The sequence below is a fragment of the Diadema antillarum genome, unplaced genomic scaffold, assembly GCF_040938485.1.
Source record: "Diadema antillarum isolate AM-2024a unplaced genomic scaffold, OU_Dant_1.0 seq00000167_RagTag, whole genome shotgun sequence".
Classification (NCBI taxonomy): Eukaryota; Metazoa; Echinodermata; class Echinoidea; order Diadematoida; family Diadematidae; genus Diadema; species Diadema antillarum.
This window is the reverse complement of record NW_027271237.1, coordinates 462,506-533,044: the sequence shown is the minus strand read 5'-3', so window position 1 is coordinate 533,044 and position 70,539 is coordinate 462,506. Positions and strand designations below refer to the sequence as shown.

At 37.8% G+C, this 70,539-nt stretch overlaps 1 protein-coding gene across 1 annotated transcript; it reads right to left on the bottom strand.

Annotated features, from left to right (window-relative positions):
- Nucleotides 1-10,248: 10,248 nt before the first annotated feature.
- Nucleotides 10,249-34,203, bottom strand: LOC139728167 (uncharacterized; the record flags this gene model as incomplete). Its single annotated transcript, XM_071639131.1, has 5 exons — nt 33,993-34,203; nt 32,071-32,184; nt 30,204-30,317; nt 14,204-14,317; nt 10,249-10,362 (listed from the first exon to the last, which is right to left on the bottom strand). Coding segments are annotated over exons 1-5 (667 nt in total), but the record flags the coding sequence as incomplete, so codon positions are not given.
- Nucleotides 34,204-70,539: the final 36,336 nt, after the last annotated feature.

Sequence of the window (70,539 nt, the reverse complement as noted above, 5' to 3'; positions counted from 1 at the left end):
CCTTTGTAGCATCTTCATTACAGAAGCCTAGATCTAATCTAGTCAAGTTAACGGTAAGACGGGTTTTCATGACAAAGAGCTGTAACAATTTTGTCAATCTGTCTGTGTGATTATGACTGAGCTAGGATTGGTAGAAATCCCGCAATGAACGTAAAAGACATTGTACTTATGGCTGATTTAACGGTTTAGCTAAATATTTGTGGCCGCTATACGCAGGCAGATATTCACCACGGGATACAAAATGAGTGGCCGCTGGCCGCGTTAGGCAGGTGGCCGCTATATGAAGGGTCCATAATACAGCAATTTCGTTCGGGGGATTTTTCAGTGGCCGCTATATAAGCAAGTGGTCGCTATAGAGAGGTGGCAGTTAAGACAGGTTTGACTGTATCTTGATTAGAACTGTAAGATTTTATAAGCAAAAAATGACAAGAATTCTATGTTTTGTAAGCTGAAATACAGAAATTTTCGGCTCGCTTGCTGCGCTCGCTCGCCACAATCTATAAAAAAGATAAGAACAAAACTTGATGATGGCGCGGAAATATACAAATTTCGGCTCACTCGTGCGTACTAATTTGGAGTATTTTTCAAGTCCTCAGTTTTCAGTTTATATCGTTATCTATAAGGCTGTCACTATCTTGATTAGAATTGTAAGATTTAATGAGCAAACAAATGACAAGAATTCCATGTTTTGTAAGCTGAAATACAAAAATTTTCGGCTCCCTCGCTGCGCTCGCTCGCCAAAATTTATATATATATAAAATAAGAACAAAACGTGATGATGACGCGGAAATATACAAAAAAAAAAAATAAAAAATCGGCTCGCTCGCTCCGCTCGCTCGCCAAAATTTATCTAAATTTATTACATTCAAATTACCCTCAAAAGACCCCTTTTAAGTGTTTGAATAAGCATATCATGTGTACTTTTTTTAAAGTCCCTACCGGGATGGGGTTGGGGTTGAACACTTTTTCAGAAACTGCGTCAACTACACAAATGTAAAAACTCATTGCTTGCATTAAGGGCGGATCCTGGAATTCAGTAAACGGGAGGCGCCTTTACAAAATAATTATAAGGGCTGCCGCACCCCCCTATATTTTATTATTGTTTAAAAAAAAAAGAGATGGTGACACACGAGGGGGATGCGCCTCCTTCTCGATCCGCGATTGCGTTAACCATAATATCAAACTAATTGCTTGCCTTACAGGGGCGGATCCAGGAATTCCGTAAAGGGGAAGGGCCTTTACAAAATTAAAATCTGCCGCACCCCCATATTTTTTTCTTTTTATTTCTATTGTTAAAAAAAATGAAAGGAGGCACCATAGAGGTATTCGCCCCCTCTCGATCCGCGATTGGGTTAAACACAAATGTCAAAACTCATTGCTTGCATTAGAGGAGCGGGTCCAAATTCCGTAAAGGAGAGACGCGTTTTTAAAATCAAAGGCTTGCGCAAACCGCCTCGCCCTTATTAATTTCTTTTTATTTATTTTGTTTAAAGGACAGTTTAAGCGGCAGTCTTTAATTTTGTAAAGGAGCTTCCACTTTACGGAATTCCTGGTTCCACCCCCTGTAATGCAAACAATGGGTTTTGCCACTTGTGGTTGACGATATTGTCCGATACAAATACAAAGGACATTTTGCAAAACTACACTTAAAGAGCATCATACACACCAAATTTCACCTTCATAATCAAATGGTGTACAAACACAAAGAGTGTCTTGCATAACTGCACCTATAGATCATCATAGATGCCAATTTAGAAATTGATTGCTTAAATATTATGGATGTTATTCAATCCACAAGGTTTTGTTAAAACTATGGTTACCATGTCAACGCATTGTCCGACAAACACAAAAAACCATGTCTTGCACATCTATACCTCAATATTTTCATTTACCTTAAGTTTCATTTAAATTACTTCAAAACTGTAGGAGGAGTTCGCGACGAAAGATTTTGCAACAGACCGACCGACCGACCGACCGCCCAGAAGAAAATAGGGGAGGGAGGAGAGTCGCGACAGCCTTGACTTTGTAAAGACGCCTCCCCTTTATGAAATTCCTGGATACGCCTCTGTAATGCAAGCAAGAATGAGTTTGGTCATTTGTGGTTGACGCAATCATGGATAGAGAGGGGGCGCATCCCCCTTGGTGTCCCCTCTCTATATTTTGTTAAAACCAGAGAAAATGAAAAGAAGAAAATGGGGTGGTGTCGCGCGAGCCTTTGATTTTGTAAAGGCGCCTCCCCTTCACGGAATTCCGGGGTACGCCCCTGTGACGCGTTATGACCTTTGTGGTCGACGTGTTATGACATTTATGGTTAATCCCCGATTTTGACATTTGCGGTTGACGCAATCGCGGATAGAGAGGGGGCGCATCCCCCTTTAGTGCCCTCTCTCTTTATTTTATCAACACAACAGAAATAAAATTAAGAAAATGGCGGAGGGAGGAGGGTCGCGCCAGCCTTTGACTTTGTAAAGATGCCTCCCCTTCACAGAATTCCTGGGTACGCCCTGTAATGCAAGCAATGGGTGTGGTCATTTGTGGTTGACGCAATCATGGATCGAGAGGGAGGGGGGCGCATCCCCAATGGTGCCCCCTCTCTATATTTTGTTAAAACAAGAGAAAATGAAAAGAAGAAAATGGGGTGGTGTCGCGCGAGCCTTTGACTTTGTAAAGGCGCCTCCCTTTCACGGAATTCCTGGATACGTCCCTGTAATGCAAGCAATGAGTTTGGTCATTTGTGGTTGACGCAATCATGGATCGAGAGGGGGGGGGGCATCCCCCATGGTGCCCCCTCTCTATATTTTGATAAAACAAGAGAAAATGAAAAAAAAAAAGAAAATGGGGGTGTTGTCGCGCGAGTCTTTGATTTTGTAAAGGCGCCTCCCCTTCACGGAATTCCTGGATACGCCCCAGCCTGTGACGCGTTATGACCTTTGTGGTCGACCTGTTATGACATTTGTGGTTAATCCCCGATTTTGACATTGTGCGGTTGACGCAATCGCGGATTGAGAGGGGGCGCATCCCCCTTTAGTGCCCCTCTCTTTATTTCGTCAAGACGACAGAAATAAAAAGAAGAAAATGAGGGGGGGGGGAGGGTCGCGCCAGCCTTTGATTTTGTAAAGGCGCCCCTCCCCTTTACAGAATTCCTGGATCCACCCCTGTAATGCAAGCAATGAGTTTTTCCATTTGTGGTTGACGCAATGATGGATCTAGTCTAGCTTCTGGACTCTTTTTTACTCGTAGCCGTGATTCAGTGCACGCGACAAGCCGTATGAGGGCGTGACACCTGAGGATTGCGATAAACGCCAAGAACTGCGATACCCGAGAAAAAATACTTCCAGTCAATTTTGAAGTCAATCAGATAGTTTTACCGCCAGTTGATCGCACTCCCGCTGGTAGTGTGTGCAGGGAGGTGTGTGGTAGACCAAGGAGGTACTAGGCGAGCCTAGTACCTCATTGGGTAGACTAAGTGCTGCCCACCTCCACCACACAGGTACTGTAAGTCATTTGTCCACCAAAATAATAATTGGATATAAACTCCAAATTTTATTGTCCAAGAATGGAAATTCATTTTGCCCAATTGATCGTGGGCCCGGCAGCCACTGAGCAGCGCCAGATCGACGTTGCTCTAACCTTTTCAACTGTTGAACGGCAAACAAGGCAGCAGCAACTCCCATCTTTTAACGTCTTTTGGTATGACGCGGCCGGGGTTTGAACCCACGACCTCCCGATTGTGAAGGCAGCCGCTCTACTCACTGAGCCAACACATCGGAGCCAACAAATAGGGGGTTTTGTTCTAAAGTCGAGCCAGGGAGGTGCCACTACACCTCCCTAGTTGAGCCTTATGCTGTGCACTAATACTTCGACCGCCAGTTCATCATACTGCATTATGTTACGTGCTTTCTTTATGCATGAAGAGCGACAAGCTGTCCATTCCATGATTTCATGAAGTCATCATATAAAAGTATTTACATAAATCTCGGAAACACCAAAGATTCTCATTATTGTGTAGCTATATTATTTATACAAGAGAAGTAAATTACATATCCTCAAGTCTGTATGTCTTATCAGCGAAACGTCTTTTCATGAAACGTAGCCTTCAAATAGGAGAGCTCCGATGAAAAAAAAGTGTTTCATTGGACATTAGGTTTATTGCAGATTACAGACTTTATTTTAGATCGATTCCTCCGAGAATAACAGAATGACATCCGTAAAAGGGTAAATCCCACTATATCCGCTCAAATACGTGATTTTCATATAATTATGTCACATGACTTTTGATCAATATTCCAATAGATAATCCTGTGTCATATTTTGGTAAAGCAACTATATCAAAGATAACCAGACAAGAAAAAAATACTATTACAAAATATCAAATGCAGGAACCAGATTCAAGTAGTCGATCGTGCCAAGATAGATGTCTGTTTTTGATAGCCTGTAGATAGGAATTAAAAAAAAATAGTCATGGTCATCACAGGCAAGTGAAATTCATTGGACTGCGGGGTAGGATAACGAAGAGTTTCGTGTTTTGTGTTGGTTTGTTTGTTTTTTTTTTGCAGATATAGATCGAGTCAATTAAAATACAGACGGGAGATATTTTTGGTAAGCTTATAAATCGTCCTAAAAATAAACAATCAAAATCGTTAATCTTTACAAAAAAAAGTCCCATGATATAAAACATGTGTAAAATAAAACAAAACACTAATTCTTCCCCTTCAGAAGACATATTTCATCAAGCAAATTCAGTATGTTATGTTATTTATATCAGGTATTTAAAAGCGATATTGGTTGCCATTCAGTTGTCTATTCACAACTTCTGTTCGGGTGAGTGAGCCTTCCCTTGACGAATACCGTAAGGTATTTTAAGATTCAACGAAACTTTTTATACCATTTTACTTCATAGTTATACCATGCTATGAGATTTCTCCTCAAGGATTATGACAGCATTATAGCTCAACTGGAAGGAATTCCTCCCATATCTCACTATAGAACCAAAGTAACTTTATTATCTTATTTCCATGGAAAAGTGCAGGTGTGAAACGTATATATTACGAAAACTCACTCCCTGGCCAACATAACTCGCAGGATTCATCCATTTATAAACTAATACAAACGCTCTGAGGGAATGTATTCATAGCAACAACTTTCATAGTCAAACTACTTCATCTAAACATATCAAAAAGCAACATTATTCCATTTTTTTTGTCCTTTTTAAAAACCGTTATATTTTGTTTTATCATCTAATTCATCTTTGCACATCACTTAAAATAGTTAAATTGCACTCATTGGTGTAAATGTGTGAAGGTAACGACAAGTTTAATAACAATGATACACACAATGAAAATAGTAACTCCGCATAGTAACTCTGGCAGGAGAAATCTACACTATTGTGAACACGGAGAGAGTTATCTTTTGAGTTACGTAATACTAAACATGCCGGGTGAATGGTCCGTTTTCAAGAGTCACAAATGTTGTGTATCACTATGAGGTCTGCAGAATAGTGTATTTCGTTGAATGTTTAAGTCCTTTTTTTTTAGTCGTATCATTCATTAATAATATTGTTTGACCCTCTAATGTCATAAGAGAATGTCAGTAATAAGGTTAGTTATTCCGAAGGTTCGTTATTCCGAAGGTTCGTGATTTTGCTGTGTACTATCGAGTATTCACTTAAATGTCTTGTATAGGGCCTACCTAGATGTGCGTTAATCCGGAAATATGGGGCCGGTTGAAATGGTGCGTTCTTCCAAAGGTTCTTTAATCAGAAAGTATAATTATGTCTGTTATTCCGAAGGTTCGTTTATCCGAAAATAAACTAACGCTCAATTTTTTTTTTCTGATGATAATATTTTGTTCATCAGCCGAAACTTAAAACAATGGTTTGTATACATGTACTTGTAAATAGCACACTTTGGAATATTGCGAACATTAGTAACCATCACAACGATACCCGCTCTTATGTTCACACGGCATGTGCTGATACGTGGCGATAACAATTTGCAAATTCTTTTAATTTTATTAACTGAATGGATTTTGAAGTTACAGGAGGGTTTCACACATCTATTTTCCCTGAAAAGGTGTTAGTGCTAACCTATAGCAGTAAAGCAAAACAAAACAAAAGGAAACAAAATTGAAATGATACATTAACTCTTTATGTGCGCTTCCGTTCCTCTCACATATAGTTTGCATTTTATGTTGTGATTGACTATCAACGGTGTTCCTTACTGGATTTGCGTGTGAATTCTAAGTTTCTCTCACTGTTTTGTGTGCAAAAATCATGACTTTTCAGTAATTTAGCTACTAGTCATTTGAAAGAAAAACAATCATAGATTTGTCATACAAGTTACATCAAAGCAAAGCTGGGCATTTTCTCTACATCTTTACTCACTATGTGTCCAGCTTAACAGAAATCTGTAGACGTAACATAGATCTGAAAAACAGAATGTTTTCTCAAAACATGACAAAGTTTGTGTCTCAGAATAATGTGGCACACAGAGGGTTTCTACCATGGCACATGGTAGAAAGTTAAGCGTTGGTCGAAGGATGATGATACAGCATGACATTGTAATGATACATCAGAAGTAGAATGCTTCACAGATGCAGGTACACAGTGACTCAAATTGTCTTATGACTTCTGAAAGTGAACACTTTTTTCATGGGTGCTCACCAATGTAAACGCAAGAGGAAATGTAGGTCATTCTCATTGATACACGCAGAAAATGAGGAAAAGTGATTAAGATTCCTCTGGCAAATTACGTCCCGCAAAGCCATACTGTTGAAAAGACATGCATTTTTCTTCTCTCTCTCTCTCTTTTTGTAATGGGGGTGGACTTTCTCTTGTCTGTATGGTTGAAGATCACCTATTGGAAATCAATACCCTGAAGTACCTGGTTTAGAAAATATTTAGACATCACAGATGATATAACTTTCGAGCCCAGCTATTATAAAATTGCATATACACATTGAACATATTTAATATAAAAATTAATGATGCGCAGTGTGGGACATGACATATTTCAATCCGTCTTAACGGTAACATACTAATATGTTTAATCGGAAATACCAGATATTTCTCCTTTAATCATTCTGTTAATGAACATCTTTAATTATCATCCAACAATGAAGGATTAAAAATCTAGGGCAGCTGGATAAACTTTATAGGAGTGTATACCTTTGTTATCATGTGTGCTACGTATTGTTCTATATAGGGGTGAACCCCGGAAACTGTGGTATCATAAAGTTTCATGAATAATGGACAAATTCATTTTGCACCACGATATATTCATAAGCAAGTGTCTAATTTATTCCACACTATTCCCTTCAGCATGGTGTTGTGGAGTTTGCCAGTTATATCAAAGAGGTTATCTCGCCTTCTTGATGATTATAGTTTTCCTCCTGATGGTTACATGGCATCATCATGAATGCACGGTGAATATCAGAATTGTATAATATCCGCTGGGATTGTTAAATGCTAAATAATTCTGGACTCAGAAAATTTCTTATTTTTGGTGACAGTTTCTATTCTGAAGGTACATTTTCCCATTGTTTATCATTACGATAGTTCGGTAATCCAAAATGAAATAAGGTTCGTTTAAAATACTAAAGGATTGTTCTTCCGAATGTTCGTTTGTATAGTCCGTAAAAGAAAAACAGAAAAAAAAAACTTGCAATCCCGATGGTTCGTTAGTTTAAAACAAAAATTGCCTAGTAATTCCGAAGATTTGTTATAAGTATGCATTTTTTTTCCATTTTTGGATTAACGAACCCTTATTTCACTTTTTTTTTTTTTTTTTGGGGGGGGGGGGGGGGGCTATCAAACCTTCAGAATAATGACGTTTCTTTTATTTTCAGCTTAACGAAGCTTCGGGAAAACAACTCCTATTCAATTTTTGGATTAACGAACCGTATACTGAGTAGACAGCGTGCAAAAGGTTTGCCACGTAAATTCTCCAAACACGTCATCTTATCATCCTTTGGTGAATTAGGTCTGAAGAAATACCAGCTTATTTTTTTTTTTTTTTTAATCAAAACTGATACAATAACATTCCTTGTGAAGCTCAACGCGGTAAACCTTTATGCTCGCGTAATCAAAGCGTGTTCTAACCTGTTATACTGTCTTCATAGCACACTATTCGCAAGAAGCTTTGAGTTTGATGGCTACATTATTTCATCGATGAAATCACTTAATGTCATTGTCAGAGCCACACTCAGAAAGATTTGTGGATGTTTTTATTTGAAATTGCGCGGTATTTAGGCCCTATGCTGTTGTGAGTTATTGTTCTCCAGACATAAAACCCAATTGTAAACCTACTTTACGTTTATACTTGGTTTAAAAAAAGGGATTCCAGAAGTTCAAGGCTTCATTATAATATAATGATTATATTATCATATTATAGGATTGGCAAACAAGTACAACATACACAGTCGACTGCAGTCGAAGTACAGGCCTACCTAGCCCCGGAGACCGCGCCGCTATGCGGCACGTTGGGGCTGGTCGCAGTTAAGGCTTACCCAGTCAATTTGCATATACAACTTTGTACGTGTAATATCAATTTGATATAGAATCAGTGCCTCGATCTTCAAAGTGTTTATGGATTCACTTGGACACTTGGTGTAGCCGATTGAAATACCTCTCTCTTACCCAATCCTGTTGATACAAACAATATCGCAAAATCAAGAACATGTCTAAAAATGATACGAACAGTCATGGCTACTGTTAGGCCCTATTTCTTTGTACAGAGTTGAAAAAAAAAATACATGAGAGGGGAAACACTAGAGATTAGCAATCGTAGATTGCCAAACCTTGGAGCTATTTCGTTTGTGTAGCTCCATGGCCAAACTAAACTAGTATACCGGGTACATACATGTATTATTATGCAATGCATGCATGCAGTACAGCACACTAGAGTACGTGTACCTCCATGGTGAGACTCGCCTCCCTGACAGATCTGCAGGGTGTTGGGAGAAAGGTACTGAACTGTATAAAACCTATACAGTGGATGACTAGTCTAATCCAAGTTCAGCAGTAAATTCAACTATAAGTGTTAATTTTAGACCTACTATGAAGAAAAAAGGTACTGTATCTTTTCTTCAAAAGAATTGAATGATCGGAAACCAATTTGTGAGGTATATGATAATCTACATGTCATTAATATAGATCACATACGAAGTCATATAGATGCGAATTCCATTTACTGACTGATAAACAGACTGATAAACAGACTGTCAGAGCGAATGATTTATCGCGTTCAGTCAAAATCTGACTGAAAGTCGTAAAAATACAACTTTCTTCCCGGACCCTTTTTCGTTGGGCGCGCAGTCTCTCGATTATCGCAATCTAGTCTGGCTTCCAGGTCCTCTGCCCATACTATTTCGCTATTCATGATATTGACGCCATCAACGTCGAAATAAAGGCGGCGACTTCGTCGCGGGGCGGTGACTTCGTCGCCGCGGAGTCCAGTTGGCAAAGGGTCTGGAAACCAGACTAATCGCAATCAGAAAATTTGCGCCATCTCTTGGTTTATCTCACCAAGGAAAAGGGGACGGAGCCCAGACTATGATGGATCGAGAGGGGGCGCATCCCCCTCTGGTACACTCTCACTTTATTAGGTTAAACCAACAGAAACATAAATAAGAAAATGGGGGGGGGGGGGGGTCGTGCCAGCCTTTGATTTTGTAAAGTCGCCCCCCCCCCCCTTTTTCGGAATTCCTAGATCCACCCCTGTGATGCGTTAGGACATTTGTGGTCGACTTGTTATGACATTTGTGGTTAATCCCCGATTTTGACTTGTGGTTGACGCAATCGCGGGTTGAGAGGGGGCGCATCCTCCTTTAGTGCCCCTCTCTTTATTTCGTCAACACAACAGAAATAAAAAGCAGAAAATGGGGAGGGGGAGGGTCGCGCCAGCCTTTGACTGTGTAAAGGCGCCTCCCCTTTATGGAATTCTTGGATCCGCCCTTGTGACGCGTCATGACATTGCAGTAAATTTGGAAATTTTGACATTTTGTCGTCGACGTGTTATGACAATTGCAGTAAAAATGGAAATTTTGACATTTGTCGTCGACGTGTTATGACATTAGTGGTTGCTTTGACATTTGTCGTCGACGTGTTATGACATAAGTGGTTGTTATGACATTTGTCGTCGACGTGTTATGACATTAGTGGTTGTTTTGATATTAGTGGGCGATTTTGACATTAGTGGGCTCTACAGAGGGTCTAATATCGCTACTCTAAAATATCTAATCCTAGCTCACCTGTTTGGCAGTTCGACTCAATATAACCCGGTAAACACAGACACGAGTACATATTGACATCGTCCTGACACGTTCCTCCGTTCAGACAAGGATTGCTATCACATTCATCAATATCTGTAAATTGAGAAAAGCGGATTATAATTAGAATACAAACAAAAAGTCAACAGAACGTACAAAAAACGTACAAAAACTAAAACGCCAAAAGCATACAGTTTAAACGGAAAGCAGAATATTGGCTGTGATTTTCAATGGGTTATAAAAAGATTCTCATCTTATATAGAAGCGAATAGATTTACACGCTTTCAAATAGTAAACGACTATAATGTAATGCATGTTCAGTTAAACAAACCACCAAATAGCTAGCATATTAGTAAAGTAGTATGTGATGGGCCTTAGTTATCATAATGATATAAGATATATTTGGTCAGATAATTTGATGTGGTATCAGATTGCAAATACATTTTATATTTTTCCTTTTCAATTAGAATAGTTAGGAGCACAGGTATATCAGAAAGGAATTAGAGTATGATTATAAAGTGCTTTATCTTTTCTTATAATATATATATATATATATATACATATATATACATATATATATATATATATATATATATATATATATATATCATATACACTTGGTGATTCTATCCTTCTATGAAGAGTGCTCGATATCCTCAAAGGAAGAGCTTTAGACAGAAGTATTGCAACAAGTTCACTCGGTTGACATCAGGTTCATCCGTATTTTATTGCTACTCGGAGTTTCATGCCACCTTCATTTAGGGGCAATCATCAGGCAATGATTAAATACATCCCAGAAATGCATTTGGATTGAATTAACGCATTTTTAGCGCGTGATACCAAAACAAAAACAAAACAAAACAAACTATACGCGCCTGGACCATAGGGACCAGTGCGCACTTAATCATATCCATTATTACGTATATCGGGCAATGATTAAACCGTTGGACAATGCATCGACGTGAACTTGTGGGCCTATACATCCTCAACAGTCTGTCCAATGAGTACGGCCGAGGGAATATTGGCCTCTACAGAGATGATGGTTTGGCAGTCTTCAAAAATATCTCCGGCAGTGAGGCTGACCGCATTAGGAAGAGCATGACGGCAACGTTTCAGAAACTCAGCCTGAAAATCACCATCAGCTGCAATCTTAAGATCGTGAACTTCCTCGACATCACCCTCAACTTGAATAACGGCAAGTACTACATATACCGTAAGCCCAACGACAACCCGATGTACATCCATAGGCAATCTAACCATCCGCCATCGATAATCAAGGGCCTTCCAGCTTCTATAGGCAGACGCATTTCAGACATCTCCTGTGACGAGGAGACCTTCAAGAAAGCCACGCCGATGTACGACAACGCCCTGAAAGCCAGTGGGTACACCTCCGAAAGCTTGGCATACACCAAAGATCGACCCAAACCTAAAAAGAGAAACAGAAAGCGCAATATCATCTGGTTCATCTGGTTCATCTGGTACAAGCAATGTCCCCTGGCTGTCTACATCGGAGAAACAACAAATTTTAGACAACGTTTCAACAATCACAAAAGCACAATCATTAGAAGTCAAACACAACATCCAGTCGCACAACACTTCAACAAACCAAATCACACACTAACAGATCTGCAATGTTGCATTTTATACAAGGACATGGAAGCATTTGAAGAAAGACACGTGAAAGAACTAAAAACAATCATCCGCACACGAAGCTTCCAGGGACAGGGCATGAACATAGATCTATCATGGCTCACGAACTACACTTTTTACAAGTAGGTGCGCCGCTTATTGTTGTATGTTCTCCCGTTTACCCCGCTGCAATAGATCTTATCATTATATTGCTTGAGTGATATAATGCTGACGCTCCTTTTAACCATTTCTTGGAACCAGTCTTTTTTCCACTCCGAGACGTATTGTGACGTATCTATTTAATCAAAAGAAGAAAAATATGATTTTTCACGTATTTCATATTCATGCTATAGTCTCAGATTATTTAAAGACTATCTACTCACCAGAATTTGGAAGTTAATGTATGTGTATGCTGAAGTTTGAAAGGAATGGTAAACTGCTTGCACATATTTTGCATAACCATCAGTGTGACGATTCAGTTTGATCTTAAAAAATCGAATGTTTATATTGATCATGATAATTTCAGATTATGTAAAGATTATCTATACACTAGAATTAAAGTTAATTTATGTGTATGTTGAATTTTGAAAGAAATAATGCACTGCTTTTACATTACCACCGCAGCTGCGTATTCAGAGGAATTACTTCTGTATCAGTCGTGCCAAGTTTTTTCATGTATGCTTTATACTCATTGTAATTTCATTATGACGTAACATTGTACTGTTGCCAGGATGCGCGCTGGGTGTTAGGATGCCTAGCATTGATGCGTTAAAGCGCGCATCCTTAGTAACACGGTTGCAATATATTGTTATGGCTTAATTTTGTTATTGTTCTCTCAGTATCAACACTTGAGAAAGGGCGGCGAGACGCCCGAAAATTTGTGTGAAGAAATAAACCGTTGGTGAATACAGCATGAACTTTGTTGCAGCTTTGTTACTTATCATATATATATATATATATATATATATATATATTATATATATAATATATATATATATATATATATATATATATATATATATATATCATATTTAACTTGAGACTTGGTTCTGAAAAATACTGATTTTGAAAGACGAAAAATGTACTAAGATTATAAACATTCTCATGTTATATGTTCCACTTGACTCCAAGGGAGAAATGGTTTAATATTCCTCTCTTGAGAATCTAATCCGAATAATACAGGTTGTAACATGCCAAATAAAAAAAAAAAAGATGTCATCTAGACGTACTGAGAAGCAACACAGATGAAGAGTAAAAGCTACACTGTTAAGAGTGATATTCAATGTGTTCTTTTGGCTCTCAGATGAACTTTATTTTAAAGCTTTCCTCTTAACCAATGTTTTGAGAGCGAATTCAATCCAACTGATTGAGACGAAATTGATAAAGAATCGCCTTATACCATTTGAGAGACGAATTTAGTTCCAAGCCCCATTGCTTCCGAGGCTTTTGAATTGAAAGTACAATTCCGAGACACCTTCTTACAGTATAGCAGTTTATCATTTATTTATTTTTTATTTGTGTGTGTGTGTGTGTATGTGTGTGTGTAGTTATAGGCACTTGGTTGCAGAAGTTGAATGCGAAAACGGATGACGGTGTGATATCAATTTCCTGTATTTTGCAAGTAGACAACCATTATCTAAAGTACACACACACACACACACACACACACACACACACACTCGCGCGCGCGCAGGTAACTTTTTTTTCATATTCATGAAATTCTTTCCTCGAGATGTTTTTATGCAACTGATTGACAAATTTCCCTACATCGACGTAAATACGCAATCAATTAATCAGTGTTTAATAGTAACCAACACACACACACACACACACACACACACACACAAAACATGGGCGCACACACTCGAGCAGGATTCGAGGCTACGACCTCCTGATCACCGGACAGGCGTCATTTCCTAGCCCAACAAGCTTTTGCCCGACAGCAAGTTTGGGTTCTGATCCTTATAACATGCAGGGGGCGCCGCGTTATTGGCTACTTTTGGCTACCATTAAACACTGATCAATTGAGTGCTTATTTACGTCGAAGAAGGGCAATTAAACCTACACTTGCTGTCGGGCGGAGGCTCGGTGGTCAGGACTGGTGGTGATGACGCCTGTCCGGAGATCACGAGGTCTTAGGTTCGAATCCTGCGCGAGTGTGTGCGCCCGTGATTTTTTTGTCATAGCTACTATTAAACACTGATCAATTTTGTGGTTATTAACAAAATTTTAGCTTCATTATCAAATTCAGCAGCAGATTCCTATTCGCTACTCTAAATTACAAGCGTTGTACATAATCCTAGCTCACCTGTTTGGCAGTTCGACCCGTTATAACCCGGTAAACACAGACACGAGTACATATTGACATCGTCCTGACAAGTTCCTCCGTTCAGACAAGGATTGCTAACACATTCATCAATATCTATATTGAGAAATGTAGATTATGATTAGAATATATTATCTTATCAATAAACATGTAAAAAGTCAACGGAACGTGCATGCAAAAACTAAACGAAAAAGCATACAGTTTAAACGGCAAGCAGAATATTGGCTCTGAGTTTCAATGGCCCATAAAAAGATTCTCATTTTAGAACCGAACAGATTTACACGCTTTTAAATAGTAAAAGCCTATAATGCAATAAACGCTCAGCTATACCAACCACCAAATAGGTAGCATATTTGCAAATGAGTATGTATGGATCTTAGTTATCCTAATAATTGAAGAAATATTTGGACAGAGAATTCAATGTTGTACTGTGTATTGCACATACATTTTATTTTTCCCTTTAAATCAGAATAGTTAGGAACACAGGTATGTCGGAGAGGAATGAGAGTTTGATCATAGAGTGTTTCATTCTCTTCTATTCAATATATATATATATATATATATATATATATATATATATATATATACATATATGTATATATATATATGTATATATATATTGTTTTTGTTTTGAAAGTGAGTGCTTGTGGATGCCTGAATGTGTGTTCAGGAATGTCAACTGCATGTGAATCTTGAATATATTTGCTGAGTGCGACCTTTTAGTAGGGTTGAAAAATACTCAATTGAAAGACGAAAATGTACTAGAATTATACACATTCTCATATGTTCCACTTGACTCCAAGGGAGAAATAGTTTAATGTTCCTGTCTTGAGAATCTAATCGGCATAATACAGGTTGTAAAATGCGAAATAAAAAAGAATGCCATCTAGACGTACTGAGGAGCAACAAAGATGAAGAGCAAAAGCTACACTGTTAAGAGTGATATTCAATGTGTTCTTCTGGCTCTGATATGAACTTTATTTTAAAGCTTGTTTCTTAACCAATGTTTTTAGAGCGAATTCCGTCCAATTGATTGAGACTAGATTGGTAAGGAATCGCTTTATACCACTTGAGAGACCAAATTAGTTTCAAATCCCTTTGCAACCAAGACTTTTGAATTGAAAGTACATTTCCGAGACACCCTTTTAATGGCGGTCTAATAGCGATCTCCTGTATTTTGGAAGTAACCACCAATTATCTAAAACACACACACACAAACACACACACACACACACACACACACACACACACACACACACATACACACATACACACAGATGCCTGTTGGTTCCATGTGAGGGAGGACTTTCGTTCCCTACATTTAAAAATAAAGTCGCTTGACAACCTGACAGACATAGATATGTGGTAAGATCATTAATGACATTCAAACGCCCCTTCCTGCCTATTTTTTTAAGCTCCCGTATCAACTGAAGAAATGTATTTCATGATTGATAGAGGACTAAATTCAAAGTCAGGAACAATAACAGTTTCTTTTTTTTTAATTCATGAAATTCTTCCGTCGACGTGTTTGCATGCAACTGATTGACAAATTTCCCACCATCGACGGACAGACGTCATCTCCACCAGATCACAGAGCTTCCGCCCTAAAGCATGTGGTGGTTCCAATGCTAACAGCATGCAACGGGCACCGCGTAATTTGCTACTATTGGCTACCATTAAACACTGATCAATTGAGTGATTATTTACGTCCTAGTAGGGCAATGTCTTCATCAGTTGCATGAAAAAATGTTTCATAAATCTGAATAATTACGCGGTGCCCACTGCATGCTATAAGGATTGGAACCAACACTTGCTGTAGGACGGAGGCTCAATGGTCAGGTGGAAATGACGCCTGTCCGAACATCAGGATGTCGTAGGTTCGAATCCTGCTCGATTGTGTCCGCCCATGATTTATTGTCATTGCTACTATTAAAGGGACTGTACAGTAGTGGTTGAGGTGGGATTCATGTTTTGAGCATTCCTAAGTGAGATGATGAGAAACCTCTTTTGAGATATGAAGAGCATGTAATTCAAGGAACGATTCAACATTTATTTGATAAAAATTCGTTTTCAAATTTCTTAGATAGGCCTATCTAAAAAATTGAAAATAACAAAACGCGACAGGCCACGCCTTTCAATAGGATCTCTTTGTTACAACTTGTTTTTGGTTATTTCAGCCATTTCAAAACTGATTTTCATCAAATAAATTTTGGTACCTTTATATCACTTGCATTTCCCTTTGAGAAATCAAAGAGGAAACTACAAAACAGTTCCGCGCTCACCCTGGATAACAAAAGCTTTACTTAGATCCATAAACAGAAACAATACTTTATTTTACAGATATAAATCATGTAATACAGCTTTAAATAAATCAAAGTACATTAAATATCGGAATGCTCTCACGTCCCTGTTACGTAAAGCATAGACAGATTATTTTTGTTCTCTGTTTGAACAGCACAAGTCAGATGCAAAATCTACCTGGCATGTAATAAATAGTGTTATTCATAAACGTGTAAATAAGGGAAGTATTGATAATATCCTTTGTGAAGGGAAGAATTTAACAGATGATGTGGAAATTGCGGAAGCATTCAACTCTTTTTTTGTTAATATTGGTCCGAATCTGGCCCGCAATATTTCATCTGTACACAGACCCTTTCATTCTTACCTTTTAAATTCCAATCCACAGTCCTTATTTTTTCTCCCGGTACTTGAAACAGAGGTCGTAGATATTGTCAATTCTTTTAGCCCCAAGAAGAGTACAGGTCATGATGGGATTTCTAATCACCTCATGAAAAGTATTGTAAACGAAATACTATCACCCTTAGTTCACATTTTGAATTTATCTTTATTGACTGGTATTGTGCCCATTAAAATGAAAATTGCTAAAGTTATCCCAATCTATAAGAAAGGCAGAGAGGATGAGTTGGGAAATTATCGACCAATATCGCTTCTGTCATCCTTTTCTAAATTACTTGAAAAGGTGATTTATAATCGTTTAATCAAATTTGTAAACGATTGTGATATTTTAGCTGATAATCAATTCGGATTCCGGAAAAAACATGCAACCACCCATGCTATATTACTTCTGGTTGAGAAAGTTGTAAGAGCTATAGACACCAAGTCGCATACAGTCGGTCTGTTTCTGGACTACTCCAAGGCCTTTGACACAATAGATCACGAAATTCTTTTGTATAAACTAAATCATTACGGTATTCGTGGAAAGGCCTTGGAGTGGTTCAGAAGTTATCTTACCGGTCGATCTCAATTTGTTTCCGTAAATAATCATGGATCTGATATAAACTCGATTTGTTGTGGTGTTCCACAGGGCTCCCTCTTAGGTCCTCTTTTATTCATTTTATACATCAATGACTTCCGTAACTCATCCTCTCTGCTGTCTTTTCTTCTGTTCGCAGATGATACAAGTCTCTTTTATTCTCACTCAGATCCTTATGTTTTGCTCGATTCTCTGAATAATGAACTTAAGTTGGTGTTTGAGTGGATTCAGGCAAATAAATTGTCGCTTAATATAAATAAGACCAATTATATGGTTTTCAGTAACACAATAAAATCTCTTCCAGGTTTAGTTTTAATGAACGGTTTACAATTAAATCAAATAGATTCAACAAAATTTTTAGGCATTTATATTGACAGTAACCTTTCATTGAGGGTACATGTTGATTATTTATGTAAATTGTTTGCAAGAATGTTGGAATTATTCACAAACTGAAATATCTCTTCCCAAAGCCAATATTGCATTCTCTTTATACAACTTTATTATTACCTTACTTGAATTACGGAATATTAGCCTGGGGGAATTGCTCAAAGACTAAAATTGATTCGTTATTTTTGGTTCAGAAGAAGGCCTTGCGGATTTTAAATCGAGCACAATTTTTTGATCATACTGATGAATTGTTTGTTTCAAGTAAATTGTTAAAAATTTCTGATTTGTATTTATATCATGTTGGAATTTTCATGTATAAGTTGAATACTGGTGACCTTCCTAGTATATTTTCCTCAATGTTTGTGAAAAACAACGATATTCATACTTACCCTACAAGACACAGCGAATCCTATCATTTTTCTCCTGTTCGTACAGTTTTAGCCCTTACGACAATTACATCTACCGGCCCTTCTTTCTGGAATGAGTTAGATTCGGTTCGGTTGCACTCAAGTTCTTTAAGCTCCTTTAAGAAAAATCTCAAAGCCAATTTTCTAAAATCCTATGTGTAATTATTTCGCCGTAATCGCTTAATTTTTTTTTTTTTTTTGCATATACTTAAATGATGCCTCGCTCGGATGACCTCACCAGTTTGATTAACTTGCTACTTTTTTAAGCATTTATACCATAAGTTAATCATAAAACATTATATACTATACTGTGTACATCCCGTAAACATTGTAATATTCTCGATATTTTGAATTTTGCATGTTACGTCACTTCTGACTTTGATACACTGTACTAAAACCCTATGTTATATTTTTGGAACCCACATCCTACAAGCTTTGCTTTTTAGTGGGTTCCTCATATTACACGTTAATTATATGTCCTTATACATTTGTGCATTTTTGGTTCAAACTGACCATTGTGTTAAAAAAAAAACTTTCTGCTTCAAATTTCAATTTTTCAATTCAATTCAAATTTTATTTCATTTTTCGAAAAAAACATAAACATTTCACTTTCATTGGTAACAGAGAATAAGGTTACATAATCAAAACAAAGTAAAATTGAAAAGAGAACATAATTGTGGAACCCTGAAGTAACAAATAATGTTGTAATGAAAATTGACTGAAGTGATATAGACGATATAACATTACACAAAATATCGAAAAATGGAGGGACCCACTAAAAAGGCAATGCTTGTAGAATGTGGGCCCCTCAGGTACAGAATGTCAATAGAAAATGAACTGATGCAAAAACGGGAAAAAAGATCGGGAATAAAGTCAGATTAAAAAAAAGGTCTGGAAGCCCAATAAGAAGACACACATACACAGGCGAATGAACATTAAACGAGACTGAGACGACAAAACTTATGAAAGGGGACTTCAATGCAAGACAGAACGAGACAAGGTTGACATATAGGAAGACAATACAGCGGACAGAAAGGAAAAACAGATCCAGCGATCCTCGACAGAACTATGTCGAAAAAATATTGGGATGCGAGGAAGGGATACATAAATATGGAAAAATAGAGAGAAATAGATGCGGAGGTACTACAAGTAGAATTGAATCTACTCAGTAAGAGTCTCAGGACAACAGGGACGAGAGAATATATGAGAGTATATTATTGGTAATCATAATTCTTCGGAAAAAATTAAAATGAGCCAACAGGCTGATTCACTTCTGTAGGAACATAACATTGCAATAGAAACAACTTTAATCTCCTTTTAAATGAAAATATAGAAGGTGAATTTCTTATGTCATTATTCAGAAAATTCCAATATGTTGGGCCAGTATAAATAAGTGTGTTCTTAGCAAGAATCGTTCGTAAGAGAGGTAAGTGAAATTCATTGGAACGTCGAGTGGGATAGTCATGGAATGATTGATTTCTTTGAAACATAGAATCGAAAATGGAGGGGAGTGAGTTGTTGCTGTACGTATACATAAATTGCCCCAAATTAAATAAATACAAATCTTTAATTTTTAGCAGCTTATTTGCGGCAAATAATATATTTGAGTGGGAGGGTATGAAAGGATAACTGATGACACGGAGAGCTTTCTTTTGTAGAAGGAACACTCTATCCAGTAGGTTCTGGTGAGTGTTGCCCCAAACTAAAACACCATAATTAAGATATGGCAATATCAGTGACGAATATAACATAAGTAATGATTTTTGTGGGATATACAATTTCATTCTATTTATAACACCTATATTACGTGAGATTATGTTGGATATATAATCAATATGTAACTTCCAGGAAAGTTTGTCGTCAACAATAATTCCAAGGAATTTAAAATGTGAAACTTGTTCTAAATGAAAATCATTCAAAACTATAGCTGTACTCAAAATGTCAACAGTATTACTAAAAATCATATATTTCGTTTTTTGGGTATTCAATGATAATTTATTGGCTCTTACCCAATTATTCACTTTTTGTAATTCAGTATTGACTTTTTGAACAAGAAAATTGACATCATTGTGGGCAAAAAATACACTGGTATCGTCAGCAAAATGGATAAAGGATAGTACATCGGATGCCTGGCAAAAATCATTGATATAAATAATAAATAATAGTGGCCCTAATAAACTTCCTTGTGGAACGCCAAAATTCACTTCTCTTATTACTGAAAAATTGTCTTTAATTGTAACAAATTGTCTTCTATTTCCTAAATAACTCCTGAACCACTCCAAGGCCTTCCCACGTATTCCGTAATGTGATAACTTGTGGAGTAGAATATCATGATCAACTGTGTCGAAGGCCTTGGAGAAGTCCAAGAAAATAGTAATTAAATGAGAGTGATTATCAATTGCATGAGCCACTTGATCAACAAAGTATAAAAGAGCATGAGTGGTATTATGCTTCTCTCGAAAACCAAATTGAGAATTAGTCAAAATATTATGCAACTTTAAAAAATTAATAGTTCTCTTATAAATGAGTTTCTCTAAAACTTTGGACAACGATGATAATAATGAAATTGGACGATAATTACTGACTTCATATTTGTCACCCTTCTTAAATAATGGAATTACTTTGGCCAGTTTCATCTTATCAGGAAACACACCATTAGAAATTGATAAATTGAAAATATGAACAAGTGGATCAGCAACTGAAGATATAACACCTTTAAGAATACAATTATCTATGTCATCATAACCAGAACTCCTCTTGTTCTTAAAGGAAGATACAATATCCATAATCTCATGCCTATTGGTTGGAGTAAAATAAACAGAATTGGGATTGCACTGATCTAGGTATTCAGTAAAGTGATGCATTGACGCAGGGATATTTTGGGCGTAATTTTCACCTATCTTTGAAAAATAAGAATTGAAAACATTTGCAATGTGAACAGGGTCACTGATGATTTCATCATTCAACTTAATGTTATCAATAGCTGAATGTTTACTCGAAACATTCATAGCTTGCTTTAAAACATTCCAAGTGTTTTTCATATCAAACTTATATCTTTGCAGTTGCTTAAAATAATATTTTTTCTTTTCGGAACGTAAAATCATAGTTAGGGTATTTTTATATGAAGTGTATTTATGTTTTGATCGCTCAGTTTTTTCCAATTTGTATTTATAATATAATCGATTTTTCCTGTTAATCGACCGAAGAATTGATTTTGAAATCCACGGTAATCTAGGAGTCTTTTTATAGTCTGGTTTCTTTTTTTGCTCTGGAATTACATTATCCAAATGAAAATTGAATATTTCCATGAAATAATCAAAAGACAAATTGATGTCATCACTTTCAAATACTCTAGACCAGTCAGCATTTTCGAGAACCGCATCAAGACTAGCTAATTTTTCAGACGAAACTCTACGACTTAATAAAGGAGATCTAAAAAAATTAACATTATTAACAGAGGTTTTAAGAGCAAAATGAGTCATAATTGGATAATGATCAGTCATATCTGAAAGAATTATATAAGAATCAGTAAGGGGTAGGGTGTTACTAAACAAATTATCAATAAGGGTAGCAGAGTGATCTGTGACACGCGTGGGTTTCGAAATAAGCGGAAGAAAAGAGGAGGACAAAAATGTCTGAAGAAACTCGTTTGCGACAGTATCATTTCCCGACTTAAGTAAGTCAATATTAAAGTCGCCGAGGAAGAAACAATCCTTGTTTTTAAAAACAGGGGATTTTACCAAATCAGAAAGGTAAGTTAAAAAATCCTTGATATTGGAGTTGGGAGGTCTGTACATAATGCCTACCACAATATTTCTAATTCCTGGTATGCAAATTTCTAAAAAAAGGGATTCAACAATATTATCCATTCTCGAAATATCATCATGAACAATACATTCAAAAGTATGCGATATATAAAGTGCAACACCTCCACCACTCTTATCGGGTCTATTATTGACAAACATTTTATAGCCGTCAATCGAAAAAAAAACTTTCAGAGTTAGAATTTAACCAGGTTTCACTTAAACCAATAACAGAGAAAGACTGATCAGCATCAGTCTCTAAAAATAATTTGAACTCATCAAAATGTTTGTTCAAACTCCGAATATTTAAATGCAACAAAGAAAATATATCATTAGAAAAACTATTACACATATCTTTACATTGATTCACCGTAATATAATTACACGACATATTTTCATTTAACTCTTCACTGAAGTCAGAGGGCAATTCATTTACGGAAGAGTTTAAATTGTCAGCGACAGAATTGTCATAAAACATTGATCGTGAAGTAGATGCTCCACCAACTGAATCTGATTCTAACCTTATTTGCCTGAAAAGCTCAAAAAAGTCATCATTTGATAGAGAACTAAACGGAGCATTTGGGAAATTAGCCATTGTAAATGTGGGACATATCTATGAGAGTTTGTGTTGTCAGACAATCCGCAATTACAGGAACGAGTGAGCATTGCAAGAAAATAATCAACCAACAGAGTGAGGTAGGATACTGAAGAAGCCAAAGAACATGAAATTTGTCAAAATCATGATGGACAGAGGATCGCTGCGAAGAAGACGAACAGGGAGGAAAAGAGAGCAGTACAAGGTAGACGAGAAAGTTCAGTGACAACGAAGAGAAACATGGAACACACATAACATGTAAATGAGGACAAATTGGTTGTCTCCGAGGGCTTCCGAGACGATGACAATAGAGAATGTATAACACAGAAATCCGAGCGGACATTGGGAACGACATGCATAGTTTTTGACTGGCTCCCGTTATGTAAAGCTAGTGCGCTTTGAGCGCGCGAAAAGGTCCAGTAGTGATGTAGTGAATGGATAAAAAAGAGAAAAGAATTACTATGTTGAAAAGAAAGACAGGATAGGAAAAAAAATTAAAAAAATACCTGTTTGAAAGACAAAACTATCGAGTTCAGCGTCCTGCTATTAGAAATAAGATTCGTGTGACACACTTTACGCCTCTCAAACAAGGGCATTTACCCATATAACCTATTCTATGCAATTAAGATGTGACATTGCGGGTACACACGCATGGGAGTTCCTAACATGTCACGCCAACTCATTGACAGTATCGCAAACCAAGGCCGAGTAAAAATTACCATTAAACGCATATAGAAAGCTGTGAGTGGTGCGAGGTATTAACCAATCGGGTTTAAAAGACTCCCATTATGCTGTAAGCGGTGCGATGTTTTAGCCAATCGGGTTGTAGAGACTCATCGTTATGCGTAATCAATATACAAGGAAGACATGGGGAAGGATTTATAAACATAACAGGTTTCGGTGACTGAATAATCCAACTTTAAGTCATTGATGTAATTCGACGTGGGCTCACTAGAATAGAACAACAGGTGGCAGGACAAAAACAAACAAAACACGGGCGTGTTCGAGGAGGCTAAAAAAAGGCTAATGCACCTGAGGTATTCAATAGTTTGTTAGACTGAAGAACACATGAATTTACATAGTGATAACACGGAATTATCGACAACGGATGTGTAACAAGACTAATCAGTTGTGGGTGCTAAGTACATAATACGTTACAATAAAGGTTATGCATGACTCAGAGGAGAAGGAATCTGGAGCAGGGTTGACGACCACAAAAAACTGTACACTATAATGTAGGTAGAGAATGATATAAAAGCATTGATAGATCGGATTGCCAGTGTAAAGAAAAAATGTGGACTTAAAGTAGGCTGGAGCATATATGATTGTAAAGTGGCGTACGGTGGGTCGAAACATGGGGGGAACCATAAAGTAATTTTGACGGTCTGCATGCTTGTGCGTGTGTGCGTAAGCAATAATGGGACTACAATACATTACGGAATGTGATACATTCAACAACGCAGTCATTGAGGAACATTGTAAGTTTTCCTTACATGGATTATGGAATGACGGTGTGAAACGATCGAGAAATTATATACTGTCAGCAACATAAGGTGAATGGCATAACAATAAAATGCGAGCGAGCGAAGCGAGCGAGCTTGAAAATTTTGATATTCTACAGTTCCAAAACTGGAGTTTTAATTGTAGCTATTATTTCGCTTTGGAAATAAATGGGGGCGCATCGGGCGCAACTGCTGGCAATTATTGGCAGCAACATTAGGAGAATGGCATAACGATTCAATGCGATCGAGCAAAGTGAGCAAGCTTGAAAATTTTGACATTCTACAGTCCCCAAATTGTGGTTTGTATAGCTATATCTTTCACTTTGGAAATTAATGGGACGGCGCATCGGGCGCAACTGCTGGCAATTACTGGCAGCAACATTAGGAGAATGGCATAACGATGCAATGCGAGCGAGCAAAGCGAGCGAGCTTGAGAATTTTGACATTTTACAGTCCAAAAACTCCCGTTTGTAGCTATATCTTTCGCTTTGGAAATTAAGGGGGGCATCGGGCGCAACTGCTGGCTATTACTGGCAGCAACGTTAGGAGAGTGGCATAACGACTCAATGCGAGCGAGCGAAGCGAGCGAGCTTGAAAATTTTGACATGGAGATTGTTACAGTCCCCAAACTCCCGTTTGTAACTATACCTTTCGATTTGGAAATTAAGGGGGGGGGGGGCATCGGGCGCAACTGCTGGCAATTACTGGCAGCAACATTAGGAAAGTGGCATAACGATTCAATGCGAGCGAGCGAAGCGAGCGAGCTTGAAAATTTTGACATTTTACAGTCCCAAAACTCCCGTTTGTAGCTATACTTATCTTTCGCTTTGGAAGTTAAGGGGTGGGGGCATCGGGCGCAACTACTGGCAATTACTTTCAGCAACATTAGGAGAATGGCATAACGATTCAATGCGAGCGAGCGAAGCGAGCGAGCTTGAAAATTTTGACATTCTAGAGTCCAACAACTGCCGTCGTAGCAATATTTTTCGCTTTAGAAATTAAGGGGTAGGCGCACCGGGCTCAACTGCTGGATGCGAGCGAGCGAAGCGAGCGAGCTTGAAAATTTTGACATTTTACAGTCCAAAAGCTGCCGTTTGTAGCCATATTTTTCCCTTTTATTCATATATATACATATTTATTTTATTTTCTCTGTTTATTCATTTATTTTAATCATTATTATTATCATTTATTTATTTTTTTTTTATTTTTTTTTTTGGGGGGGGGGACTTTTTGGGGGGGCAAAAATGCGTTTTGCCCCCCCACTTTTTGGATTGGGGGGGGGGGGGGGGCGGCCGCCCCCCCTGCCCCCCCACTTCCTGGAGCACCTGAAGTATCAAACAGTTTGTTTAACTAAAGAGAACATGAATGCGCATAGCAATAACACACATTATAGGCAACTGACATGATTGTATCGAGAATAATCAGCTGTGGGTGCTAAGTGCGTAATTTGACTATAAGAGAGACTGTGCATGACCATAAGGTGGAGGAATCTGGAGCAGGGTTGACGACCACCAAAACTGTACAATATCATGCAGGCAGAGAGTAATACAAAAACACTAAAGAATCGGTTAGCCTGTGTGAATGATCTTCATGGAAGGTTGAAAGAAAATTACACAGAAATCTGGAACAGAGGAATCTGATTTATATACTAGATTGTTGTTATGCCTGAAAATCATCGGACACCTATCCGGTAGTTGGGAGTAACAGTCATCTCGCGAATATATGTACGGCCTGAACATACAAACACCCCGGTTCAACAAACAAATTGGAAAGCATAAGCAGAATACACGGGGAAAATGTTCACATGGCAGGTGGCTGCTAGCAACAAACTAACAAAGGATGCGTTCATCGAGGTTACTCAAGCTATGTCAGTATACGTAAGACACATTAAAAAACAGCAGAAATGCATTGAGCACCCGAAACGCAGAACAATTATATAATAAGACCTGCTCTTAAAGGGACGGCGCAGCATCAGCCAAGATTCAGCCTTTAACTTTTTCCAGGATACCCAGAAACCACCCTATGAAAAACCAAAAACCATCTCATAAAAAACTTTCCATCATCATTTAATTTTAGGAGAAAGAGAGAAAAAAGGAATAGAAAAGGATAAGTCCCAACCGAAACTGTACCATCCCTTCAAGGAGACGCTCGAGCAATGCAGACAAAATACCGACAGTTACCATATTCAAACATGTGCAAAATTACCTGCATTCATACTCTGCATGTAGTTTTAAATGAAAGTACATTGTATACATTGCTTGTTGTGTCTTGAAAGTCAGGGAAATCCATCAAGGAAAAAAAAAAAACCCAGAGTTCAAACATGTGCAAAATTTCATTCTCAACATGGGTATAGACATACACGCACCCAAAAAAATGTAACAAGCAGATTTGTTTGAGAATGTGAAAAAAGTTGGTGCATGATACTTGCTCCAGTCTAACTTTAAATACACTTATTGAGGTCGCTCAACTTACGGTATGGCTACATCAAATAACAGTATGAATGCATAGAGCAGCCGAAACACGAAACAAACAGGGCTGACTCTTAAAGGGACACTCTGGGCCATGCAGCAATATGATATGCATCTCTATATAGGACAAACTTTCGTTAAAAGGTCACAGAATCTCAACCCATACCAGAGACACTAAAAGGTCTGAAAAACAGTATGAATGAGAATTATCTAGCTACATGACACAACGAGACCAGTCATTTGAATAAAGAAATGAAGAAAAGGAAAAAGAAAACCGCAACCCAGAACAAAAAAAAAAAAAAAATATATATATATATATATATATATATATATATATGTTGCAAATTGAAAAAAAAAGACAAACTGGAAGGTATTAACACAAAATCAAAGTAATCAGTTATAATCAGATATGATTTACACATCTTAGATATACACTCCGATATAACAATTAATCTCTGCAACATTGTCGAATAGATAAACCCTATATCAGAAAGAAAAGGTGGAATCGAAAGAAAAAGAGGAAGAGGAGAGAAAGGAACATCAAAAGCCGATTGTAACCGGAAGTCTTTCGTATATGCTGTGGCTTGAAGAAAAAAATTGATATCTGATCTCCTCATTCAATATTTCACTTTATACAGGAGAGTAATGAAAGGAAGTAAAAATTCTCTCCATGAAAATGGAGCAGAGGTTTACATCAGTAGGAAAATACACACCTGCCTTCCACACTGTGTACGTAAATTCTTTTCTCCCTCCTCTTCACTTTCACCATAACAATTATTGTTCGAAATTAGCACCCCCAACAATAACAAAAATATAAGGAGAGGAAAGAAGCAAGGCCTCTAATTCATGGGTGTTGTCATAAACGCTATGCAGTATAATGCTTTATCTTACTAGGTGAAGCAAGCAGTAAATACGCCATTGCGATACAATATTTTTGTTACAAGACCAATTTCAAGCATAATGGAGTGAACATCATGATTGGCAATTGTTGAAGCGCTTTGTGTCTGTTTAGAAAAAGCGCTAAATAAACATTAGTTATTATTATTATTATTATTATTATTGGCACTGTGCGGTCATTTGAAATAATGCAAACGACCACAGTTAGAGTGATAGAGCATGGTGAAAATCTAAATAAATAAATAAATGCAAAATGCAACTACAGATCTGCCTACATTCACGTATCCAAAACAGTGAGATTCCACATGGCAATCGGGGAAATATTTGTGTGTTACATGTATTGCAATGGGTGAAAATAATTTCCAAATCAGGGATTTTCTAATGTTCTCTGATTTCAATATAAACAGAATATGACAATTATCAGGGAGACTCCAGTCGAAGAATCAGGGAGACTTGAATTGGCAGCATCTGCAGTTACATAAAACGCGAAGCATAGTCATAGCTTACTGAAAAAAGAAAACACATTAGTTGGGATTAACTCTAAACACTTTAACTCTTATCGTTCAAAGCTGAGCATTTGGCTAAAAAAAAAGAAAAAAAAAAGAAAACTGCTGCTTATTCAGACAAGGGTGCACCGTGTATACAGTTCAAGATATATTATCAGCAATGTTGCATTCATGATAGCTGTTTTGAAAAAAAAAAAAAGTAAGCAATCGGGCATGCAGCCCAAACCTCCCGTAATACTTCTCAATATATCAACTTTATGTAACTTACAAATTTAACATACTAACATTTTTGCCCCTTTTTAAACATAAAACACCCTCGACATGAGTACAAAAACTGTATGGCGAACAGCACTATGACAAGAGGTAAACTTAGCGAGTACCAAAAATTTGGTAGCATGATATAGAATGATTGCTCTTAAACAAATACAAAAGAAAAATGTGCAACGGATACTCTTACTCTTTCCAGACAGTCCAAGGAGTCTGCGGGCCGCCACCGGCTTTCGTCTGGCGGGTCTGCAGGAACACTTGAGTTCCATTAATGCGTATACGGGTCGACAATTTTTTCTCTCTGCGAAGGTTGAAAGCAATGGAGGCTAGCCTGCCCCTCTCGCGCTTCATTGTGGGCGGTAGGTCGGTCCGGATTGTGATCCGGGAAAAATCGAGCGTGGGAAGATGAGTCGCGGGCTGTGGACCGACTCTGGCAGCGTAAGTCGCGGGTGTTGGGCGAGGATGAGCAGTTGAATGACCAGGTGGTGAGGCTGGCAGAGCTGATGGCGCAGGTTGGGTTGGGTGGGCTGACGCGGCGCTTAAGGCGGGCTGATGACTCGAAGAAGGTCCTGGTCCGCGTTTCGGTTGCTCGTAAGCCTGTAGAAGGGCGTCTCGATCGGCCATGTGCGAGAATCGGACAATGATTGGACGGGGACCTGTGGGCTGAGAATCCCGTCGAGCAGAGGGCAGTCGATGGGCGTTGATAATCGGGATATTTCGTGCTTCCTCCGGACTTACATTGAGAAAATGGCAAATCACCATCGCAACGACCTTGTAGATGTCTTCGTCTTTGCCGTCGGGCATCCCGTAGATGAGAAGGTTCTGTTTTCTTTGGTGGAGTTCTAGGAGGATCAGCTTTTCCTCTACGTTGCTTATCTTTCTTTCCATTTCGTCGTTGATTTTCGGGATCGTTTCCTTTTCTATTGTTGTAATTTGACTGGCGTTGAAATTGACTGCTGTTTCGATGTCTGCGACGAACCTTTTCGTTTCAGCAAGATCATGTTTAACAGCGCATATTTCAGAGAGAACAGAATCCATCTTAGCTGTCATTTGTGACGATAAATTGGTAAACATTCCTTTAAGTTCATTGAAGATACCGGTGACAGAGGCAGGGACTGATTGTTCCCGCTGGTTGCCAGGGGCAGCGGGCGGAGCGACAGCCGTGGAGACAGCCGTGGAGACATTGGGGGCCTGCTCAGGTGAAGACGAGGATTCGGGCGCAGTTGTGTTTGATCCCGGGGGAGGTCCGGAGGCAGCTCTTGCCGACTCATCTTGGACGGGAGGCGGCTGGTCCACAGACGAGTTCGAGGACTGCGATAGCTGCGAGTGACTAGCAGCAGAGGAGTTTTTCGCAGGCATTTTTGGACGTTTAGAGGTAGTTGGCTCTGGCTTTTTGTTGCTTTTTGCCACGTAGGTTTTTCTCAGGTTGTACGTTTTGGTCCTACAATCCTCAGACATGCTTAACTATAGCCGAAGAGTGGAAGACTAGAAAGTTACATAGTAACTTTAGCTGTGTGGATTCACTGGACTGTGGTGGGTGGCGGGAGCCGAGACAAAAACACGTCAGTTTCTTACGATGACATTCTGACGAATGGAATATAAAACTTGTACGAAATGTGGAATATGGAACGTGAATAAAAAAAATAGAAAAATAAGCTTTTGATACCTCTGAGAATTGCACGTTCTTTGACATCTCACAGAGTGGTTTCTGAATATCTCGCAAAACGTTTAATGCTGAATCCTCATCTCGACCAAAACTATACACACCCTTTAAACACTGATCAATCCAGTGCTTATTAACAAAAAGTTTGTATTCATTATCAAATTCTTTAGCAAATTACCATTTGCTACTCAGAAATACCAAATCCGAGCTCACCTGTTTGGCAGTTCGACCCGTTATAACCCGGTAAACACAGACAGGAGTACATATTGACATCGTCCTGACACGTTCCTCCGTTCAGACAAGGATTGCTATCACATTCATCAATATCTGTAAATTGAGAAATGCAGATTATGATTAGAATATACTTATCAATAAACAATGAAAAAGTCAATTTTACGTACATGCACAAACTAAAACGCAAAAGCCTATCCTTATACGGAAAGCAGAATATTGACTCTGAGTTTCAATGTCCCATAAAAAGATTCTCATCTTAGAACCAAATAGATTTACACGGTTTCAAATAGTAAGAGCCTTTAGTGCAATAACTGCTCAGCTATACAAACCACCAAATAGGTAGCATATTGGTAAAGTAGTATGTACTGGTCTTAGTTATCGTAATAATTTTAGAAAGGTTTGGTCAGAGAATTCAATGTTTGTTCAGCAATGTCATTTGCATGTGAATCTTAGATAGAATCGCTGAGTGCGACCTTTTAGTAGGCCTGAAAAATACTCAATTTGAAAGACAAAAATGTGATAGAATTATCAAAATTCTTATATGTTCCGCTTGATTCCGAGAGGAGAAATAGGTTCATGTTACTGCATTGAGAATTTAATCCGAATAATACACGTTGTAACATGCCGAATAATAATTTTAAAAAAATGTCATCTAGACGTAGTGAGGAGCAACACAGATGAAGAGCATGCAGAAGGGATAATGTTAAGAGTGATTTCAGTGTTTTCTTCTGGCTCTGAGATGAACTTTATTTTAAAGCTTTCTTCCTAACCAATGTTTTTTTAGAGCGAATTCCATCCAATTGATAGAGATGAGATTGGTAAGGAACCGCCTTACACCATTTGCGAAACCAATTTAGTTTCAATTCCCTTTGCAACCAAGACTTTTGAATTGAAAGTACATTTCCGAGACACCCTTTTAATGGCGGTTTGATACCGATCTTCTGTATATTGGAAGTAATCACCAATTATCTAAAACACACACACACACACGCACACACACGCACACACACACAAACACACACACACACACACTCACACACACAAATGCCTGTTGGATTGGTTGGAGGGAGGACTTTCCTTCCCTACATTTAAAAATAAAGTCACTTGACAACCAGTGTCCTGACAGACATAGAGGTGTGGTAAGATCATTTAATGACGTTCAAGCGCTTCTTCCTGCCTATTTTCTAAGAACCTACAGGCTCCCATATCAATTGAAGAGATGTATTTCATGCTTGATAGAGGACTAAACTTAAAGTCAGGACGGTAACAAAAAAGTTTCTTAGTTTGTAATTCATGAAATTCCTCCGTCGAGATGTTTCCATGCAATTGATTGATGAATTTCCCTACATCGACGGACAGATGTCATCTCCTCCAGACCTCGAGCGTCCCCCGACACCAAGTGGTGGTTCCAATCCTTACAGCATGCAGCGGGCACCGCGTAATTGGCTACTATTGGTTACCATTAAACACTGATGAATTGAGTGCTTATTTACGTCAATGTAGGTCAGTTTGTCAATCAGTTGCATGAAAACATCTCGACGGAAGAATTTCAAAAATTTGAATAATTACGCGGTGCCTGCTGCATGCTATAAGGATTGGAACCAACACTTGCTGTCGGGCGGAGGCTCGGTGGTCTGGTCAAGATGACGCCTGTCTGGCCGTCAGAAGGTCGTAGGTTCGAATCCTCCTCGAGTGTGTGCGCCCATGATTTTTTTTTTTTTTTTTTTGTCATGGCTGCTATTTAACACTAATCAATTCAGTGCTTATTAACACAAAGTTTGTCATCATTAACAAATTTATGAGCAGATTGCTATTAGCTGCTCTAAAATACCTAATCCCAACTCACCTGTTTGGCAGTTCGACCCGTTATAACCCGGTAAACACAGACAGGAGTACATATTGACATCGTCCTGACAAGTTCCTCCGTTCAGACAAGGATTGCTATCACATTCATCAATATCTGTAAATTGAGAAAATCAGATTATGATTAGAAAATGTATATCATCTTATCAATAAATAAGGAAATGCATACAGTTTAAACGGAAAGCAGAATAATTGCCCTGAGTTTCAATGGCTCATAAAAAGATTCTCATCTTAGAACCGAAGAGATTTACACCCTTTCAAATAGTAAAAGCCTATAACGTAATACATGCCTAGTTTTACAAACCACATACAGGTAGCATATTAGTGAAGTATAGTGTGTATGGGTCTTAGGTTTTCCAAAGAATGTAAGAAATATTAGGAAAGACAAACGTGTTTTTTTTTAATTAAAAAATGCATCAGCAGATTGCAATTCGCTATATCTACTCTAGAATACCTGTTTGGCAGTTCGACCCGTTATAACCCGGTAAGCACAGACACGAGTACATATTGACAGCGTCTTGACACGTTCCTCCGTTCAGACAAGGATTGCTTTCACATTCATCAATATCTGTAAATTGAGAAATTAAGATTATTATTCGAATAGATTATCTTACCAATAAACAAGGAAAAATCAACGGAACTTACATGAAAAAACAAACGCAAAAGCATACAGTTTAGAATGAAAGCAGAATATTGGCTCATAGAATAGTGGCCCATAAAAAGATCCTCATCTGAAGACCGAATAGGTTTACACGCTTTCAAATAGTATAAAGAACCTTTAATACAATAAATGCTCAGCTATGTAAACCACCAAATAGGTAGCATATTGGAAAAGTAGCATGTACGGCTCTCAGTTATCCTAATAATTTTAGAAATATTTGGTCAGATAATTCAATGTTGTATATGATACATTGTACACGTACATAATTAAAAAAAAAAAACCTAAAAACGCACAGGCATACAGTTTACACTGGAAGCAGAATATTGGCTCTGGGTTTCAATGGCCCATAAAAAGATCCTCATCTTAGAACCGAATAGATTTACACGCTTTCAAATAGTAAGAGCCTTCAACGGACTAAATGCTCAGCTATACAAACCACCAAATAGGCAATATATTGGAAAAGTAGTATGTACAGGTCTTAGTTATCCTAATAATTTCAGAAATGTTTGGTCAGAGAATTCAATGTTGTATATTGCACATACATTTCATTTTTTTTTTCATTCAGAATAGTTAGGAGTACAGGTATGTCGGAGAGGAATGAGAGTTTGATCATAGAGTGTTTCGTTCTTTTACATTTTGTTTGGAAAGTGAGTGCTGTTGGATACTTGAGTGTTTGCTCTGCAATGTCAATTGCATGTGAATCTTGAATAGTTTCGCGTAGTGCGACCTAGAGTTGAAAAACACTGAATTTGAAAGTCGAAAATGTAACAGAATCATAGATATTCTTTATGTTCCGCTTGACTGCAAGGGATAAATAGTTTAATGTTACTGTCTTGAGAATCTAATCCGAATAATACAGGTTTTAACATGCCAAAAAAATGTCATCTAGACGTACTGAGGAGCAACATAGATGAAGAGCAAAAGCGATAATGTTAAAAGTGATTTCAATGTGTTCTCCTGGCTCTGGGATGAACTTTATTTCAAAGCTTTTTTCTTAACCTATGTTTTGACAGTAAATTCCATCCAATTGAATGAGACGGGATTGATAAGGAATTGCCATATACCACTTGAGAAACCAATTTGGTTTCAAGCACCTTTGCATCCAAGACTTTTGAATGGCAAGTACAATTCCGAGACACCTTCTTACAGTATGGCAGCCAACGACAAAATCCACTAATGACATTGTTGGTTGATTTCGAAATAGAAAATTGAGAGACTTTCTTCTTTTTTTTTTTTCACCGTACCCACAAAATCTGCGGGAAAGCATGCAATATGTCGCTGTATGCCGGGAATATCTTTAGGTGGAAGAATCTCGTGTGGAAAGGTTTCTATGACCTCTCCGTTCTTTCCAGTGATATTCTGACAAGGGTTCTTGATGCCGAGATCCAGGACGCCTGATATCGGGACTAGGTTTCCTTGGCGAGGCCGTGCAGTTGATGATGAGCTTTTCCACATCATGCCTGATGTTAGGCAAGGATTTAGACAAGTAGAAGATGTCAAATATGCAGATAATGAGAAACAAAGGAGAGACATGAAAAAGAAAGGAAGAGAAAACAGTTGCAAGTAATTGTCAGTATCCGTGGACCTTTGTAACAAAGGTAAGAAAAAAACACCATTGAGGTATTTTAATACGACCTTTCCTCTTACATTAATTTGTAACCTATTTAGCATTGACAGGTTCTTCGAACTTATGCAAGGCAATTAAAATATAAGGAAAGATATCTCATTAAATCGATTTATAGAATTAAGTAGCGGGAAAATTGTTTGGAGTCCACGTACACAGACACCCACACATTACATGTACCACTGTCGGGTAATATAGAGATATCGAAATCATTAAAGCGCCGTTCCACGACTCGTCCTCTTAGGGGATGGTACAGTATTTGTTGAGATAGAATTCGAGGTTAGAATTTTTTTTTTTTTGGGTAATGATTTTTGCAATATTGAGAAACCTCATATGAAATATGAAAGATCATACATTTTTAAGAGGAATTCAAAGCTTGTTGGATGAAAAGCGGTTTTGAAATTGCTGAGATATCAGTCTGATATCCAAAACAAAGCAATCCTATTAAAAGGTTGGACACACTTTTTTATTAGGAACCCATTGTTTTACTATGTGTTTGGATATCTCATCCTTTTCAAAACCGATTTTCATCAAATAATCTTTGAATTTCTCTTAAAACAGTGTAAAATGGGAGGCTTCTTAACATTTAATAAAGTGGTTTCTAAATATTTCTTAAAAAATGAAAGCTGATTTTTCACCTCACCCAATAATATATCATTCTTTTCAGTGCCAGAAGTATTATCATTTCAACGAGTAATGATATCAATAATATCATAATCATAACTACTTCTTGTAGGTGATACCGGGCCCAAGATATCATTATTTATTCATGCATCACTGTCAAATTACTTTCAGTAACACCATAATAAGATTTGATGCAGAATCATGCGTAAATGACAGATAAGTCGAAACATACTACGAGACTATTGATTTGATTTGATTGTTTTTGTTTGACTGACTTAGGTCTTCTTCAACATAATTTCATGCATGAATCAGAATTCTTTACGTAATATCTTAGAAAACATCAATATATAAATTGCATCGTACATAATTCAAAGAAGAAAAAAAATGTATTATCAACTCCACTACCAAAATAAAATTGTTTTAACCAGATTGGCAAACATTTACCTAATATATTATGCAGAAGAAGGACTCTCACTATAAGCGGATGTTTGAAAACGTGGCAGCCCATGAAACCTATTTAAATATACGTAATTAGTTTACAGAATGGAGAAAAAAATATCTGAACATCCTATAATGTATTCAGTTTTCATATTTCCGTACTGAGAATGGAAGCATTTCCTTGCCTGTCAATATCACCACCACGACGACCGTCTTCAACAGACCAAGGAAACACGAAAAATGCTGCGGTTTGGACTGTGAAAATAAAGATATTCAGAATACAATATATGCCTTCTTAATTATACTCACCAGTACCACTTTCATCATGAAACAACACCATATTATGTGATTTGTCAACTGGAATTCTTCGTCAATTAAAGTTCAAAGTTTAAAGTTCAGAATAAATATATTGTCATATAAGAATGTACCCTCAAAAATGTTTCCTGACATATGTGGAGAGTGCATGAATCTTACAAACAGAACGGTAATCACTCAGTATGCAGGACCACATGCAAAATAAACACAATGACATTCATTACGTGATACATACAACAGTAACAGAAATAAGACTATTGTTAACATTGCACAAAATATTTCATAGAAAAAGACCAAGAAAAGAATAACTGTAAAGCTAAAGAAAAAGAGGGATTAGTACAAAAATGGATTCGTCAACTTCTTAAAACCCTAAAAAATCTTAGTCCCATCCTGACATCTCACGCTGGAGCATCTTTCCATCAAACTTATCAATAACACACACCACACGCACACTTTTTTTGTTTTATGATATTCTTTATTTGAGTTCCATTCATATTAACAATGAAATCAATATTACCAACAACAAAAACTTATGCTGCTGAATCATTTTTCAAGCATACGGTGCATTTTATTTGGGTTTTTTCCAAATCATACCATGTTTTTATAAGAAAAATGATCAGCCTAATCAAGCCAATCCAATCTCTCTCTTTTTTTATGCAGAGCACACGTTATATAAATAAACATATCAGATGAAGTATAACTCTTAAAAGTGAAAAAAATGTCTTGATCATCTTGATCAGATTACTCAATATCCGCTTCATTACAAAAATTATCTTACCCTCTCTTGAGAATACAGCATTTCCCAAAACGTGTCGTACAAAAAGCATGCTTAAATTAACCGAACAAAACTCATCATTTTTATTCATCCTATCCACCTACCCCCTCCCCCCGTATAAAGCAAAATAACCATATGCGTATATTATCAAAACAAACCATATTCCTGCCTAAACCCTTAACCATTACTCTACTATTACCTAACTACATCTACCTAACCCCGACCATCCCCACACACACACACACACACACACACACACACACACACACCCCTCACACACACACACACACACACACACACATATTCCCTCACACAATTTTCGGTGTTACTCGAAAAGTGTTCTAATTAGCATAGTCACGCCTGGATTAGATGTTGAGAAAGTACAGCTATCTTTGGGCAAGTAATAACAAGTGCAAATAAGAGATTCAGGAGACATGCAAAGCATGCTGCATGTCAAGGTAGGCCTATTATATCATATCATTTGCACATATTGGTACTTCCACTTCAAAAATCAGAAATAAAATGTACCAGGATTCAGCTCAATAAACGTGTGAATTACATAAAACATGATAGAGTTAGAATTTCAGGAATATAGGAAAAAGAATTCACTGGCCTTTTAATCCTCGCCCTGTCGCACTTACCTGCAGATAATGTGATTTGGTATTCATAACCAAAGACTGTGGGAATTATTGGGTTACACAGGAATTCTGTAGGAATAATTCTTTTCAAACAAAATTTGTTTCCACTCATAAAATTTCAGCATTCGCATATAATATACTGTTTCCAGTTTACAGTGTAAATTTCATAATCATAGCTATACATTGTGGTAAATAACCAAGAAATACACCAAAGACTTATTAGCCGTGAAAATAAAAACGCTTTACAGGCATCCTTGTAAAATCTGCGCAAATCTTTTGAAACTGCAAAAAAGTAACCGAGAGCATAACATGACAATACCCTAAACATGGCATTCATGAGGCAAAGTTCATTGACCCTTTGGTCCTTCACCATGTCCAATCTAATCAATATACAATGTCCCAAATTCAATATTCAGATTTAATAGGCATCTGTAAATGAGATACCTATATGGTGAGATTTTTACGATTACAATTTGACACTTGGAAAATCATTGACAGTACACCCCGCGAGGTGGTAGAGTAGAGTGCTTATCAGGCATAGAACATTGACTTTATAATACAGAACCATGTTGGGCATTATCAATATTCGATATCAACCGGCACCATACTTAGCAGTGGCGGATCCAGAGGGAGGCGCAACCGGCGCACGCCCCCCCCCTTTATTTTTCGTAAAAAACCAAAGAAATAAAAAGAAAAAAACAATGAAATGAAACCCGGAAGTGGCACCAGAAATATTAGTCACGCCCCCCCCCCCCCCCTTTACAGAATTCCTGGATCCGCCCCTGCTTAGAACCTCATGACTCAAAGTGTGGAAAATGACTACAAAATACAGAACATCACGTCGGCCGTTTCACGAACCGACGTATGTGGTAAATTTCGAGGAAATTTTCACTTTTGAGTTTTTTATATTCTTAATGTACATACAAAGATCTACATATGAATTAAATTTGGTAGCATAAAAACGCCGGGAAATATGAAAAATCGCTTACGTCTCTTTGAAAAGGAGGCCCTTTAGTCGAGGTGAGTATTTCACGAACTGACGTAAAGCAATGCGTCTATGGGAAATAAGCATGCGGCGTAACTTCGCGCACATCGAAACGACGTGGACAATGTTTAGCACAGGACCCTCAAACCCTGACGCGTCAAGGCGGCAAAATAATATGACTCTACGGCTGACAGTGTGTACATTTACTATGCAATCGATGAATAAAAATCCCGTCCGCCAATGCATGATTCATGTCCGCATTATATTGCACACAATATGTTTCGCGTTGTAAAACTCGAGTTCCACTTAATATTCAAAATATGTAATCAAAATTGCTTCATGCATTGAAGAAAAGAGGAACTGAAGAACTCTTTTTTTTTGTAACATCCGTAAACAGGCATAGGCCTACGTTGAGATAAAACCACTGTTAAATCATTTTTCTGTTTATTAGATCTAATTGGGTTAACGTTGCTAAGGCTTATACTTGTAGATCTACTTTTAAACACACTTCAAAGGAGGAAAGTAAACACTTTTTTTTCACTTTCAGGTTTATATCTTACTGTAATTAGTACCAACCAATACAGCTTAATCATTTAAAATTTTAGCAAACGTTATACTCTTTTTGTAGGCCGAGGCAGTAAGATAGAATTCGATTTTTTTTTCTATGCATAATTGATTTTCCTGTATGAGGTACAAAAGCAAAGACTGGGAAAATGGACAATCTGTCATTGCTGTATATACCATTTAATGCTACAATGGAAACAAATAAGGATCAAGGGGGAACAACAGCTCGATCGCAGACTTGATTGAACTCAATAATTGAACCACCGGACTTAAAAAAAAGTCTGCTAATTTACTGCACTGATCGTAAATGATGGTGGCCTAACAAGACATTTAATTTAAGGGAGATACGAAAATTATTAAGACAGAAATATGCTGAGTCTAAAGAGAGGCACCGTAAGTGTCAGTCATAATCTTTTTTTTTTCAAAGTGCGTCAAATCATGCAAAGTTTTATCATCCGATGTTTTGTTTTTATGTAAAAAAAGACTGATTTCTAATTTAATAGGCTTTAGTGGTTTTTCTTTTACAAATTCTGTAGAACAAACAAAAAATGAATGTGTTCTCTTATACGTAAAGCTTGAATTTGTTTAAAGGGAACTGAATTTCATTTAGATAGATATATGATTTATCAATCTCATTTAAGGTCGTAATATGACCAAAAGATTTGTTTACTGTTTGTTTTGTTTTGCTGTGTGTGTCTTTTTCATTATTATTATTTTTTGTGCTGTAGATAGCATAGGGACTTGTACAATGCGATTCTCCACTAAATGCAAGAAAAATCTATTTTGTACAGTAATTACACTGTTTCTTCATACCTTGAGAATTACCCAATGCATAAAAACTTATAAAAGGGTCGGTCAAAAGTCAAGTAAAATTCCTCAATTCCCCAAATATGTGTACCTGCACTCTTAGACAATTAGCAAACCCAGTTCATGGAAAGTGAACATTCAACTGAACATTCAAGATATTTCTGACTAATCTGTCATTTCAATATTTTGCCAGTTATGTGAAACTGTCATCACACATTGTGAAGACAGGAAGATGAGATAATAAACGGAAAGATGTTAACTCCGCAAATGCCATGGGTCGTCAGCAGCACACCAGGGATCACCAGTGTTTCGGCCATTTAAGTGCTGTACACCTCTCCCTGGCTGGCCGGTGCTGCGTTGGGATCCCCTTGACAGCACCCCCACGGCATTCCAAAGAAAAAAACAAAACAAAACAAAACAAAGCGAAACAACACAAAACAAGACACAAAAAAGGAAAACGCTTGGCATCAATCACCTCTCCTCACTCCCGAAACACTCTCTCTACACCCCCCTATTCCCATCACCCCCCCCCCAGCCATCCCTACTATCCATGCAGATCCTGTCTCTGCTGCCCCACAAATTCTCCTGATCCACCTATTCCCATCCCCCTGACCCACCTCCTTACCGATCGACCAGCATATCCCGTGCACCCCACCTCCACAGTATGCACCTCCGCTCTCCACCCCCTTTTCTCACACTCCTCCCTCAACTCAGCATACCTATCCAACTTTATTTCCCTTGCCTCATCCATCCTTGTCTCCCATGGCACAGTCAGCTCCACCACTGCTAACCTGTGCACAGACCTAGCCACCAGCACCATGTCCGGCCGAAGGGCAGTTACTACCACCTCCTCTGGCACTGTACGGTTTCCCTCATCCACCCGCACCTCCCAATCATCCCCCGCTGCTAAGATTCCCCCACCATCATCCCTCTGACCCTTCCTTCTCACACTGCATCTCACCCCCTCCTTCACAAACCGGATTCCCCTCACCCTAGGAGGCCCATTCTTCTTCCTTGCCTCCACTGCGACCCTCGCCACCTCCGCCATCTCCTTCAACACCTGGTTATGCCTCCATGTATAGGCCTGTAATAGACCTCCACATGCTGACAAAATGTGCTCTAGTGAGCCCTGTCGCCTTGTTGCAAAACCCTGCATCCACCATCCTCCACAATGCCCCATCTCTGAAGATTTACTGGAGACGGCAAAACATCAAAGGTGGAACTGATCATGAAGCGCACAGCTCCAGAGGACATTGACCAAAGGTCATTCCATGACACCTTCCTCTGCTCCACCCCTTCCCATCGAGTCATGCTCCCTGCACTCCCTGCTGTACAGCCTTGGCAAAGCGGTACTCCTCCTCCTTCTCCTTAACCGCCTCCACCACCAACTCCATCCTACCCTTCCTGCCTTGCTTGCTGTACCATCTAACACCCTGATGAAACCCGACCCCTTTCCGACCCACCTGAACCGCACCCTGCATCTCTTCCACTTTGCCATTGCCACTGCCTCGTCCGCAGCCTCCTCCGCCCTCCACTTCCTCCCTGTGCGGATCGGTGGCCTAACTCCTGCTATTACCTGGTCCTTTGACTCCCTAATCATCATCACTAGCCTAACCTTGCCAGCTTTAAACTCCTCCACCACTGACGTCATGGCAATTGCAACCTGCCTGATCTGCACAAAGAATGCCAGATCTGTAAGCATTCTTGGAACGCCTAACCACTTCCGGTAGTACGAGTTCATCTTCTGCTGCATCCTCTCAAACCCTGGACACTGCCACCTCGTACAACCTGCAGTTGCCACATGATCCGTGGTAGCAAGCCAAACTGGCAGGACCACACCTTCGCATTCCCAGGGATGAGTGTCCTGTCCACACCTCAATTCAATTCAATTCAATCATAGTTTATTTCCAATCAACGAAAATCAAAAACATAGTACAATGTATACATGTCATTAAATGATATTGTTCAATCGCTTGCAAAAGATTCATGTAATATACGAGACAAATTATAGAAGCAACATATATGTACAAATAATAAAGAGGAACACTGTACAAATACTACGTGGGCTAGCGGAAAATAAATTCGATCATGGAAAATAGTGATCCACTAAAAAGCAAAGCTTGTCGGACGTGGATCGCTAGATAAATAATGAGTGAATGATATACTATTCTATAACAATATACATGTAGTTATTTTGAGATACACAGGTCGGGAAAAAAAATATAGAATACCAATGCTATGTGCCCGGACACTGTTCATTGAACCACGTGTACCGGGAAAATATGACAAGGACAATACATTCGTACACACATTCAATTACCCACACGCATATACACTGTTGGACGCGAGACAGTACCGAGAGGAGAGAAGACGGTAACAATACAAGTCTACGAAGAATAATAGACAGGAAAGGAAAAAGGAGAGAAGAAAGAAGAGAGGTCTGCACACAGAACACGCCAAGTGCTGCGACATCAGGACAGGTGAAAGCTCAAGCATAAATTATAGCAATTTAAATTATCTAAGATTATGAGTAGAAAGTAATGTTTCTGAGTTATATTTAAATGTGACAAATTTGGGGGAATCTTTTAAACTATTATCTAAATTATTCCAAAGTCTGGGTCCGGTATAAAGAAATGTATTTTGGGCATGTGCGGTTCTCATTATCGGAAGATGGAATTCGTCGGATCGTCGCGTGGGATAGTTATGAACATGACTGTTTCGATGAAATAAATCGTGGAATATTTTAGGTAAAAAGGTACTGTTGTAATTAAACATAAACTGACCAAGTTGAAACACATACAAATCATTTACTTTTAATATTTTATGGTCAGAAAACAAAGTATCTGTATGTTCTCGGGTATGTAAATTAAAAACAATTGTAAGGCGCTTTCTTTTGCAATAAAAGAAGTTTATCAAGTAACATCTGAGTAAGTATTACCCCAAGCAAGAATCCCGTAGTTTAAATAAGGGAGTATCAAACTAGAATAAAGAGTTAATAATGCAGATGAAGGAAGATAATATTTTAATCTAATCATTACGCCAATATACGTGAAATAATTTTACATATATCATCAATATGATTCCTCCATGAAAGCTTGTTATCAACGCAAACACCAAGAAATTTAAAAGAAGAAACTTCTTTTAAGGGAGTAGTATCAAATGTTATATTGCCTGGGAGGCTATCTAAAGAATTACTAAAAAGCATAACTTTTGTTTTTTGAATATTTAATGACAATTTGTTTGCGTATATCCATTGTATGACCTTTATCAATTCTTCATTGACTGTTCTTATTAAGATATTTGGGTCAGGGTGGGAAAAAAAATAGAGTCATCCGCGAATAACATGAATGATAGTTTCTCCGAGGATCTATGAAAATCATTAATATAAATAATGAATAACAATGGGCCTAATAAACTCCCGTGTGGAACACCACATGCAATTGTTTTACTTTGAGAGTCAAAGCCGTTGACATGTACAAATTGGGATCTTTCTGATAGGTAACTCGTGAACCACTCCAAGGCCTTTCCACGTATTCCATAATGAGACAGTTTGGCGAGTAGTATTCCGGGGTTAATCGTGTCAAAGGCCTTGGAGAAGTCCAAGAAGATACCTATTGTGTGTGAAAGTGTGTCGAGTGCGTGTGTGACTTTGTCGATGAGGGCAAGTAGTGCGTGTGTTGTGCTGTGATTTTCCCTGAATCCAAATTGAAAGTTTGAAAATATTATTGTCGCAGGTTTTAAGAAAACCTACTGTCCTGATGATAGACTATTCTCTTCAAGAATCTTAGAAATAGAAGATAATAAAGATATGGGTCTATAGTTAGTTGACATCATCTTCTCCCCTTTCTTATAAATAGGAATTACTTTCGGCAATTTTCATGCTATTTGGCACATGGCCAGTTGCAAGCGATGAGTTGATAATATGTACTAAGGGATCCACTATTTGAGGAATTATGTTTTTTATCAAATAGTTGTCAATTCCGTCGTGGCCAGGACTTTTTTACCTTCTTTCAAATTGGCAACAATCTTTATTATTTCTCTTCTTTATATGTTGGGTCAAAAAAAATAGTTTTTGGAGTTAGGTGTATCTAAAAAATCACTAAAGATGTTACTAGAAAGAGGAATATTTTGAGAAAGATTTTTTTCCAATTGAAGAAAAGAAGTCATTAAAATTTTCAGCCATGCCAGCGGGAGTGTTGCTGGAGGCATTGACCCCACCGAACTTCAGAAATATAGATGAATTGTTAAGTGTATTCATAGCATTCTTTAATGTTTTCCATGTGTTTTTAATGTCTTTTATATATGTGCTTGTCCTGATAACAATAAAAAAAATTTCTTCTGCGTACGCAATAATTTGGTGAGTGTGTTTTTTGTATGAAAACATATTTTTTCTTATTTTTTTCAGTGGAGATTACATCTATATTTATAAAACAATAATTATTTTTCCTATTTATAGATCGTAATATAGACTGGGTTATCCACGGGAGTCTTGGAATTTGCTTATATCTATTTTTTATGTTACGCAGGGGAATATGGTTTTCGATTTCGGAGGTAAGAATAGATATGAAATAATCATAAGACAAATTGACATCGGTAGTGTTGTACCAGAAGACCAATCGAGTTCTTTTAAACTGTTTTGAGAGACTTGTAAGATTATCTGCAGTAATCTTACGACGCTTATAATAATTATTTTGTTTATTCAGTAAACCTGAGCAAATATAGGAAAATGGTCAGTGATGTCTGAGAGGACGATACCAGACTCAGGAAGTGGAAGAATCATTACAAAAAATGGTTGTCTATGAGGGTAGCCGATTGGCTGGTGACACGGGTAGGCTTGGAAATTAATGGTAAAAACGAAGCAGACATTAATGTTTCTATAAATTCTTTTGAACTGTTTTGGGAGTTACATTTCATGAGATCGATATTAAAATCGCCCATCAGAAATGTATATTTAATAGATATCATGGGATTTTGTACTAAATCCTGCAAAACTGTCAAAAAATCATTCAAATTCGACCGAGGGGGCCTGTAAATTACACCAATCATAATGTTTTTTTCCATGTGGATTTATCAATTCAATAAAAAGGATTCGAGTACATCGCTCATAACACTAATCTCCTCATGTATAATATACTTTAAATTTTTTTCGAGATGTACAAACCAACTCCTCCACCAACTCTCTCATTTCTATTTCCTAAATACAAATTCGAATCCGGGTAAAGAAAAGTAAATGACTGATATTAGAGTTCAACTATGTTTCTGTTAGCCCTATGATGGAGGCAAGATTTATGATCTGGGTTTCCTAAGAGTAAGCGCAACTCATCAAAATTTTTATTGAGTACTGCGTATGTTAAAGTGAGCTAACAAAGAATGTTTCATCAACTGTATTCGTGATCCGATTTTTATACTGATTTTCGTGGTCAAATAAACACACGATGGACTCTGGACTGGATCATTTGAGTCAAAGTTATATTCAAATTCTTGTGCTGAGGTATTGTATTTATCGGATATGTAATCTTCATAGAAAACTGGAGATAATATTTGCATGATCAGATTCAGAGTGCCTTACTGTGTTATAAAATTCATCATTATCAAGGAATTAAAAGCAAAATTTATTGTGTCAGCCATGGGTTAGAATATAAAACATTCGGGAATTAATAACTGGCTTCCCGCCTGGTCCTAACTCAGCAGCTACGTGAGGGTATGCAGACTAGAAGAAGAGAAGGAAACCGAAATGAGTACAGAGAAAAACATGAAACACAGACAAAACAAGAAACGAACATGAACACAGAGATGACACAGAATCAGCATCGTTGCGGATGGTACACAAGGCCATGGGCTCGATACATACCTAACATGAACTTATTTAACAAACAAAGACGTGTGCTTCACGTACTAGGCAGTCGTCACGAGCATATAAATTTCTCGACCACTTAATGACAAAATAAGGAACCAGTTATTGTTGTGGTTTTTTTTGGTAGTCGGATCGCCTATCCAAAATAACTAATTCTTATACCATTGGGATTTATAATCAGAGTACGATCAATGTATATCAAAGTAATGCAAAAACACATACACACAAAAAATGCAATTCCATTGTTATTGTTAAAATTTTCATCAAACTGATATGCAAATACAAACAAATTGCCCAAAATACGAGTACAACAATGTGTAAATACATAAAATATAGATAGCCCCAATCTGTCTCACTGAGTGAGTACCCTAGATAAAGAGTCGAGGGAGGGAGGGAGAGAGAGAGAGAGAGAGAGAGAAAGAAAAAAGTGAGTGAGAGGGGGAATGAAAAGAGAATCTAGACAACAGAAATCTTGACGAACTGAACAAAACGGCTATGCAATTAACTTATAACATTCGTGGGTATACATGTGTCTACAGGTGTGTGTGCGTGCATAAGAAGGCAAAAGCAAAGCGAGAATAGATGAAAAAATATAAAGGTGTGTTGTCACCTGGGAAAAATGTTTGCACAATGTTACGTCTTTACACTCTTGCATAAACATAACGTTCTGACAACAGAACGCCTCCCAATCTCCAGTTATTTTAAATATGTTATGGCTTTGAATTTTAAAATAACTAATACGTTAAGACAACCAACGGCAGTCAAGGGGCCAACATCACCTGGTATGATACAATAAATTGCCATAACTATCCATGAGTATAAACAGCACCCATAAACAGCCCAAGTAGTACAGCAACGAAGGTTGCTGGGCGACGGTGTCCCAAAACAGGTGATCCGTGTCCCTCCCCCCCCCCCTCCAGCTACCGCAAAGTTCATAATAACAACACTTCCAGAAATATAACAAATTTTGTCAAAACATTACTTCTTTAGTGTTAAACGGATGCATATTTTCCGGCGGTGTACAAGTAACAAACACAACATAAGACAAATTACTGAGGCAGCTTCGTGTAGCAGAGCTTTAAATCAGTCTTATCGTATTACATTATACTACAAACATTTATCTTTGTTAAGTATAATTATATATAACAATAATGATTATATGAAGTTAACTTTCCCCGGAACTGTTACCAAAACAAAACATAAATGACAATTTTTATTACCGAGAAAACTATTACAAATACAAACATATATTTAAACCTGGTTGGTACTGGAAAAGGGAGGTTCGTACAACAAATACATATATATCTTAATTTGTGATCAACTTTATCCATTACACAAAACAAACAAAGAAACGAAGAAAGGATATACACGGAGAAGTATAAAGTCATTGCTGTGTATAGGCAGCACTGATATACAATATTCACAATAAGTATAAAAGGTTAGTATATACAAATATTTTCTGTTCTTCTTTCTTTTTCATTACTAAATGGAAATGAGGAGAAAATAAAACAAATAATCAAATTTTCTATCATATCACCGTATTTTCTACTAGGGAAAACGACAACAAAAAAATCTTAAAAAGCAACAGAATACCAACATTCATTTCTTCAACCTTTTACTTTCATAATACCCTTCTCCTCATCCTCCTCCTCTCTCTCCTCATTGTCTTCTTGTGAAAATGAAATAGGAAAGTGAAGGCTTTACTTGTTCAATCAGTGAGGAAATAATGTACAAGAAGAAATGGTCACTACTGTGTATAAGCAGCATTGATCTGCAATTCATTGTCACTATAAGAGGTAAGTATGAATACATTTTTTCCATGCTGCTTTCTTCTTTTTTTTAATTCCAAGATGGAGATGAGGAGAACAATAAAAAAGAAAACCAGAGCTTCCTTTATAATTATATGCATTGGAGCAAAATTAGCTGAAAACATACAAACTTGTAACAAATAGCCCTATTTATGGTCAGCCGTGGCGTACACTTCGTAAAAATCGGTCTAACAGGTAAGAACTCATTATATTTTCATCGTGTTCTTACAAAATTGTCCTTTGTGCCTCTTCAGCCACTCCACCACTTTCTCATAGATCTGAACTCCTCGGTGCCTGTCATTCAACCTGCCTTCATACCACCGCCCAAGGCTCTTTACCCCCTGCTCAGTGACCTGAGGGATATCTTCTCCCCCAATCTGAAATCTCCTTGCGACCACCTTCCCCTTCCGCACTGACACTGAACGGCTCTTCTTGGCCTTGAACTTCATCCGTGTCCAGGCCACCAACTCCTCTAACCGAAGGAGGCCATCTTTGACCTGGGTCTCGTTGCCAGACACGATTGTGAGATCATCCATGAAAGCCGTAATCGACGGCACAACCACATCTGCAGCCAGCATCAACCCTTCAATTCTCGGGGCCACACACCGGGTTAACCTTTCCATCCCAAGGACAAACAGCAGCGGCGAGACTGGACACCCCATGGGGATGCCAATTTCTAGCGCTTGCCATTCTGTTGTGTACTATACACCTATTGGGAGAATCATGCATTATGGCGGAGGCATCAGTCGCCATAGCGACATTTCTACTTATTTTTTTTTCGAAAAAAACATTAGCGCATTATTTTCCTGACCAGTACCTATGAATATACAAATAAGCGAGTTTATATTGTCATAGCCTAACAATTTCTCAAGTATGTTATACATGAAATTCGAAAAAAAAAATATTTATAGCTAATAAAGTAAAAACATGTTCCCACACCAAGAATAGATACATCAGTGTTAGCATTTTGTGTGTGTGTGTGTGTGTGTGTGTGTGTTTCAAGGCAAGTTTCGTATTTGTACGGCTGAAAAATTAGATTTTTTTCATTTCTATATGTGAAATGAATAAGAAATTGTGAGGGCATGACTTCGTCAATTTGCTGTTTTGAATATTCATAACGACTGGTCAAGAAGAGTTTTAAAAAATGTGAAATTTCAAAATGTCATATCTTCCTTATTTCTTATCCGATTTCTGCCTTGCTTGTATTGATCTGTGGGGAATATATTTTTCATTCTATTTCTATAAAAAAGCGGTCTGAAGGCAGATGTCTCAAACAGGATGCTGAACAATTCTGCATGAATATATCTATGTACCTAATTCTATTTACGAGAAGTATATTATTGTTAAGATATCGGATTTCATGACGACGATTGATGTCTTACCCTTTTCACTTAATTCAACATAATTATACTATTCGATATAAATTGTGATGAATGAAAAGTGACAGTAGTGATAAAACAATATTATACTAAATCTTGATATGTTATTAACATATTCATCTATTTCGTGTAACTATGTTTAGAAGCATTACTTCATTGCAATCATGACAACAAGATGCTAGAACCGGGACATGGTTTTAACGCCATTGGTGCCAATGTCTAGCAATTATTAGATCTTTACAGATAAACATAATTAGCAATGACAACAAAATGGAATGGTGATCATATCTGAAAAAAATAGTAAAGAAAGAATAACCAGACACAATCCACTAAAATGACCACATTTCATATCGATGGTGCTTCCTAAACACTTATTGGTATTTTCCTATAGTGATTCATCAGATTATTATAATTGATAGGTATTGTAAACAAAGTGTAAAAATTGCAATTGATAACAAGAATTAAACTACAGTTTTACGTGCTGTTATTAAAACTTCAATGTGGTTCTAAAGCCATATGATACTGCACTTTTTTCGAGTTCAAACACATTCAAGAACTATAATCTCTTCATCACAAGTCATTGCATGATTTATTGCCCTTGAGTGGAGATTCGCCTTTAAATGGGCCTACAAAATCTCATAATGCGCGCTACTAATATAGTCTTACTCGCTGATACGATGATTCTGTACAAAATGCTGAAACGCGCATGCAGCGTCCCATTTACGTCAGTTCGTGAAACGCTTAGGCGGCAGTTGTAACGAAAAACATGGGAGGCGTAGTGAGATGAGTCAGTTCATGAAACGCGCAAGCGCGTAAAACGCAACATTTTCTTTTTCACGAACTGACTTACATGTTTGCTTGAAGATATTTAATAAATTAATGACCAGATGAACTTCAATCCAACGTTACCTGTAATATGAGAACTTACTCTCTCTTCCTATCAACAAAATTAATTAAATTCATTCTGTTATGACAAAGAAAAAGCAAGCCAAACTTTCAAAAGCGTTTATCACAGAATCAACTTTTTACCGTCAGGTGTCACTTGCGTCGGTTCGTGGAATGACCGACGATCATTGCGACTGATGGGGTGATTTAGCCCAGTCGGTAGCGCGTCTGCTTTCGACCCAAACGACCCGAGTTGGGTTCGATACCGGAGTCTCACTGAGCAATGTTATGTATAATCAAACCGTCCCCTCTAACAAGAGGCAAAACACTCTGTCCCTCGAAAAGGACATAAAATGGAGGTCCCGTGTGTGAGCAAGTCACAACTCATACAAGTAAAAGAACCCGCTTCATTACGAAGAGCAGGGTGTTTAACTCGGTGAAGTGGTCCCGCCTCACATCTAAAGGTGCAATCACACATCGCCGGTTTAGATGGCGGTTCATGGCGGTTCAGCAAATCGCCGTGCTCCGCCAAAGACCGTGTTTACACCGTACACAAACCGTGGTCATCCGTCACTCATCCGCCATGAACCCCGAGAACCGCGGGGAACCGCGGGGAACCGCCAGAAAAATTAAACATGTTTAATTTTTCGTAGCGGTCTTGGCGGTTTGAAATGGACCGTGTTCACATCGCCGTTCACCGTGTAAAGAACGGCATCCTCCGTGTTTGCACCGCAAGATGCGGGATAATACCGTGTTAACACCGCCATAATTTTCAAGAGAAAAGAAACAATGAACTTAAAAGAGAATAATGGCTCCGGCGACACTTCGTGGCGGGGCAATAAAAAATGGAGAAAAAAAGCAAAGATGAACCCATAATACAAGATTGGATAAAGATATTGAATGCTATAGTTTCCTTACTTCTTTAACACATACACAGTAACAAATAAAGTTTAATGTTCAATAAGTTGTTAGGTATGCTGAATAGTACATCATTTACATTAAAAGGTGAGTTCATAATTTTATTAAAGCTTAACAGCTTTTAAAGATAATAACAAGTTTTGGTACCTCAAAAGTGTCCTTGAATTTCCTTGGCTTAGTTTGTGTTTCAGGTTAAAGTACCTTTCATATAACTAACACTGTGAGACTTACTCGCCCCAAAGTGCTCTCATGTCTTAGTAATCATGCAATTAACTGCGACCAGCAGCCCCATACGCATAGCGACCAGCAGTCCCATACGCATAGCGTAATCGGGCTTCGCATTGTAGCATTCAGGATCATGACAGATTTAGTATCGCAGGGTAAATGTCAACTTCAAATCCCATAAATTCTTCAATTTGAAGACTTACCAATTAAGTTGAAGTATTGAAAACAGGCTTCGGGCAACGTTTGGTTCTGCCTATAGTCCCTTTCTGTTCGAATTGATGACTGAATGTGACTCGGTCGACAGGACCTTAGGAGAGCTACATACAGTACACTGAATACTACAGCCAGTGCCTGCGAACACATCATATGCAGTCCGCACACAAATTTCAAATCCATGAACGGATAAGATGTTTGTGTGCGCATGCGCTGGCCATAGTATCCAGTGTATGTAGCTCTCCCAAGGTCCTCTCGACCGAGTCACATTCAGTCATCAATTCGAACAGAAAGGGACTATTGGCAGAACCAAACGTTGTTCGAAGCCTGTTTTCAATACTTCAACTTAATTGGTAAGTCTTCAAATCGAAGAAATTTTTGGATTTTAAGTTGACATTTACCCGCGATACTAAATCTGTCATGATCCTGAATGCTACAATGCGAAGCCCCATTACGCTCTGCGTATGGGGCTGCTGGTCGCAGTTAGCTATGCGTACAATGGGCTGCACGCTGCTGGTCGCAGTCAGTGGTTTCGTACAATATTTATCGACGCTGGTCAGCGTCGGCTCTGGTACGAAACCATTATTGCATGATTACTAAGACATGAGAGCACTTTGGGGCGAGTAATTCTCACAGACAACGTACTTTAACCCGAAACACAAACCAAGACAAGGAAATTCAGGGAAGCTTTTGAGGTACCAAAACTTTTTATTATCTTTAAGATGGCCAGCAACGTGAACCTGATAAGTGATACACTGAAGACTTATGTAAATATGTTAGGTTCTACTTTCGTGATTATGTATGCCTTTTTGTAAGACTGCATGTTGATATACAGATATGTTGAAATTTAAGAGAGTAGAGGGAAAAGCAATGTTGAAACTTGAAAAAAAAAACACCATTATTATGTTACGTGAACCTGTAAATAAAGAGGAAACTATGCACATACTGTATGCTTCTTTTACAATGTATAATGCACACACGTCGTTTTATTGACTGTTGTTAAAGATATCATAATCATATTATCATCATTGCCGTTCTTATAGCGCATAATACCTTTGGCACGGTCTCTATGCGCTTTAGAGGGGGAACAGAAAGATAAACAGGAAAAGGTAATTTCAGAAAAAGCAACATGCTGCATAAATTATCATCTACAATCACTATTTCACTATTTTAACAGATAAGTTTTTAAAAACATTTTGGACTTATTGATGGAACTTGCATGTTTTATCTCTTGGGGTGCTGTTCCACAGTTCTGGGGCGGCATAAACTACGTTTGCCATAGTAGTTTGCTGTAATGGATCGAGGGTATCACATACAGATTCCCCTTACGATTTAGAAACTCTCATAGGCTCATATTTCACAAGGAGCTCTGAAAGGTAAGAAGGAGCAATTTTGTGAAAACGTGGATAAACAAGCAACAAGATCTTAAATTCAATACGCGAAATAATTATGTGAAAAAATAAGAGATGTTGAAACAAGCAAGGACTTGTACATCACTTGATAAATAAACCGGCAACTGAACAAGAAACTTTGGGAACTATGTTGGATTCTGCTTTGATATGTATGCCTTTTTAATGACATTTAATACAGATATTTAAAAAATTAAGAGAAAGAGAAAAAGCACGTTGAAACTCGAAGATAGTTGCTTGTTGCATCACTTATATCAATCTGTAAAACACAGGGGGCTACAAAGTTTCATAATTTCTTTAAAATTGTGTTTACCAAACAAAGCAAAACGCTCCTTGTTGAAACTCATTGAGGACAAGTGAAAGGGCTCTGATTGCATTCAACTACATGGGCTTGGTATGGACTCCTCCACCTTCCGGGGAGATCCGTGTTACTACCGCGTCAATCCGCGTTTGCTCCGTGTTCAAAACGGGTTGAGAACGTAGTCACATCGCGTTTAAGTGCTTTCCGCCATCATTGGGACACGGTTCACGGCGGTTTGAGAACCGCCATGAACCGCCATCTAAACCGGCGATGTGTGATCGCACCTTAACTGGACCCCATGGAAGACCGGGTGCATGTCACGAGACCGACACCCACGAATCATACAACCTACAAGTTATACAGCTCACAAGTCATACAGCCCACCAGTCATACAGCCTACCAATTATACTGTCCACGAGTTCGACACTGAGTGAATAAAGCCCACGAGTTCGACATCAAGTAAAATAAGCCCAGGAGTTATACGGCTCACGAGACCGACACTACGCACAAAAGGTTCATGAGACCGACAGTAAGCAAACAAAGCCCACGAGACCGACACTACGCTTAAAAGGTCCACGAGACCGACGCTACGCATACAAGGCTCACGAGACCGACATTCCGCAAAAGAGGTTCTCGAGACCGACACTAAGCAAAGAAGGCCCACGAGACCGACAGGATGAAAAGCGCCACCTATAGACCAATAAATTGTATAGGGTGTCCTGATAATAGCATAGGAAGATAATATGAGAGATGGAAAAGAAGAGTTGCCATCTCCGGCAGGGTGTTACCCTATCAGTTGCCCCCCCCCCCCCCCCCGAAATGATCAGGATTTTTAATTGTGTTTGCATTTGTGTGTGTTTGTGGAAAAATTGAACAAAGTTCAGTAAAAGTGTGTAACAGATCTTTCTATAATAAACCTGCGAGGGTGTTGGTGTAGTATCAACAAAAAATTAAAAATAACGTAATCATGTATTAAGGTAGCGTTAGGGATTCGGAAAAAACCAGATGCATCCATGAAAACAGCTATTGTATTTCACGATAAAATGTACTGTTCGGAGGAGAATAACACAAGCCATAAGATTGAGGTGAATCCCTGCGACTTAAACGTTTTAATCAGTAGAATTACATCATAGTTACAGAGAAAATTACAAATAGATCTTACTGCAAAACGTCAAAGCAGGAGGGTAGAATATCTAAAATAGAATAAGTAACTAGTGAATCGGGAAAGAGAAGAGGTAAAATTTATATCTTGTCCATTTTCTAGCTAAAAACTGGGAAAGCCTTTTAAAAATAGCACGATGGCATTATCAATGCTCTAAAATTAATTCATACATCGTTATTGTCCTCTGTTAAATTCATTTGTGTTTTTGTCTCTTTTTTTGGGGGGGGGGGATGAAGAATACTAATTGTTCTATTTTTTTTTTTTGGGGGGGGGGGAGCGGTGGCATGAAGAATACAATTCATTTTTTCTACTTGATAACAATGTCGTTCCCTGACACACTTGTCCCCCCCCCCCCAGAAGTATGTAGAAATACATATTTGATGACGTTAATAATTATGTAGATGGTCACCATATTTCAATTGATAGCGTTACGTAATTACACCCGCCAGTATGTTATTTTTCCGTTCATGGAACACCCTGCACAGGTGATTGACATGTAGATGGCGCTGTTTATCCTGTCGGTCTCGTGGGACTTCTTTGCCTATCACTACTGTCGGTCTCGTGGGCTTCCTTTGCTTAGTGTCGGTCTCGTGAGCCTTTTTAGCTTATTGTCTGTCTCGTGGGCCCTTATTGCTTAGTGTCGGTCTCGTGGGCTATGTTTGCTTAGTGTCGGTCTCATGAGCCTTTTGTGCGTAGTGTCGAACTCATGGGCTGTATGACTCCTGAGCCGTACAACTCGTGGGCTGTATGACTCGTGGACCTATTATTGCTGTCGGTCTCGTGGACCGTATGACTCGTGGGTGTCGGTCTCGTGGGATGCCCCCGGAAGACCAGCTAATTATAGTGCGGCCGTGATTTGGCAAAACAACGTATCTGAAATTTTGTGGTTTTTCAGGTTTTTGGCTTATTAGATACATTAAGCCATTTTTTAACATCTGTCAAAATTTCAGCTCTCAAAGTGATATCAATTTTTAGAAAAATGCATTTAAATTTCAGCGATTTTTGAAAATAAGTCCAAATAATTTGGTAAAACAACGTAACTTACTTATAGACAGGGCAGAGCCACGCAAAAACTGCCTTTTTTTTCCAGTCAAGGTTTTCTCACTTGATTCTGGTACTTTAGACCATACTTAACAAAATAAGCTTCTGCGCCATCTTGAAATCTGTCCCAAATCCAAGATGGCCGCCAAATATCCAAAATGGCGCCAGAGGACCTAAAAAGTGCCTTCTGTAGTTAAGATTTGTCTGGGGATGGTTTTTTTTTTTTACTCTATTTGATGATAAATGGTAAGAGGTTTAAGATTCAGTGAATTAAAATTAGAATCAGTTTCTTTTTTATTGCGAAAATCCAACATGGCCGCAAGACGCAGCTCCCGAAATTAATAAATGCCATAATAACCGGAGGGCCAAACCCTAAAAACTTGCTTACTTAACAAGTGAGTTCCACTCTCTCTACAAAACTAAGTAGACCATGCTTATTTTCAAATTTGTATTTTAACAAACAACATTCCACTGGTCTACCTAAAAAAATATGTTGCGAAAGCCTCCAAATCCAAAATGGCGTCCAAGATGGCCGCCATATTTACTGAATTTGCTATTTGAAAGATAGAATTTGATAGAAACATCAGATTTCAACAAATGTGATATCATATGAAAGAAAATAAGATTTCCTACAAGTTGATACCATTTTTGTGGGCGATTGTGATAACTGAATTGAGATATAAAGGAAAAACACTCATTTTTTGATATTTTTCTGAAAAAAGGGAAATCATGAAAATGCTTGATTCAGCATAAGTCAGAAAAAGACTGAAGGATTATCTTGAAACGTTTGTAAGAATTTTGCTTGGCATATAATTAATATTTGGAGAAAATTAGGGGTCAGTACCATTTGCGGTTCAGGAGTTATAATGTCTCAAACTTGAAAACTCACTATGTAAAAATTTCCACTTTAGCTGTGACAAGACCTTGTTGGTCGTAAAGAGAGTCTGCACGCGCCAAGACTACTACACGCACCACTGGCACTGACTCTTGCAGCAGTGCCAGTGGTGCGTGTAGTAGTCTTGGTGCGCGCAGACTTTTTTTTTGACAAACAAGAGTTTGTGCCTGCAAACTAACTTTTCATACCAAGTTATTTCAAAGTAGATTGTTCTGATATGTTTTATGCCTCCGCCAACGAAGTGGCCGGAGGCATTATGTTTTCGGGTCGTCCGTACGTCCGTCCGTCCGTACGTACGTCCGGACGTCCGTCCCGTTTTGTTTTTGTCGATATCTCAAGAACCGTGCGGTGGTTTGACATCAAACTTGGTATAAGGGTACATCCTGGGGGATAATACTTTGCTTGGATTTTAGGGTCATGGGGTCAAAGATCAAAGGTCACAGGTTATTTTGTGAAAAAAAGGTTGAAATTCCATGTTTTTCTCCATATCTCGCAAATGGTTAAAGGTATCTTCATGGAACTTAGTATATATATGCTTGTACCGATGGGCATTGATTATCTAGGAAAGTTGGGGGTCATGGGTCAAAGGTCAGGGGTCAAAGTTCGAGGTCAACTCCTCAAAATATCACTACTTATATTTATGCAATGCCTGAAGGTTTGTTTTTTTAACTTGATGTATGCATGTATTACCAAATATATATTCTGTGGGAAGTTTTTGCCAAAAGGTCAAAAGTCAAAAGGTCAAAGGTCAAGTGAAAGTGCTTAATTGCACTTTTTCCTCCATATCTCGAAAGTAACTCAAGGTATCATCATGAAACTTAGATATTTATGCATGTTCTACCTGACAGTGATTCTCTTTGGAACTGTGAGGTCAAAGGTCAAAGGCCAGGTTTAGATAATGCTATTTTACCATTTGATACTGAAATTATACTTTTTCTCAATACCTTGAAAATTACTCAATGCATAAACTTATAAAAGGGTCAAAAGTCAAGTAAAAATCATCAGTTCCCCAAATACCTGCACTCTGACGTTTTAATCATTCATCCAATTGAACCTAGTTCTAGGAAAGTGAACATTCAGCACATTTGTGGCAAACCTGTCATTTTAATATTTTGCCAATTGTGTGAAACTGTCATCACACATTGTCAAGACATTGATTTGTGGCAAACCTGTTATTTTAATATTTTGCCAATTGTGTGAAACTGTCATCACACATTGTCAAGACATTGTACTATAGACCTATTAGGAGAACCATGCATTATGGCGGAGGCATACCAGTCGCCGTAGCAACATTTCTAGTTTTTTATACTAAGCTGTCAACAGTTATCAATGTTATGGTTTCTTGAAAAGAAATGGTGATATCTCCGCATGTTTTAGGCTTCATTTTATATATATATATATATATATATATATATATATATATATATTTTACATGGTAGAATGTTTTGTGATACAACTAACCTGCACATATAAATCGAATGTGATATCTCTTCCAATGGTAAACGATACCTTTAGTGTGTTGCGTCAGAGTCAAATCTTGATTAATAATTTGATATATTTTTAGAATTTCTTGTATTCCTGTCTATCATTATTGTCCTTGTTTAAACCATATTGAGGGTTTATTTATTTATTTATTTATTTATTTATTTTTTTTTTTTTTGGGGGGGGGGGTTGGAGCTCATTTTAGTGTTTGGGTAAGGCCCGATCTTTGATTTAAAAAAAGAAATGCTTCTGTATCAAAGATATGCTTTTGTACTTGTATGTTACTCTGCTGTTGTAGAAACGTGAATAATGATGGAATATGTGTAATAATATCTGATCCGGACATGTCCTTGAAAGCCCTTCTGATCCGAGCACCCCCCCCCCGAAAAATCCGACATGGCGGCAATTTCTCAAAGTTGCTTTTAAATGTATTGTGCGAAATTACTTCTCAGTATATTGTTCATATAACACTGTCCAAAATTATTAGTCATGCTGTATATTCACATTTCTGAGGGGCCCACATTCTACAAGACTTGTCTTTTTAGTGGGTCCCTCCATTTTTCGAATTATCCACAATGTTTACTTACTTCAAATCACTCGAGTTTTATGATAATCTGTAATGATTGTAAGGTGCTACAATTATTGTATTCTTTTCATCCTACATAGTTTTGAGCACCTGATTTTCTGTTACCAAAAAAGAAGAAGTGATGTTTATATGTTCTTGTCGAAAAATGAAATAAAACATTGAATTGAATTGAATTGAATTGAATTTACAAATAAGCATGCTGAAAGTGTATTCACTGGGAATAGATTTTTCTTACATCGTTTTAGGCTGATTTCATGTGGGTTATAGTGTCAAAATTGAATTGAACTAATGCCATTGGTAGATGCTTTCACATTTTAGATATCAGGATCACTCGAGAGTGGAAATGTTCTTTTTCATTCCTTTTATAGAGTGATCTCAGGGATCACTCAAAGAGTGACGAGTGATCCCTAAGGTCACTCTAAAATGAGTGAAAATGAAAATTTTCACTCAAAATTCACTCCAATTTTACTTTAAATTTACTGATTTTCATTATTAACTCCTCCAAAAATGAAACTTCTACTCGATTTTTTTTCTTTTTCGGAGTAGAATATCACTGGTTTTAAAAATATCTCCATAAAAACCCATAACGGTTTGAAATAGCGCTACAATGTTCAAAATATATAAAAACTATAAATAGATAGCACAACAGCCAAAATTGTACCAAAATTAAAATAATACATTTAATTTGGCGCAATAAACTATGTCAGCTTTGATGGCCTGCAATCTTGAAGTTTTTGAGTGATTGATCCAAATTTTGTTTTAAACTTTCTATAGCATGGTTGTTTCAAGCTTCTACCTCTATTTGAAAGACATTTTTTGCTTCATCTCATCTGCTCCAGAACAATCTACTTTGAAATGATAGCGATCGGTGTCACCTGAGCTACCACTTGGTATGAAAAGTTAGTTTGCAGGCACAAACTCTTGTTTGTCAAAAAAGTCTGCGCGCACCAAGACTACTACACGCACCACCGGCACTGCTACAATCGTCAGTGCCAGTGGTGCGTGTAGTAGTCTTGGCGCGTGCAGACTCTCTTTACGACCAACAAGGTCTTGTCACAGCTAAAGTGAAATTTTTACATAGTGAGTTTTCAAGTTTGAGACATTATAACTCCTGAACCGCAGATGGTACTGACCCCTAATTTTCTCCAAATATTGATTATATGTTAAACAAAATTCTTAAAAATGTTTCAAGATAATCCTTCAGTCTTTTTCTGATTTATGCTGAATCAAGCATTTTCATGATTTTCCTTATTTAAGAAAAATATCAAAAAATTAGTATTTTTCCTTAAAATCTCAATCCAGTTATCACAATCTCCCACAAAATTGGTATCAACTTGAGGAAATTTTATTCTCTTTCATATGATATCACATTTGTTGAAATCTGATGTTTCTATCAAATTCTATCTTTCAAATAGCAAATTCAGTAAATATGGCGGCCATCTTGGACGCCATATTGGATTTGGAGGCTTTCGCAACAAATTTTTTGAGGTAGACCAGTGGAATGTTGTTTGTTACAATAAAAATTTGAAAATAAGCATGGTCTACTTAGTTTGTAGAGAGAGTGGAACTCACTCGTTAAGTAAGCGAGTTTTTAGGGTTTCGCCCTCCGGTTATCATGACATTTATTAATTTCGGGAGCTGCGTCTGGCGGCCATGTTGGATTTTCGCAATAAAAAAGAAACTGATTCTAATCTAAATCCACTGAATCTTATTTCTCTTATCATTTATCATCAAATAGAGTAAAAAAACAAACCATCCCCAGACAAATCTTAACCACAGAAGGCACTTTTTAGGTCCTCTGGCGGCCATTTTGGATTTTTGGCGGCCATCTTGGATTCGGGACAGATTTCAAGATGGCGCAGAAGCTTATTTTGTTAAGTATGGTCTAAAGTACCAGAATCAAATGAGAAAACCTTGACTGGAAAAAAGGGCAGTTTTTGCCTGGCTCTGCCCTGTCTACATTACGTTGTTCTGCCAAAACAGTTTCTGTCCCAGAATCTCATTTGAGCTTCCGGTTGTTCTGGCAGAATAACGCATCTTCGTTGTGTGACATGGCAAAACAACGTAACTGCAGCCGTGCATGCAGCTGCGCGTCTGCTGCACTGCATGCACGACTCTGTGTGAGACGCACGGTCTACGTGGCTAGCTGCTAGGCTCTGCGCGCGATCCATTTCAGTCGCAGTGCGCACGTGCTGGCTAGTAGTACGGCTAGCTAGCTAGCTTGCTGCAAGCAGTTAATTCGACTGGTACTGGCAGGCAACACAACGCTTTGCTGCAGCAGTGTGAACCATGAAGTCATGCCCACCGTTCTGTTTTGCAGTGGAATGGATATGCTCCTGACCAGTGTACCACAAAGAAAATCAGCGGTAACGCCGGTAAGTTTTATTTTGTGTCAGGTCTAAGTTTGATGTAGTCTATTAAACTATACACAGCCCAGTCGCTGTAATGTAGCCGAAGGTAATTCGCACAGCGTACTAACAGCGTCTGGTCGGGCTAGATCTAGTCCAACCAGACGCCGTGCGAAGTACGGCGATTGGGCTGTAGGAGCTAACGCAGTCAGGTTTCATCGAGGTACCTTGGCAATTGACATAATTAAGTGCGCTTCGCCAGTATAGGGTCCAGTACTTTCAGTATGTCATGATAGATTTCACTAAAGATTTAAGAAAACGATGATTAAAAAAAAGAGAAAAATTGAAACTCAGCGAGCTAAGAAAATAAAGAGCAAGCTAAGAGCTATGAAAAGGCCCTATGACAGCCTTGCCTTTGGATGGGCTTGGCAAAACGTAGCCCATAACGTTAGTAGACCTATATAGTAGGCCTACTAAGTAGGCTAGTGGTGGATTGGCGTGGTATACGATGGTGTGGTTGTGGTTGTGGTTTCCCTAGTACTAATTAAACTTCTCCTACTACTTGTGGTCTAGTAGATCAACACTGACTGTTCATTAGAGATTTATCTAAAGTTGCGCAAATAATTTAAGTGTACCCGAATAGTCTACCATGTATACTGTTATGATCATTGACATCATTCGACTTGACGTCTTCTACCTAAAAATTAAGTTTTCGTCTAAATGTCTAAATAAAAGATAGGTAACAGCTTTATAGTAGACAGACTCGACTACAAACAAATGACAGTAAAGCTTGATAGTGATGAATTCCATTTAGCCTTCATTGGCAAGGTAAACTGATGGCAGACGATATGTTCCAATAATGACGTTCACATCATTACATTAGTTTGGCAGAAGAGTAAGGACAAAAAATAATGTTTAGTCGTCAACTTTGGTTCAACAAAAGTATCTTTGTCTCTTAGATCTTGTTTGTTATTTCTTGAAAGGATTTAGAATGTGATTGTGGTGTTTTCAAACATACAGGAATTTTACCCACTTAAAATTAGCCTCATAGTCAAAGTCAAATTTAATGGTACTGTGTACCTGCTAACTGTGGAGGCCAGGGGCGCATTTCATGAAGGAACTTGTCGAATAAAATATCTGACAAGTCAATTATATCCGACAAGTTCAGAGAAATCAGCCAATCAGACTAAAAAACTTCTCAAAACTTGTCGGATATAATTGACTTGTCAGATATTTTATCCGACAAGTTCCTTCATGAAACGCCCCCCTGATTTCTTTTCTTTCTTTATTTTCTTTTTTTTGTGCAATTTTAGTTAGCTGTAGATATTCTTTAAAACCATAATTTAAAGTTTTGGTTGATTTAATTTTTCATGTTGATACAATACAATGCAATATAATGCATTGTAGACATGGTAGATCCTATAGATGCTCTACGTACCACCCCCCCCCCCCCCATAAAAATGTTGAGGGCAAAAGCCCATGGAATTCAGATATTTGTTCTTAAGTAAGGTGGTTTTAAATAATATGGAAAATTCAAATATTCAGACCCAGGCGTCTGCTTTTGATAATGTTAACATTCGTGTTGAAAGACATATTTGCTTGTCTCTCTTTTCAGTGTCCACAACAACCGCCAGCCTGGACCAGCACAGAAAAAGAATGCAGTGTATCAAGTACAATAAAAGGTACAAGCTGAATAATCACTCATTAATTCATACAAAAAAGAAAAATAAAAAGAAGGAGAAGAAATGAATTTCACCTTTGTCACCATCACTGGGCACACAAGCCGGCAATTGGAAAAAGACAGAATCCATGATGATGACTCTAAGATAATTGGAGAGTACCACATTTCACAGTTAATTCCTTAACGATCAAAAAAGGAAAGAAAAGAATAATAATAATAAAAACTAATGAAATAGTCACCATTCTCTCTCAAAAACAAACACACAGCCTTTAACAACCTTAAGGGGTATTTTATGATGTCTAATAATAAATGTTCTGAGTGTATTTGAATATGTATTCATTCTCATTTTCCTTGATTTTTTTTTTTTTTTTTTGGGGGGGGGGGGTTTCTGAGAGAGGATTTGTTACACATAACCATGTGTAATGAAACATTTAGTATAACTAAAGCACGGTTGATATTTACTAGCTGTTCTGTATGGAAGTAACAGAGTGTCTTATTTTGTGTTAATTATTCTCTCTTGTTTCTTTTACATTTTCCTGCAGTGGTCTGCCGAGCAGTTTGAAAGCAGAGGAAAGAGCAACTACACTTTTCAGAACAGCATGCTAGTGTCAGCGACATGTTAAAAGATCTTAAGTTGGAAACTTTGGAACAAAGACGCCAGGACCAACGACTCATCACATTTCACAAGATGTTCACGGGGGAAATAGACATCAATCCGGAAAACTACATTAGACCTAAAGTTAGCAGATCAAGACGCTCGCATACAAAGCAGTTCCAGATAAACCATTACACATGCAAGCCACGCCAACAGTCGTTCTTCCCGGATGTAATCTTCGCCTTGAACAGGTTATCCCAGACTGCCGTTGATTCCACATCAAACCAAAACTTCAAAAATCACATTAGAACCGCCGACTGCACTAACTTGATAAATAGACCAAACCAATAACCACCGTCCAGCTCTTGTCAACCTCCAGTTATATTCCCTAGAGGAAGACCTTAGTGTTCCGGAGGTCTATTTCTACAAGGTAAAAGTTACAAGGTACAAGCTGGGCACGCCAGCCAGAATGTCATGAAAGATGGAGTGGATTGTACAATAGATCAGTCAACTCTAGAAGAAAAAAATAATAACACTCGGATTGTTTATACAGTCTGTAAAGGATCAGGTAAATCTTTCACAGTTAAATTAAGAACTCGCAAAACTCAACTGTGAAGTGTTAAAGACTATTCTCACGTTATGAAGATATTGATATGAAACTAAAGATCTCTATTTCGATTAAAAAAATATGATGTGGGCTTATTGCCCTTTGAAATGATGACTATCAACTTTAGGTAAAACTATCACTTGTTCATATGAAATGTTGTAAATGCTTGCCCTCAAAATCAATATCATGTCGATTGGATCATGTCAACATATTACAGAAGACCAGGTAAACAGTAACATTATTTCGGGCATAATTTTGATATGTATTTTGCGCCTAGTCCCTCCGGGAGCTCTCAGTCAATGCAGATATATTGCAGCACAGCAAATCACTTGTATGATAGGACATTTACGCAAGTGTGTTTTAAGATGAATTCTGTTGCAATCTTTCTCTTCTTTTCACCTGCCTAATAATTGTTCTTTACCAAAGTATTTACTTCTTACTACACAGAACTTCAACAACAGTAAGGATTAAAAATGTTATGTGCGCTATTTATAATTTGTAATTTGTATATCTATGTTCTTATCTTCCAAGGTAAGACTGGGTGCAAAGGTCTGATATGGTAATAATATAAATAATCTCCAGAAAAAACAACAACAATCATGTTCTGTTCTATTGAAATTGAAAATGTTGTTCCCAGTGTTTTGTTCAACTGTGATACTCATGTAAGCACCTTTTTAATAAGGAATCAAATGACATTTTTCTTGTGATTATTTACCATCATGATAATGTTTAGTTACCGTTGATTTGCTTTCATTGTGATTAAAGCATAATGAAATATCAAACTCTCTCTTAAATTGTAAGAAGAAATCGTAGATATCTATTTCATATTCTTAAGACTTGAAAATAAGCGAATGATTTCTGTAAATGCTGTTGTCTTGAGAAACAGATGTACACAATTTTTTTTCTCATAAATAGTCAGCAGATGTAAATCAGTGTCTGCGTCTACATTTCTGTCATGTCTTTCTCAAAGTTATTCTACTGAGAGAATGTTTGCACCTCTGACAAGTCTGTGTTTTTGTGTGTGTTTTGTGTTTTTTGTACTTTTTGTTTGTTTGTGTGTGTGTGTGTGTGTGTGTGTGGTCAAGGTACACCTAAAAACATTAAAACCTGGATCAATAATCACCTGAAATATCATTTTTATTATTGTTGTTCAAAGACTTGAGGCATATTGCTAGACGTGTTGGCCTTACGTATACAATTCATGCAATCAACCAAATATTAAGAACTTTTAACAAAATAACAAAGTATGCAATATTATTCTTTCTCTTCAAATTCTTTCAACTCAATGAAAATCCTTAAAATAAGCCAAATAAAAGATATGAATTGAAATAGGGGTCCCAATATTACAACACTTATAATTTTAAATGCGTGTTTGTGTCTGTGAAACGAGGTGTATTATAGATGTCCAGATAATTTTAATACCCATTTCATTTTTTTCGTTATATAAATATCATGCCATTTCCCATACAGTCGTATACTTTTGTTGCCACTCATGCATTGTCATACTAAAAATTATTATATTTCAAGTTCATCTCACTTGCATGCCAGAAAAAAGGTAATGACATCTATTTCACATACTTTACCCAAACTGGCATTTTAGTCTTCAATGTTAATCCAAATCTATGTATTTGTAGCAACGAATGAAAACTCTTACATCAAGGGATTAAAAAAAAATCAAACAATTAGTGATAACAAAAAAGAATGGACATCTCAATATCTATATATATTGTATATGCAAATAAAGTTAAACCAAAATTTACTGTAATTGGCAGATAACAAATAAGTACCTTTAGTACGTACTCGATAACTTTTCAGAAAGAAAAACAAATATTTGACAATGTTCAAGTGCATCAATAGTTTTGCAAGCGACTGTATTCTAATTAGTTTTACTTAACTAAGTTACATTACATAGCCCCGAGACCCTCCTGCTCACTTCGTGAGCGGGCTGATCGCCGTAACATTACATGTATAATGGACTGTAGGTATTCTACTAAGTTAGACAAGGCCTAACTTCGGATTTATCATCTAGAGTGTGTTAGTCTGTATGGTTAAGTCCTATATATAGTTTCGGGAAAATAGTGATTGTCAGCCTCCTAATAGTGGAATTACTTTACGTATAAATTATCTGAAATTTATCTCAAAATGTGTTCGATCTATCTAGACTCTAAAACCTGGGTGTAGATTGACATCATGTTGTCGCACTGTCGATCGTAATGATTAAGCTTATTTTTCACGCTGCACGCTGCAGATACATTGTTCTGCCTTGCTACTGACGAGGTGCGCAGACAACTTGCGTTGTTTTGCCTAATCACGCACGTGATCCGAAGTTTGGGTGTTTTGGCAAAACAACGTATCTACGCTGCACGCTGCAGATACGTTGTTCTGACATGCTACTGCCGTGGTGCGCACAACAGCTTGCGTTGTTTTGCCTAATCACGCACGTGATCCGAAGTTTGGGTGTTTTGGCAAAACAACGTATCTACAAAAATTCTTTGATATTTTGAACAAAAAATATCTTTTTGACTTAAATCTTAACTAGATACTAGAAGAATGATATAAGGCATATTTTAACAAAAATGTCTTGGAAAATTATTCGACTGGAGAGAAATGAGAACAATTCTAGTACTTTGTAGCTTCAAAATCTAAAATCGCGAATATCTCGGAAGTACCAAAACGCAGATACGTTGTTTTGCCAAATCACGGCCGAGTAGCTAAATATCGGGTATTCATGAGCCATCTTCTCAGATGGGAAAGCAAACAAACACCAGTGGGATGCTACCTAGTTATGCCTCTTTGCATATCTGTTAAACTTTGTATTGAAATAATATGTAGAAACCAATATGACCTTATGTATATCTCAGTATTCATCACTGGAAGTCTACTTCTATCAGATCTGTTTACTGTCAGCTCATCATGAAGAGGGTGTGTTCCATCTTTCGTTATGGCATTAAACCTACTCAGCAGAGCTGAATGCACAATTTATTTTGAGTGTCTCGCGGGCATGCTAGTAATCTGGCTGGTTTGTGATAAAACCTTTTTTTTTTCTCTCTTTTAAATTTCACGTATCCTTTGCCGTCAAACCATTTGACCACACTACTGAAGAAAATATATGACTGACTGCTTGATACTTGTGTTTGACTTCTACCATAAAACAATAGTGTTCTAAGTACATAGGTAAATCCGCTGGTTTCCTTTGACTTAATTTTCCTGGTGTTCTAGTACCAATTCAATAACATTTGTCATTTTTAATTATACCAAAGTTCTATATTCTGACACAGGTTTATTACAACACTTTCAATAAATCAACGAAAAATTGTGGTGTTCCCTTTTTCCTACTTTGAGAAAATTAAAAATAATATCTTTTGTTTTCCTAGGTTAACAATCAGTGATGAATGTTGACACACAATCAGTGATAAATGTTCACACCACTTTACCTTATTTTCAACATAATTCCTACAGCATTGTTGCTTTGAATATCAATATAGATTTTCCCGTCCAATTTCATCAGATTTGCATTCGATTTAACAATGTGATCATTCAAATTCAAGTGAATTTGAATGATCACCGAGATCAACACTAGGAAAGGTTACTAACTCATTTAATCTAATTTCATCAGCATCCAGTTTCATGAGGTTCTCAAGTAAACGTGTAAAAAAGCGTTCAAATAAAAAATGGACGTGTAACGCATACAAATTCGACTCGGTTCAACCGTGAAGAAGTTCACGATAAGGCAAACAAGTATAATATATGAGCATTTTTTTTTGTTTGTTTGTTTTTTTCTGTTGCCTATATTTTTTGTAGATTATACTCATAATTGTGTTTGAAAATGCAAACTCAATGTACCTTGAAATGGGACTTTTGCCTGATAAAGCCAATAGTGCGGATAACTCCACTTTCAAACATATAATATTGTACATTTTATAGGTTTTCCCGTCCAATTTTATCAGATTTTATCAGATTAAAAAGAAGGCGTTCAAATTCCATGGCGGTTTCGGTCACTGCTCTACTCTCACGGTTCATTTTCATTCTTTTAGTAATCAGTTTCATTTCATGTCATTCTTTTCAGATGTTATTTCATTCAAGTTAGAGGAAAATTCATTCAATATAACAGCTCAAAGTTGGCATTTAATTTCGCGCCGGCTGGATAGTCGTTCAAATTCGTGCCAAATACCAGTTTCAGTTCATTTATAGGAACACAATTTCGCACTTTGAACGTTCGAATTCAATCAACATACACAACTTCCACGGGCCTTTTTTTCACCGTCATACGATTGGATGATACAATTTCATGTTCATTTCAAAGTCTCATTTAACTATCTTAATTGTATTGGATGTATTCATTTCCTGTCGACCTTTCTGCCATTTTCAATTCATCCCTAGCAGTATGGATGTAAAACAATATCCCAGTATAGACCGATTCAATTTCGATGACCTATTCACCTACCGCCGCTAGCGGCGCTGTAACGGTCGCCATAATTGGTGGCCAACGGGGGCTTCCAGCGAGCTAGCTACCCAGCGAGTCGCACTGGCAGCTCAGCAGCCTAGCGTACCCTTCGCGCATGGTTAGCCGTGCCTGGCCGCTGCGCCAAGGCCGGCGACCGCCGGCGCCGCGCTAATATTGTGATTGTTTACTCACTGTGGATTCAAAGGAAGGATCAGGAAAACACATTGTGCAGTTGTTGGGTGCACAAATAACAGAAATAATGGAAATGGAATCTGCACGGCAGTGTGGAAATTCAGACACCGCTGACGCATGATAAATTAAGGCAAAATTAAAGACAATTAAGTGAAATACAACGGTATAAAAATGCACAGATTTCAAAACAAACTATGTCTACTAGATTCTCTGTTTAATTAGGTTATCACTGCATATTCGTAAAATATGCCGTTCATCTTAGAAGACAAGTTTAGATCAAAGAATTTGATAATTCACTGATTTTTTTTTTTTTAATCCTTGGTGTCCTGCTTGCCAAAGATAGAATACACTTCCTGGCTAGACTTTATTATTATGACAAACATTTTACAGCCTACACTACAGCTAAATAAATGTTTCAAGATGCGTTAAATTCTTATATTGTTTTCACTTCTTCAATTTTTAGCAATGAATGGACCATAGGCCTATTCAATTTTTTGCCTGGAACTCTGAATTTGACTTTTGATAAAGTGATACTTATAAACCATGGACGGTGGCAAACATCCGTTTCATAATCATACTAAGAAAGTATGATTTAAAAATCACTTTTGTAGATTATAATATTAGGCGTTAGTGTGATGTTATGCAAGGTTACTTAGACCTAAAACAGTAGACTAGAAGTTTTGGTTGTAGACATCAGGAGAGGTATTCGTAACTTAAGTTTAGGCATATCATACGGCCTAGAAACGCCTATTAGATTTATATTCCGTTTGGTTTACTTAGTTAGGCTTGCCTGAAGTTATCGACAACCGAAAATGATATAGGATGTAGGGTTCTAGAAGCCAATAGGTCTAGATCTAGTCTGGACTCTTGCCTAGATTTCTAGACAAAATCTAACATTAGACAGATTCTATCCTGCTGGCCGACACTCCCGAGTAAAGGCAAAATCCTGCCCGTAAAAGGTTAAGTTAACTGATAGCTTGCAATTTATTGCGCCATATCTAGCTCAAGATTCTTATTCATTATTTCTATTTGATTATATCAGTTTACTTGTCAACAGCCTACGTTTATTAGCAAGACGTCTGCCTGCGCCTAGCAATAATTCTCCCCAGCAGTTTTTATTCTCTTACACAAATGTGAATATATGGGGCTTACACGCGAGTACCCAAGTCATCGCCAAGGAAATAGAGTCTCAAACATTCACGGATCGTACCGATATTTTCCTTGAAATTCAAGTTTTGGCTACAGCCGTATGTCATCTACTCATTCGCTCATAGTCGGATAAGTTGTTTAATTTAATTTATTTTTAATTAGCTAGCGAAAAAAAGAATGTAGACTCTAGTTGTCACAAATCCAGATGCGTCGATCGATGCCAGCGCCAGAGATAGCCTGCTAGCTGGCAGGCTGGCGCCGGGTGGTAAAAGCACTGGCTGCCGCTAGCACCCTTGCCACGCACGCAGGCCGCTTGCCGACCCGGCCTGTCTGCCACCCAGTTAAAATGGCGTCGCCTTAAGAGGGCGCACTGCCATGAACAGTCGCTTGAATCGGTCTATATCTAATAGGGGTCCTATACATCCAAATCCATATTGATCCATTTTGATTCCATTTCCTACCGCAATTGGATCAGCTGTAGGTAGATGTATTTTACCAAAGGGTTATATCGCCAGTATTGCTGGTTGTCAAGGTCATGCTTCATCCATTAATTCTGTCCGTATTCGAGATGTTCAGGCATACTCTGTATCAATGTAGCACCGGCTAAAATCATGTATGAATAAAATGTAAATGTATGTGTTTGAAAGTGGGGTTATACGAGTTATTAGCTAGTATGAGTAAGTATATTAACTTTGCATATTATTCAAACAGCTGAGTAACTACAGAGAATAAAGGCAACAACGGATAAGACTGCCCATACTTTATAATTGTTTGCATTATCGTGAATTTGAATACCTCAACGCTCTCCACGGCGGTGGTGATGCGACTTTTGAATATACGTTGCACTTGCATTTTCAATTTGAATGCCCTTTGTACACCCTTGTGTGAGAAACTCATGAAATGGCATGCTGATGAAATTAAATTGAATGAATTTTGAATGTCGATCTCGGTGATCGTTCAAATTCACCCGAACTTGAATGACCCAATCGTTAAATGAATGCAAACCTGAAGAAATTGGGAGGGGAAAACCCATACAATTTCATTCATTTTCATTTCAAAGTTTCATTTAATCAGTTGATATTAATTGTATTGTATCCATTTCCTTGTTGTTTAAACCTTTTGACAGATTTCACGAAACATGGGAGGTAGCATCTCTAGGGTAATAAGATCTTACTTTATTCGAGGGGGCAACATATCCAAGTTGATCCCCTTCCCCAAGGCGGGGGTTAAGAGGAGGGCACACCCCCCCCCCCCCGCCCCCTTGTAAGCAGACTTTAAATTTCATCAAAGCTGTCAAAACGTCTAAAAATGTGATGAAATTATTTTGTTCTATCACTGGCGGTTGTACAATTTCTTTTTAGATATTCCTTTTGTCATGTGAACGGTTTTCAAGAAATACCTGAAATTCTTTAATTCCACCCTAAAAATCCCAACCCCTCATCTCGGCCCCTTTCAAGGTGATGAGATAGGGAGGGGAAAGTTCCACCTCCTCCCACCCTGGGGTTGTGGCTGTGCTCCTTTAAGCTAATGGAGATCATAATCACCCGATAAATACACTACCTGCCAAGTTTTATGAATATCTGTATACTGTAAGGGTTTCAAGAAGAAGCAGAATATGTGAAAATTCCGCCTTCCCCATCCTTAAAATCACTTTCGTAAATTAACTAAGGCCTGCTATTGCATACTTTTAGCTCCATCACATTTGTATGGAAGATTACTTTATCTATCTATTTTTTTTTTAGCTGAAATGGAATTCTATTACCCTAAAGATCTTTCCTGAGTTTTCAAGGAGAAGATGAAATGTGAAAATAACGCCTCCTTTCTATCCATCCCTCCCCCCCCCCCCC